Below are 64,627 nucleotides of genomic sequence, written 5' to 3'. Positions count from 1 at the left end.
ATAAGAAGGGCGGAACTGACGCAAACGTAAGATAGGAAAAGAGGAAAAACGGACCTGAAAATGAGGAGAAACGGATGGAAAAAGACAAGCAGGGAAGAGACAAACAAGCAAAAAAATCAGCACTGAAAAGTGCAAAAAACGGGACAGGAAGAGAAGAGCGAATGAAAACAGCGAGCAGTAAAAAGAAAGAACATTAGAGCATAGGAGGGAAAGGGAGACAAATCGAGGGATGTCCGTGAAAAAGCGAGGGAAAAATCGTGAAAACGGGAAGGAAAAAAGATAATATGGAGCAGAAAACAAACGAAATCAAGAGAAAAAGTGAAAAAATTAGATCGCCCCATGAATGCCGCGGGCCGCAATGACCTCTGGCTATTCCCGCGGAAAGTATTCCAATTCACCACATGCGCTAGACATTACCTATCCTGTGGACATAAGGACATAATAAGAGAAACAAGTAGTATTAGTAGTAGTAGTAGTAGTAGTAGTAGTAGTAGTAGTAGTAGTAGTAGTAGTAGTAGTAGTAGTAGTAGTAGTAGTAGTAGTAGTAGTAGTAGTAGTAGTAGTAGTAGTAGTAGTAGTAGTAGTAGTAGTAGTAGTAGTAGTAGTAGTAGTAGTAGTAGTAGTAGTAGTAGTAGTAGTAGTAGTAGTAGTAGTAGTAGTAGTAGTAGTAGTAGTAGTAGTAGTAGTAGTAGTAGTAGTAGTAGTAGTAGTAGTAGTAGTAGTAGTAGTAGTAGTAGTAGTAGTAGTAGTAGTAGTAGTAGTAGTAGTAGTAGTAGTAGTAGTAGTAGTAGTAGTAGTAGTAGTAGTAGTAGTAGTAGTAGTAGTAGTAGTAGTAGTAGTAGTAGTAGTAGTAGTAGTAGTAGTAGTAGTAGTAGTAGTAGTAGTAGTAGTAGTAGTAGTAGTAGTAGTAGTAGTAGTAGTAGTAGTAGTAGTAGTAGTAGTAGTAGTAGTAGTAGTAGTAGTAGTAGTAGTAGTAGTAGTAGTAGTAGTAGTAGTAGTAGTAGTAGTAGTAGTAGTAGTAGTAGTAGTAGTAGTAGTAGTAGTAGTAGTAGTAGTAGTAGTAGTAGTAGTAGTAGTAGTAGTAGTAGTAGTAGTAGTAGTAGTAGTAGTAGTAGTAGTAGTAGTAGTCGTAGTAGTAGTGGGCGGACCCACAAGCAGAGGCACTTGGGCGCATTCTGGGGTTATAAGAGTCGCCTTTCAGCATTAGGATCTTTCCATGTAATAATCAATTTCGCTGTACCAACTTTAACCCACGTGATGATTTGTTTGTTTTGAATTGAGAAGTGCCATATTTGCTTCAGACCTTAAGGATTCAAATTGGCAATCCAATCCATCATCCAGCCTTCCACATTTATGATATCAATCATAATGCTATCAATAATATGATATTATGATGAAATGTGGTATACATGGCAAATAGAACAATCTCACCAGCAGTCCTTCGTATGGAATAGAGTTGTGTCCTCTGAGGTTCCATAAGTGCCTCTAATAATTGATTTAATTTTTTCATTCTGGTATCCATGTGCAGTATTAAAACTTGTTTTGGCCAAAGTTTTTACTATATAGCAGGAGATGCTTCATAAGCTAAAACAAAAAAAAATAATTAAAATAACTTATTTTAGGCTTACCTATTAGCAAGGCCGTGTGGCTCTGCCGTCTGCCCAAAACCGCGGTTTTGAGATCAGGCAGCCGAGAACCACCCAGCCTCGCACCTCCTAGCTTGGCTACTCAATAGAGCATTACCAGGTATAGCCACGTGGAGGCGCTAGGTAGGGCCTTGGGATGGCTAGAGCTATATTGGATTTGCCTTCCCCATTTCATACCCAGCAGGACATAATAAGAGAAACAACGGAACAAACTAAAACAAAAAATAGAAAAGGAGCTAATAAGTCAGAAAAAAAACCGAAAAAGGAGAAAAACGGATGAAAAAAGTGGAAGAAAAACAAGAAAAACGGAACAGAAGAAAATAAAACGCGAGGAAAATTAGGACCAATTAGGAAAATGAGCAGTGAAAACCGAGACCGGAAAAGAAGGGGAAGAGGAGAGCGCTAATAGGAAAAGGAAAAACGAGCAATGGAGGGAAAACGAGACAAATCAAGGGAAGATTGAACAGATAAAGAAAAAAAACATGACAGAAAAGGAAAACGGAACAGAAAACAGGTGTGTGTGTGTGTGTGTGTGTGTGTAAATGAGGAACACCGGAGTGCAAAGGAAGAAATGACCGCAAAAAACAGAATATTCGACAGAAAGAGACAGAGCATCTGAAAAAAAACAGGAGAAGATGGAAATCGAGGAGGAACGAAGACAAAAAGAGTTGAAAAAAAGTTATTTACTCATGCTGCCAATCACTTTTTCTTTATCGCTTGTCTCAATAGTTGCAGGCGTTGTACCTATGAACCCCCGTCCACATATTTTCAATTTTCAATGTCAATTTCTAGTCCAGTTTAAGGTTCAAACACAAACCGCTGATTTCTGGGATTTCGAGCCATGCTCTATCAGAACACAATGATAAATTTTCGTGAACACATCAGTTGTTTTGAGAATAAAAACTGCTTTTGAAATTCCAGAAATCAGCAATTCGTGTTTGAACCTAAAAGTGTAATTTCTAGTCCAATTTCAATTTTGCTTTCAAATCCAATTGTACCTCACAGTTCGGACTATTCTACCTACTCAGTCTTTTTTTTTGTGAAAATCAATAATAGATTTGCCGTTCTACGTTAACTCGCTTTTCCAGGGCAAAACATTCGTCTGAAAGTTCAGATGCCCCATCTTCCATTTATGTCTGGACACGCTAGTGCTTGCACTTCAACGGGGCGTTCATTCAGTGTGCGCATTCGGCGGGTGCCCTTAACTGAAAAACTTTTATAATTAGATGGGCCATTATCGAAAATTAATGACGCACAAGTAGCGAAATTAAATGCCTCCTCCTCTGCTCTGCTCGCTCGTTCCAGAAATCCACGTGCTGCAGGCAATCAACAACGTTCTGAAGGAACGCCATGAGATTGAGTCCAACTATAAAAATTTAGCTTTAAAATTTCGTGACATGCAAGAGGAGGAAGCCTTACGGAGAGCGAAGGTTTGTTGGGGTAGCAAAAACTTTTTGGAAACACACACACACAATTACCGATCGATATCTATTTCAGTTCGACGAAGCTCGTAAAAAGCAGCTGGCGGAGCTGCAAGCCAAGGGCGAAGCCCTCTGCCGGGAGAAGGCTAAACTACAGCACCAAATCGAGCATGTAACGTGGCACCTGGAGGGATGTCGCCGGCGGCGACCCTGTCTGGCACGGTTGCCAGAAAACTGCCCCCTCAAGGGGGAAGGAGCTCCCAGCTGTTTGCCTCATTCGCCGGAGAAGTTGAAAATAATGGTGAGTATTTCTGCAGGTTTTCGGTACTGAAAAAAACATTGGTTTTGTATTTTAGGCAAATATGAAAACCACGGCGGACCACTTGGTCCGCGGAATCATGGATCTGCGGAAAAAGATCCACATCGTTCAGGATAAATTGGAAATGGAGGTTGCGGTAAGGTCTAGTTCCGATTACTTTGTGCTTAATTTTTGTTGGATTTCTTTTTCCAGCGCAAAAAGGACATGGAAAAGAAGTTGGCTGAACTGCGGAAGCAAATCTGTCAGCACAACAAGTGCATGCAGCAACAGTCCAGTCAGGTTCGGGAGCATGCTCACCATCACGCGCATCATCATCATCATCACCATCACCAGTCACACGCTGGTGGTGGTGGCGGTGGAGGAGGAGGAACAACTCTTCCGCCGATCAAGAGCTGTGTGGCGGCAAAATAGCATCGAGCCACCTCGGAAAGTGTGAAGGGACATGGACATGGTGGCGGAAGTCGGCGACATCCTCGTGGCCAAACGGGTGGCCAGTGTCCCCACGGGAACTACGTTAAACTTCCGAGGCCTTGTCCCGCCGATGGCGGTGGATCACCATAGAGAAAGCTTACCTGCTTTGACGGCCCAGGATGGTCGATTTTGTTGCGAATATTGTTGAAATGCTGGGCGATTTGTTGAGAGGTTTTCTGTTTTGCAAAAGATTCTAATTCGATGTTGGGTTCTGCATCAAATGCGAATAGTTTAAACTTTTGGCAGGTGGACGTTGAGTTTTTTGTTTAAATTCATGATTGTTATTCTTTACAGAATGACATACAGACTATTCAAGAAATGATTATCAAGTGGATAACAATTAGTTCTTCAATAGATTAATATATAATCCAATGGTCTGAGAAGATTTGAATAATCCTCTAAAAAGTGTACACATATATTACATTTAACTTCCCTGTATTTAATAGAAGAATTATTAATAATTATTTTAGAATCGACTATTCGTTACCGATAAGTGTTCAGTCCAAGAAAGGAACTCCTTACTTTGCAGAGGATAACGAGAAGTAGTATTTAAGAATTATTATCAAACTTATAGAAAAAGTTTAGTTTAACCATCAGCCATCTGTATCTGCCATTAATAATTATCAATCGATTTAAAATACGCTTGAACTGTAAAATCTATAAGTTATTTTTGTATGTAATCCGTCATCTTTATATTAAGGCTTTATAACTAGAAACAGAGGGCTCCCCTGTTCCTAGTGCCAGCATTGAGACTGTTGAAGAGAACGGTATTCACTGTACCGTCGACCGGCGATCATTGCGATGTGTTCATCCCAACGCAACTTAAGGATTTTTACCAGATGTTCGATGAAAAGCTCTCCAGTAGTGACTATAGCACTATATTCATACTCGATTGCTCGAGTGTGAAATTTCACTCGTAAGAAAACACGATTTCGTGATTATGGTACTGCTTCTCTGCGCGCCTGCCCGCCAAACAGCGCCTTCCAATGCAGTGTTGAACAGCGAACAGTGTTGAACCTTGCTTAAAACCATTTAACGTCAAAAATAAATCCGATGCCTCACCCGCTATTGTTACGCATGATTTTGAATTACGTAACACGTAACAGTCACGTAATCAGTTTTGTTGTAAAACCCTGTTTAAGCGTTATCCGCCACAGCTCCTTGCGTTTAACTTAATCGTACACCGTCTCGAAGCCTATAAACAAATGTTGAATTCCCGGGATTTATCACGAGTCCATCGTGGAGCATCCCTCTCGACCAAAGGTTTCCTGCAGCGGCCTCAGCCTAAAGAAACAGGCTGCGAGAGATACCTGGCTATCCCCGATCTTTCGATAATCAGGATCCTCTCTTTGTCGTTTTGCACATAACAGGAGTCCGGTTGCTGATTCGTTAATCGTTTTGAGGACGTGGCTGCGTGGCAGTCGTATTCAAAGCTTCTCACGCAGTAGTGTTGATCGCATCGTGGATGTGCTTCAACTGCTCGTACACGGGTACAGGTTCTCTCCAACTCGTTTACCGATCCGCTCAGTGCCAATGGATGCATTTTATTGTCAAGTATCCAGTACCCCAGTGTGTGGTAATTCCCAGAAGAAAACATTCCCGAAGTGAAAACCTTGGTTTGTGTCAAAAGACTAAAGCAAACCTGAAACTGGAAGACATGCCCGGATTCTGCGTCTGTCGCATGATCTCCTGCTCACTTGGATCCTGTACCATGACCGATAAAGCATCTGGTCCGTCGTAACGAGTGCTTATCGATTTCACCAGTCCACCATCGCATCGCCGTCGACAGCTTCTCGAAAAGGCCTGAAGTGGTACTAACTCGACATATCATTACTCACGCTTTAGACATATTTCTGCTGACCTGCCGCAGCACGCCAAACCGTTCCTTACCGGAAAGCAAATCGCCAGCTGAAGTAATGTTTTGGAGCCAAATCCGAACGTGCCTCGAGTTGCATCGTCCGCCACCACTTCGCAAACCGGAACCAAAAGCCAATCCGTACTTTAGTACAACCAAGGTACTTCAGTAAAAACGATTCAGTCTACGCCAAGGTCTACACACGAAACAGTAGGAAATGAGCTAAAACTGTCGTATATCAACGACTGGAACACGTCGTGTACAATGTGTGGATTGAAAACCATCGAGTGCCGGAATGAGGAAGATCTGCTGGAAAGAGTTCCTCGGCTATCTTCTAGGAATCGGATGCCGCCGAAGTGGTTCGACCCGTACAACCAGGCCTCTGTAAAGTACCGCATGCTGACAGTAGTTTGTCGACTGTCAGGCTACTGCACCATAGCAGTAATATAACCGATGAGAGTCATTCAAATAACAAAACCATTATCAAAGCGACAACAGGCGACTGTCCCGTGTTCCCCTCACTACAGATTTTCTCGATTCTATTCTGTTATTCGTTCTTCACAGACCCTTTGTTCACTCCTTCCACCACAATCGACATACACAATTATTAGGCACTTTCTGCTTATTTCCGTTTTAAAACTCCTCATTGATTGAAAAAATGATTTTTCAATAGTAGACAGTAGACAGTTTTTCAATAGTCTTGTAGTACTAAACAAGTTTGTTATACACCTGAATACGCTGAATACCGAATAAAATATGTTTTGAATTTTTTCGTTTTGCTGCACAATCTGTCAAACTATCGTTTTGCTGTCAAACTATCACTCAAATTGTAAACATTGTAAGGTGCGGCTAGTGAATTTGTAAGCCTCATAAATGCAAATTAAAAAGAATTACACCTGAAAAATGATGTTCGTATATCAAAACAAAGGTAGAGTTTGTATTCTTCATGAGAAAAATTCATGGTTTATATAAGTTTTATGGAAATTGTAAAGATAATAAAATTGACTCATAATTGTGCCATGATTTTTCAAGGTTTGCACAGGTCACTCTTTCTACAAATTACCAATTAAATTGCAGTCGAATGTTGATGCTAGCTAGCGGAAATGATTTCTTAAAAAACAATGAGCTAAACACGATTTAGTCCGTAACATGTAACAGTGCTACGCAAAAACCGTCAAAATTCTTAAAACAGTATATAGATATTTCTCTACTAGAGAACAAGTTCAATTCAGTGATAAAAATAAACTTCACCAAGCACAAAAAAAAACTGGTCCTAGCGAACCCAAGTTTAACAGCAGGAGATGGATCTTCTAAAATTTACGAGATTTGAAAAAAATCTTAAATATTTGTGTTTTTCGATAAAATAAAGTGACAAAACCTGATTTCCCTTTATTTTGTTTGGATTTCAGGAAGTGTTGAAAACTCGGTTTCAACGTAAATGATTTCCGAAATTATATTCGCCAACCGGGATAAATGAAAAGCAGGTTCTGGTTGCAGCAGAATATAATTTTCCTGTAGAGCACACGAATTAATTTAATAGATATAATATTTTTGAGATCGCTTTTGAAACTGTTCCTATGATTGCTGATCCGTTTAGCCGATCTGCTAAACTCTTAGATTCTAAATTTTATTAGATTATATTTATTAGACTTACGTTTTGTCCGATTAATTAATTAGGCCGTTATCTGATGTAGATCGGCTCAGTGGTTGATATGAGCAAAGTAATTTTCTATGGCTTTCAATTATAGCGTCTGCAGCTTCAACCGAAATCTTCTTAATATCGCATCTAGAGCTTTAACTAACTGCAGCTTAGAAATCTTTTGATTGTAGCGTCTAGTTTTAACCGGCTAGGAAATTTTGATTAAGAAATTTAAGTAGTATAATTCACGGTGCAATTTGCACTAATTATAGTTTGTAACTTAGCTTTAGCGATTTACTTATTTAGGAAATTGGAATTACAATGAGATGCAGCGTCCTGTCTGATCTTCTTTCTATTGGTTTATTTTCTTCTCGAATGACAGTCGAGTTCTGCCATCCTCGCACTGTATAGCATTTGCACAGGTCCAGCGACCAAGATAGTAATGAGAGGTGCAGTCAGGCCGCGAACCAATGAAATGGGCCTAAGACTTATCGACTTTGCCGCCTCCAAGAATATGGCCGTACGTAGTCCCTTTTTCCAGCACAGAATCCAACATAAGTACACCTGGAGGTCACCAAATCAGACAGAATCGCAGATCGACCACGTTTTGATCGACAGTCGGCACTTCTCAGACATTATCGACGTCAGATCCTATCGAAGCGCTAACGTTGACTCGGACCACTACCTAGTGATGGTTAAGATGCGCCCAAGACTCTCCGTTGTGAACAACATTCGGTACCGACGCCAGCCTCGGTTAGATCTCGCGCGGCTGAAGCAGCCAGACGTCGCCGCAAACTACGCGCATTCACTCGAAGCTGCACTGCCGGAAGAGGACGAGCTGGACGAAGCCCCTCTCGGGGACTGTTGGAACACTATCAAAACAGCCATCAGCAGTGTTGCGGAGAGCTCCATCGGGCATGTGGCCCGGAATCAGCGAAACGATTGGTTTGACGATGAATGTAGGAGAGTGATGGATGAGGAGAACGCTGCGCGGGCGGCCAAGATACGCAGTGCCACACGTCAGAACGTGGAAAGACACAAACAGAAGAAGATGCAGCGAAACCAAATCGGGAGAAAAAGCGCTACCTGGAAGAGCAGGTATATGCAGAGTTGGAGCGGCTGCATCGTTCTCAGGAAACGCGGAAGTTCTACCAGAAACTGAACGGATCCCGGAAAGGCTTTGTGCCGCGAGCCGAAATGTGTCGGAATAAGACGAGCAGTATTCTGACGGACGATCGTGAGGTGACGGATAGGTGGAAGTAGCACTTCGACGAACACCTGAATGGCGCCCAGGCGGAAAACCATGGCGGCGGGGAAAGCGATTTCGACGGTGCAACAAACGGGGAAGAGATGCCAGCCCCAACGATAGGTGAATTTAAGGAGGCCATCATGCAGTTAAAGAACAACAAGTCAGCTGTAAAAGATGGTATCGGAGCGGAGCTTATTAAAATGGGACCAGAAAAGCTGGCCGTTTGTCTACACCGACTAATTGTTAGAATTTGGGATACGGAACAGCTACCGGAGGAGTGGAAAGATGGGATTATCTGCCCGATCTATAAAAAGGGCGACAAGTTGGAATGTAAGAACTATCGAGCGATCACCGTTCTCAATGCCGCCTATAAAGTGCTGTCCCAAATCATTTTCCGCCGTCTATCACCAATTGCGTGTAGATTTGTTGAATCTTATCAAGCCGGCTTCGTCGAAGGTCGGTCTACTATGGATCAAATATTTACACTGCGGCAAATCCTCCAAAAGGGCCGTGAATACAGAGTTCCCACGCACCATTTCTTCGTTGACTTCAAAGCCGCATATGATACCATCGACCGGAAAGAGCTATGGAAAATCATGGACGAGAACAGCTTCCCCAGGAAGCTCATCACACTGATTAAATCTACGATGGATGGTACACAGTTCTGTGTTCGGATTTCTGGTGGATTGTCAAGTTCATTCGAATCACACAGAGGGCTTCGTCAAGGTGATGGTCTTTCATGCGTGCTGTTCAACATAGCGCTACAAGGTGTTATGAACCGAGCGGATATCAACACGCGGGGCACGATTTTCAACAAATCTAGTCAATTCGTCTGCTTTGCCGATGACATGGATATTATCGGCAGAACATCTGTGGCGGTGGCTGAACAGTACACCAGACTAAAGCGCGAAGCAGAAAAGATTGGGTTAAAGGTAAATACGTCTAAAACAAAGTACATGCTGGCCAGCGGAACCGAGGCCGAACGACACCGCTTGGGCAGTAGTATATTAATCGACGGCGATGAGTTTGAGGTAGTCGATGAATTTGTCTACCTTGGCTCACTGGTAACGGCGGACAATGATACCAGCCGTAAGATTCGGAGGCGTATTATCAGCGGAAGTCGTGCTTACTATGGGCTCCACAAGCAATTGTGGTCGAGCAGACTAAGTCCCCGTACAAAGTGCACCCTGTACAAGACGCTTATTAGACCGGTTGTTCTCTACGGGCATGAAACATAGACAATGCTCGAGGAGGACCTGCGGGTGCTCGGAGTTTTCGTACGACGAGTGCCAAGAACGATCTTCGGCGGCGTACAGGAGAACGGAGTATGGAGGCGGAGGATGAACCATAAACTCGCACAGCTCTATGGCGAACCCAGTATCCAGAAGGTGGCTAAAGCTGGACGGATACAATGGGCAGGGCATGTTGTAAGAATGCCGGACAACTACCCTGCAAAGATGATATTCGCCTCAAATCCGGTAGGAACAAGACGACCAGGAGCGCAGCGAGCAAGATGGTTAGACCAGGTGGAGCGAGATCTGGCAGAGAGTACTCGGTGTCCGAGGAATTGGAGAGCGGTAGCCCTCAACCGAGTTACATGGAGAAATTTTGTTCAACAGGCTTTGTCTTAGGACGGCAAGCCCCCTAAGTAAGTAAGTAAGTGAATGGTCGATGTTGGAAGTAATTTATCAACCCAAAAACAGGAGGCGGAGGAGCATTGGATTTGCATGATGTCGTTTGAGCCCAACTGTTTTCAGGTGTCCACACAAATTTTAAACCCCCAGCCCAAAAACTGGTTACTTTCAACAAACGATCTGGTTTCGGAAGAGGGTTTGTCCATACCTTGGCAATCACATTTCTTCACGATTTGTTCTGAACGTCCGTACAACTGCTAGACAAGACCTGGGGTACTGTCGACGCATGGAGTAAGAAGCTGCTAACGTATTCCTTGGCACTGCCTTCCAGGCTTCGCTACAGACAAAGATTTTCTGCGTTTCTGCACTCGCACGATTCCGTTGAATGTTGGTAATTGCTTATGAACAGCGACTATACAATTAGATCTCTGGAGAAAATCGGATGTTCCTTTGAGACTACCTGCATAGCACCTAGTTGACAATTGCAGATGAATGCCCTGTACATACAATATGGATGAAATCCCCCCTGTAGACATCCCGGGCAAACCATCATGCTCAAAAATTGGCTTCCCGGTTACGTTGGTCGAGCAGATTTGCGTATCTGCTTCCGAAGTGCTCTCACTTCTTTTCCTCGACGAAGTGCATTCCTAGAGTCTCACTCTGCTTTCTCAGGATTGCTTACTCGTAATCTTGATGCTCGAGCTTTCGTATTCCGAAATAAGCATCCGCTCTGCCTCCTTTAAACGTTGTTTATACAAAGTTTCAATTGTATTGTCTAGAACTACTTGCTCTTGGTCGCGTTGTTTGAGCTGATTTCATAGGCCTGCCTTTAATTTGCGAACAAGTTTCAGCTTATCAACATGCATCGCCGGCATATGTTTAATATGATTCAACAGCTCCACCCAACAATCATTTTTGTTGAATAGTAGCTTCTTCAACCGTTATACGGCTAATAACAGTGGAGTAATCACCTGATAAGTTATTGTACAACAGAAATGTTTGTTGGGCCGTTTCTTGCAGTCGTCTCGTATCGATAGCGAGTTTGTGTGTCGCCACCAGCTCCTGATGGATACCCCACTGTCTCACTTCACATTCAGAGGTCTTCTTATTTGGAATTTATGCAACTCCCTCAGAACTTGTTATACTTCCGTGGTAGTCCATATTCCAACTTAACAAAAGAGATTGACATAGTTTATAAATTTCTATCTTCCACAGGAAATTCTTTCCAGCCGAGAGCATACCTGAAACACTCTGCTAATGAAACATGTGTTTTAGGTGAATTCATATTGTCCTGCGAATTTACCGAATTTCCATGATATTTTTCACCACAACTTGTACTAAACTTCACTGATTTGTTCACCATCTGACAGCAATAACTTTTGTTTACAGTTAAACTCACCACTCCGCAGCAGTTGCTGAAGTTTTGTTGTCAAACTCAAACCGGCACCAGCAACACCGAATATCAATATCAAAATTTGATGTATCATTCCGTCGTAAAGAGGTTCTGCAGTTTCAAGTTTAGTTCAGTTAAAATTTTAGTTCTATTCCCACAATGTCCACGGTGAACAAGGAAATGCCACTGTACGATCTGGCCCAACAGGATTACCACGTCCTGGAGGAAATGATTTCCACAAAACCCTCGTTGATAACGCAGAAAGATTCGGTGAGTTACATTTTCACTTTAACTTTCGTTAAAAAAGTAATTTGATTTAATTTTCATCATCAGAACGATCGCTTCCTACTGCACTGGGCAGCCCTGCGTGGCCGCGAACTGATGGTGGAGGAACTGCTAAAGAAGGCACCGGAACAGTTGGACGCCGAGGACGACACCAGTGCGACGCCGCTAATCCTGGCGACGTTGGGCGGTCATCTGAGCACGGTTCGACTGCTGGTGGCGAAAGGTGCCACCGTTAATCATCGCAACTGGCAGGGCCACTCGTCGCTGCAGTACGCCTGCTCCAAAGGACACCTGGAGATTGTGAAGCATCTGCTCGAACAGGGTGGTGCCGATGTTAATGTGGTGGATAAACGCAACGATACTCCACTGCATCGGGTGGCATCGCAGGGGAGGGTGGAGATTTTGAAATACCTACTGGAACGTTCAGCCGCAGTTGATGTGCAGAATGCCGAAGGCAATACGCCGTTGCATTTGGCCTGCGAGGATGAACAGACGGCTTGTGCACTGCTGTTGGTTGAACGTGGTGCCTCCGGCACCGTACACAATAAGGAGCAGAAAACGCCGCTTGACCTGGCAAAGCCAGGCTTGCGGCGAAATTTAAAAACAAAGCTAGGAATAAGTGATTAAATAAAAACGTAAATTAAATTATAAGAAATAAAAATTTTGTTTGGGTAATCTGAAGTTCTGAAACAATTAATGATTTTTTAGCAAAATCAAAGTAGGCATTTTTTCTGAAAACAGCAATCTGTCCAAAAATGAGGTTACAGACAAAAGTGTTACATTAACCCTCTCTGTCCCATGGTAGCACAGGTGCTCCATGACTTCCGATACTAAAATCGACCGATAAAATTTTTGAGGCATTCAAATATGGATATTTTGATTTTGTAACGTAGTAAAAACATTATTTTACAAGGTGTATAGTTGCGTTTGACGAATTGTTAATTAATAGCTTTTTTACATGATCAAAAACTATAAACCACCAAAACACCCCTGGGACAGAGAGGGTTAACGCGTTACTAATAATTTTCAAAGAATTTTATTCAATCTCACATCTGACTCACAACAAGTTAGTTACGCTTTCGAAAACACGGTCTTTTTGAATTAACTTATTTACTAACGGGAGAAAAAACTGTCATTTCGGATAATCTGGATAATCTCTGGAACATGCTCTGCTTGCTTGTGAACGCTATTCGTAAAATCACAGAAAAAGTTGAAACACCTATATTCTAAGGATTAAAAGTTGTCCCATCCCACCGGCCCGGCTCTCTAGATGGGCGTCCAGTGCTCGGCGGTCCAGATCAGTGCGTGCATGTTGTTCGAGCGATCCTTCAGCAGCGACTCCTTGAAGCGCTTGCTGTCTTGCGCGGCCGCACTGGACGGCGTCGTAACCTGCCCGGTGGTGACGTCCGTATAGCGATCGATCAGCGACCGATAGCCGCGGCCGACCGTGACCAGCATCGGACCGGGACCGCCGTTCAGCGGAATGATACAGCGAACGTCCTCCTCGAAGGGACGGAAAATCGTAACCGGCCGAAGCGATTGCTTCTCGACGATGATGATGCAACCCCAGGTCGTACCGACGTACAGCTCGCCGCCCAGGGCGGCCAGTGCGCTGACCTATAAGCGATTATCAGTAGGTATAATATGGTTCGAGTTTCTCAATAATTTACTGTTGCATTAATTCAGACATTTGTAGCAATTTGATATAAAAATAATAGAAATAAAAGTCAAAAAGAAAAAGAAACAAACCACCTACCTGACACTTTCCAGGGCTGAGATGCTCATCGATGGCAATGCTCTTCAGGCTCTCCGAGCAGGGCACCAGCTTGGAGCAGTCCAGCCGATTTTCGATCTGCTTTCCGGCGGCACTCCACTGGTAAAGGATGCAACCGGGAGCGACGTACGAATAGACGAACTCATCCGAAGCGCACAGCAAACCAACCGTCAGACCACGCGATGGAATCGGTGCCGGAAAGTGCATCAACCGATGCTGGCCGGAAACGTGAGAGTTTTTCAGCGAGAACACATTCAGCGCTCCTTCGGCATCGCCGCACCACAACTCGCAATCGGTTTCGTTCGTCCACAGTGGACAGACGCTGTACAGCCGTTCGCCGGAACCCAACTCGGACAGGACGAAGCTGCCTTCGGCCAGCACGCAAGTGCTGGGCACAAGCGTAGAGTCCAGCAGGAAAAGCCGCCCATTCTCCAAACCGGCAGCCACGCGGTTGAATCGCTTTAGGTAGACCAGAGCAACCACGGGACAGGGTTGAGCCGGCTCCAGCGCATAGGAAAAGAGGTGTGCACAATCCGAGGCGTTGAAAGCGTAGATATTTCCTTCCGCATCCCCGACCCAGACGGCCTTTTCCACGATACAGGCGGTCATAAGTTTAGTGTGCTTAACCTGATGGGGAGTAGTCGGTTGGGAGTGATAACCGCTCGACGTTCCGGGCGTCTTTACCGGTGTCGAAATCTGAGGACACAGTATCCTATGATACTGTTGCCATCCTTTACACGAACCCAACAGGATATCAATGCGGGAATTCGAGCACGGCAACCACAACTCATAAGCAGACACGACCGCTTCATCGTCAACATTCGCGATTAGACAGGCAATTCCGTCCATCGTATTCCCGGGGTGATTGAGGGAAATAACATCGATCAGATGGGTGAACTCCGGAGCGCTGGCTATCGACACGATCTGACTAGCGGAAGGACGAACCTTCGGCTGCTGATCCCAGCACAGCACCATCAGATCCAAACAGTACGAGGGAAACTGCGTTTCCCGTTGCGTCAACACGGGACGGCCTCCCTCCAGGATGCACTCCTTGACGGCTTCATGACCCTCGAACGGTTGCCGCAGGGCAATCAGCTCGTACAGGAACATCCCGAACGAGAAGCAATCCACCTTCTCGGTGTACTCCTCTTCGCCGTTGTGACGCATAATTTCCGGCGCCATAAAGCCTTCGGTACCCCCGAAGCCCTTGGAACCGGACGGCAGCGTTATACGGCTGATGCCGTAGTCGGCCACCTTAATGTGAACCGCATTCGATGGGTGGTCGTCTCTGAAAAACATCCGTAAATTCTTAATTATTCTGTTATTAACTCTCAACAGATCAACTCACGCATGCGGTTCCGGAAACTCCCAGACTAGAATGTTCTCCGCTTTCAGATCGCGATAGATGACTCTTCGCCGGTGAAGATACTCCATCGCTTTGGCTGCTTGCAGTACCAGCGACTGGAAGCAGTACGGTCCGATGCGGGCGCCGCTGCGACGGAAGTGCCGCAGCACGGCATCCAGCGCTCCCTTGGGAGCCAAATCCAGCACCAACGCCAGCGGTTGCGTACAAACCCCGATCAGTGGAACAATGTTCGAGTGACGCAACGTTAGCAGTACGGCCAGTTCCTGCCGTGCCGTGCAGTACGCCTTGCACGAGTGCTGCAGTGGATCGCGTTCCCACTTGCCGAGGGCAGCTTTGTACGCTATGATGGCACTTTGACGGGCCCGTGGCCCGGGCGCTACCGGTTGAAGCATCTTCATCGCCACCGGAATGACCGTTTTGGAGCCACGAGTTTTGCAGGTCGCTTTGAACACAAAGCCGAACGCACCTCGCCCCAGCAGCGGTCCCCGATGGACGTCCTCCGAACGGATCAGGTAGTACTCCGACAAATCCATGAAGTTCTTTTTAAAAAAATACGTTAGGTATTTGTTTAAAAATTAAAAATCAATTCAAAAAAAACCTACCACATCGGGAGTAATTCGACCGAGCTCGATCTCCCCGTGAATCGGACACCCAACGGAGCGCTTATCGTACGCCGCCAGAATGCATTCCTCCACCATCCACGAGTAGCTCGGTGGTCCCGGCAGGTCCCCTGCCGCCACCAGCGGGTGTCCTTCGATCGAAGTTGCCCGCGAACTATCGGCCGACTCCTGACCGACACCGGAATCACAGTCGGACCACCCAACCGAATCCTGCGATTTCCTAGCACCCACCAAATCGTTCAAAATCCCCGGCAGTTCGTTCAACCCACTCGGTTCACCGAATTCGCTTCTCCTATCAACACTCAACCGCTTATGAAGAGCCGGCCGCTGGCTACCATTGCCGCCTGCGGCGGCTGCCGAACTGGGCTTAACCTGCGAGGGGAAGTTTGGAACGTGTCGATCCTCACAATCCCGCAAACAACGCGGACACGGAACCAACCGCGTCACCAGGAAGCGACCTTCCGAAGTATGTACGAAGCGCGTACCCAACGTTGGGTACCAATCCTCCAACAGCAAATCGATATGATCCACACTCAACGCCAGCAACTGCGTCACACACTGAATGTTAGCCTCAACCTCCACGGCACTCATCTCAACTCCCACCTCATTCAACTTCCTTATTTTTTGGGCACTACAGGGAAAGAAAATCTCCAAAATCGAAGTCGACGTTAGATCAATATCACACCAAATCCCATCCTGTTTGAGCTTAAACCGATTCATCGGATTACGGTACGGCGAGTTCGGGCAAGTCACGGAAATTTCCCTCATCTTAAAAACCAACGTCGACCCGCAGTACAGCGCCAGCCCCGTCTGCCAGACGGCCCAATGGGCCGAATGGTTCATCATCTGATTAATATCCGGATCGGCGGCTGCTTCCTTCGGAAGCGGATACAAACAGCGAATAGCTTCCACCACTTGATCGTCAGCCAAAACGCGGGTGATCAACCGCGACCAGAAACCGGACGGAAAATAGGACATCAGCAGCAGGCGGGAAATCGAACGTTCCGGCCGGTGGAGGGTTTGAATGTCGCATGCCGTGCTCAGGACCGGAGTTGCCGGTTCCGACGGAACCGGTTCGTACGACGGAAATGCGGTGTTCATCGGGTTACGTCGGGTGCGCATCACCCAACCCTTCGAGCGGGTGGCGATCTGTGGAGAGGAATGAATGTGTGAAATTTAGTATTTTACACAAGCCAAGGTTTCTTTTAGCTGTGCGATAGGTTTTCAAATTGTATGATAGCTTTTTTCAGAATATTCAAAAACCAAAAAAATTTAAATATAATAGAGCAACAATCGACGAGAAGGTGCAGCTACGTAAGTTATGAAATGGTAGAATTCGAAATGTGAGACGGACTTTGAAAAAGTACTTTGCTCGAAAAAAACTCGGCGGGGTTATCCATTTTTGTGAAGCAAGCAGATGCAAGGGTGCCGTCACTATCATTAAACGGTTTTTTTAGGTCCACCAAATTATTTCAGAAGAGTTACTAAGATATTCACTTTAACCACGCCGGCGTGTTTTATATACAACTTCTCAGAGAGTGATACGATCCTATCAACTCTGACAGGCTCTACCAGTCAAGATAAAAACATACTTGTTAGACCAGCGTTGTATCTCTTGGCCAACGGGCAGACTGCGAGTAATAACGGGCACAAATCTTTCACACAATTGTGTAGATCATACTGATCCCTGAATGGCGGTCAATTAATAAGTAAGTACAACGAACATCGAAAAAAACTAACCGTTCTCCTACCAAGGAAGACATCGACAGGACATCACTTTCTCTCAGGGCATAATTGGACTTAGTTATGTTCTTGGTTTTCTTTATAAAAACTCTTAATACCGTAAATACCCTAGTAGTCGAATAGTCTGTTTCTGTTTCTGTTTGCAGCACAAGGTGGGGCAGTTAGAGCCAAGTCTGTCCAGGGCTGAGATAAGGTGGTTGTGATAATGTTAAAAGAATCCGTGCGGATGTGTTGGTCCATAATGTGTTGGTGATTATGGATTAATGGGCGGAAGAAGAGTGACAGAACTTGGCTTGATATAATTGTGTGCTTGGTCAATATAGCATAAGATGGCTTGTACTTATCTTGTTTTCTCCTTCCTTTGTTTGTTTCCGCGTCTTGCTCGAACCTTTCTTACAACTTGTTCATTCATGGCATCACGGCGTCCTCATCCATCGTTGTCACCAGTGTGGTCATCTGTGGCTGGTCTCTTGCCCCCCCTCACGACAACATTGTTGTTGCCGTGAGAAAAAGCGATAGAGATCAGGCAGAAAAGGGAGAAAAGAAAAGAAAAGAAGAGAGAGTTTTTAGTCGCATGCTAATTGTAATTTTCAAGTTAGTAATATCACGAGAATTCTATGTCTGTCCATCACCTATGCTACTACCGACTAACTACTCGCTAGGCTGGACGCTACTCATCTCCCAAATACCCATGTCATCACGATTGACCCAGCGCTGTTCAACAACCTATGCTCATTAAAAGCCACAGCCGCCATCTTTGCAGTATTGTAGCTGATGGCGTAAATTTTCGAATATTTTGTGCGGAATATTATTCAAGAGCAATATTATCGCTCAGAACTATCGAAAAACTACTTGAACTTCCGAAAAATAGAGCAGATGCGATATAATGGGGACTGGTACTCGCTCGTATTATTCCCGGTGGCATTAATTGCATATTTGTAGCGGTAGTCAACCGATTTGTCGGTATGCTCTTCAGACCGTGGTCAATTGAAATGATTCTGTAACTAAAAAGGGATGAGGTGGATCAAAAAGAACTTCACTTGGAGATATGTATATATTCCGTGTTAAGTCTTAAGTGTAAGCTGTCACTGAAGCAAGACTTAATAAGATGTTAACGACGTTGATAATTCTGTGAGGATGGTATTGAATCGAAAAAAAAAAAAAAAAAAAAATCCTCATACCATGGCCATATATTATGTACTATGACCCCATTTTAGGAAGTGGGAATGATGGTATATTGAGGACAGCCCTTCGCTATCGCTTGAATCAGCCAGAGAATCGAATACCTGTTTTTACTTGAAGAAGTTTTAACTCTAAAAAGATTTAGTTAGAAATGGAATTTCAGTTGAAGTCTGCCAGCATTGGGCAATGGACAGAACAAAATTAATATCGAGGCTATAAAGCTTTTCGAGAGATCCACTAAGTCCGACCGCGACGACAGCCGCAAGAATGGAGAGGAGCAGGCCGCCGGTGAGTTGCCACCGTTCGACTTGATGGACTCTCCGACAGAGGCTCATCAGCATTAGGAAGGCCCTTGGGAGACAAACAGCGTCATTCATGATCATTTTATGTTGTTAGTTGAATACCGTTAACGCGGTTAGTCACAAGACATGCAAATCATTCTAATAAAGGAGGGAAATAAAAAAAAAAAAAAAAAAAAAAATTATAATTACATCCAAAACAATACAATAGAGGTGACAGTAACAGTAACGATAGCAATATTAGTAATAATAATAATAACATAGGAACTGACACAGGAAACACAGCTACTGACTATAACTTCCTGCCCATTAATAATTGTAGTTTGGCAGCATAGGTATAAAAAGAATTTCCGACTCATCATAGAACACTCAAACATATATTCATTCGTACCTATACACCCATGCACACTCATACATGCATACACATGTATACATGTACGTGTCTGTATATTTTTCAGTGCTGTGCTGTCCATAATCGCATAACAGCCACAAATTCTATGGCAATCTCATAGAAAATGTCTCGATTACGCAAATAAAGACATCACATCATTTTTGAACACTCGTTCGTTCTAACTAGCGATACATTTTAATTTTCATGAGTAAGTCAAAATCTCATGAATGGTGGGTAGGATTTGGTTTCAGTTTTCTAGAGAAATTTCTGTGCATACCAGCAATTCATCTAGGGAACCGAGTAAGCCCTCCCGGTGCTTCGGCCCAAACGGATTGAATTTAAAATCAAATCCGTTCGATTTCGCTCCATTCCGCTTTACGAGACACATGCTACACATAAAGCTAAATTATGCAATACTACATACTACACATATATCCAACTTAAACTATAAACATTCTACATGCGGAACTAAGAATTTTTAGGTCGTTTGGCCGAAGTACGCGTCAAACCACCTACCCATGGGAGGGAAATACCCTAGTAGTCGAATAGTCGAATAGAAAAGATTCTGCCCCTAACGGGTACGGGGTCTTCCTCGAAGTCATCGGCCTCTATGGGGTTCTCTGTAGAATATTATTTTCGCTGCTCTCTCATCCGGCATCATTCAGAACGACTGCATCTTTGTATACTTGGTATATTTCGTGCTTTATACGCCTGCGCCACACCCCTTCTTCTAATATACCGCCAAGAATCGATCGCAGGATCTTACGCTCAAAAACACCAAGAGCTCGTCAGTCATTCTCTTTCAACGTCTATCTACGCTTCGTGACCGTAGAGTACCACCGGGAAAATTAGCGTCTTATAGAGCGCGAGTTTTGTGTGAAGACCTTGACATCCGCTATCCGCCTTTTACTTCACGGCTCACATCTCACATATCACTAACGTACCAAGGTAAACAAATTCGTCGACCACTTCAAAAGTATCTCCATATATCACCACCGTGGTTCCAACACCTGAAGGGCTACCACACTACCAGCCACCACATACTTAGTTTTGGCAGAGTTTATAACAAGCCCGATCCTCGCGGCTTCCTCCTTAAGATACGTGTACGCCTCTTTCACAGCTCTACGCAGCTTCACATTGATGTCGTCCGCGCAAACCCTAGAAGCATGTGACGCCTGCCCTTCGAATAGCACCTTCCAATACAATGTTGAACAGCAAATTCAATAGTCCGTCACCCTAATGCTTCAAACCATCTAACGTCACAAACGAGCTCATTTCGTTTAACTGAATCGTACGCCGCCTTAAAGTCTATAAACGAATGAGTCTGCAAGTTGAATTACCGGAATTTATCGAGAATTTGTCGCAAGGTGAACATGTCTGGCCTGAATTTTGAATAAGCCATAACTGCAAATGAGAGATTCTCTTTGTATCTTACGTCCCTCAACTTCGTCGAGCCTCTCTTACGTCTATCATGACGCTGCAAATACACTTGACGGCATCTTTTTCGCACGATATGATTCTTGGCGTCACACGCTATGTGCGAAGGCACTTATTATTTTACTTACATGCACCTCAGATTTCTCTTCACAGGATGTTAGTATTAATCAAAACAATTAATTAAGATAAGGTTTTAAAATATTCTTCCTTAGGTTTTTTGAAAAATTCAATTTTCAAGGTTATTTAGGGGTCATCCCCTCTCAAGTGATCATATCCGATGTATTCGACCACATCCGATTTCAACCAAATTTGGTATAATTGCTCATTCCGGCCCCACATTCATTTTCCCAAAGTTTTGAACGGATTGATCAATCCCCCTTGCAGTGACGCTTCTCCATTTTTCTCAGATTTTCGAAAATACTCATTTTTCACTGCATGTCACTGCAAGGAGGATTGTTCAATCCATACAAAACTTTGAGAAATTAGATGTGGGTCGGAATAGGCAATTATACCAAATTTGGTCGAAATCGGAGGTGGTAGATTACAACGGATATGATCTCTTGAGAGGGGATCACCCCTAAATAACCTTGAAACTTGAATTTTTCAAAAAACCCAAGATAGAATATTTTAAGACCTTCTCTAAATTAATTGCTTTGATTAATACTAACATCCTGTGAAGATAAATCTGAGGTGCATGTAAGGGAAATAATAAGTACCTTCGGAGACGCAAGAGACGCAATGAGAATCTCTCAATTGCAGTTATGACCTATTCAAAATTCAAACCAGATTTCGTCCACCGTGGAGCGCTCCTCTCGAAAAACGGCACTGGCATTCGCTAACAAGGGTTTCCTGCAAAGGCCTCAGTCTATAAAACAGGATGCGTGAGAGAATTTTGTATGTCGACTTTCAGAAGTTCGGCAGGGATGGCGTCCTTTCCAGCTGCTTTACCTTTGATCACGTCCAAAGTTGGTGGAGCCACTGTTTGTCCATCATCCTGATCATTATCCTGTTTCTGTTGACAGCTTCGTCTTGTTCACCATTGAACAGTACATCGAAATGTTGTTTCCAACGTCTGGCCACCTCTGATCTTTCGGTAATCAGGTTCCCCACCTTGTCGTTGCGCATAACAGGACGGTTGGCATGGTTCGGTTCCTGATTCCACTAACCGTTTTAAAGAAGCTTCGTGCCTCTCGATGCAATTCTCCGCCTGCGCAAGAACGCGATCCCAGTGCTGGTGTTTCTTACGACGGCGAAGTCTCTTTTCGGCAACTTTAACATCACGGTATCTTTCCCTGCTCTGGCGTGTCACAGTTGCAGCCATTATGTGACTTCTGGTTCGATACTTCTCGTCAGTCACCCGTTGGCACTCTGCCTCAAACCACCTCACTGGAAGTGGGTGCAGCTAAAGAAGTTTGTAAAAGAAATGAAACGAAACACATTAACGGTTCGTCCAAACCAAGTGGACATGAATATCGATGTAAACTTCTGAGTCTTTCGCTGAGTCTTGCTTTGTAAACATAGCCGAGAAACGCTGGCAATGGCTCTCACTAAGTTATTTTCAAGAATCAATATTTTTTGAAGCGTTAATTGTTACTTGTTAAGCGTAGCTACCTATTACCCCCCCCCCCCCCTTCCTTTCCACTCTTTCCCCTCTTTTCCCAAAAATTTTCATTACTTTCCCTCCATCAATTGTAAAAACCATCGTTTCAAAAAATATTAATATTAATGCCTGACCGCATTTCAAGGTCAAAGACCAAAACACTATTTTCAAGAAGCTACTGGAGAAATGGATGAAAGGAGAAGACAATCGCAGCATAACATTGGTAAACACCGCCTACAAGGTATACAAATACAAATTTTTATTGTCGAATAAAGACAGCACCAAAAATCTAGCAACTCTGCACGTCATACCGTATTGATTTGCAAGTACGCGCACATCGTTTTGTTCCTCTGTTCGGGCCGTTTTATTTCACGTGTTCAAACCAAAAAATGGGCAACAAGCATCGTAATGCGTCAAAAAAACATATTCTTACGATTGTCCAGGCTGCAAATTCTCAATTTCTGCCAGATGAACTTACTGACGCTAATGTAAGTATAAAAATTAGATGCATTCATGCCATAACCTCACTTTCATCTCCTATAGAATTCCTCCTGTGAAGTAACCGGGGAAAATTGCACTAATGAACCAGCAGCGACGAGCGAAATCCATCCGGTTGACACAGAGGTCTCACGGTTGAGCAGTTGACGGTTGACTCTAACAACGCTGTGGCATATGATGACTATGCAAACCCTGAACTGATTCTCCGGAGCAGTCAATTGAAAAAGGTATAATTTCAGTTTTAATTGTAGTACATATTCTACTATTTTATTTTTTCAATTTTAGTGTTAGATTAGAATTAGCGGATTGGAAACGGAGATAACACGTTTAAAAAGGAAAATTTTGAAGCTCAAAGCGAAGAGGCATGACCTTGAGTTGTTGAACGCAAAACTTCAAAAAGCTCTCGTATCGAAACTGTTGCCAACAAAAAAAAAGCCTTCAAACAGATTCATGGATTTCCCGACTGCGAAACATTGCTAAAAATGTCGATAGAGGCTAGAGACAGCGACTACGTCTTTATAAAATTACTGATGAACGCTGTATGGCCAAATAGTTTCACGGGAAAATCGATTACGGGAAGAATAACTCTAACAACCCCAAAGGTCGCCCAAAAACCAATCAAAATAAACCTAGGGCTTGCGATACTGTACCGGATGTATGCGGTTCGACGCAAATTGTCAAACAACTGCTTTGGAAGCAGAAAAAGTGATACATACAAGGTAAGGTATATCATAATTTCATCAAATATCTAGTTTTACTAAAAAATTTATTCTTTCAAAACCGCTATTCGAGAGACGCATTCACCTAAACGATAACGACCATGTTGCACACGAAATCTCGGCTGGATGCAAGAGACTAGTGCAGATGGTCATTAGCAATAGCAAACGCTAATGATTTAGTCAGTTCTGTACTATTATCCATTAAATGTTCCATAAATTTAATAACCCCTTAAATATTTCTTGTTTCTTAACTTACATATTATATCTTACAAATAATTAACTTCTGTTGAATAACAACGTTGTAATATTAAAGTAACACAATTGAGAATTGTAATTTCAGATTACATTGCACTTTGTATTTTTTGTATTTCTACTGTTATTTATCAATTTGATGGAAAAATATGCCTATTTCCGCTATCCACTTTTCAGCAATTTATCAAAATCAAAGCAAAACTTGCTCTCAGGATTTTGTAATCACAGATTTCTTCTTGATTTTTTCTTGATATGTTTTAACATCAAATTTAGTTTTTTGCTTGATATTTTTGATAGCAAAGTAGTATTCAATTTAATTTCACGTCGTGGAATTTTTGCATTCAATTTTGATATTTTAACCACTAAGTCTACCAAAATGAAATCACACTGAGTAGTCAAAATCCAGTACATCAAGCTATCAAATTTTGTTTTCAATTTGCTCTAAAACTTTGCTCGGGTACTCTTCCAGATCCTGTTACGTTGGCTGTTACCGATAGTACAGGGTTTTGCGGAAAATAATCAGGCGGGATTCATGGCATCTCGCACCACTGCGGACAAAACTTTTACCGTCCGGCAGATCTTGCAGTCTTGAGACCCTTCTAAACGTAACGAGGGTTGCGATAAAGTGACGGCTTATTATGCCCAATGGTCAGTTGATCCATACGAACGGTCAATACCTGGCTAGCGGTGTCTTTGAACGACGTCTTTGCATTGATTCTAATACCACTAAGACGGCAACAAATATTGTACAATATGCGGATGTCTCTACAGAGAGGTGACTCTGGCCCTCTTGTACCGTCTACAAGACTTTTGATAACCCCTCTCGCTAGGCGTTTCGCTCACAAGCTGTTGCCTTAGCCGGTCTGTTTCGTACCCGTTTAATTCTGACCTTCGCCTTTCTCTACTTAAAATCCATTCCCTCCGGCCTCTGCATACTCTACTGGAGGTTTTATCTCCCGTTATCATGAAGGCATTTATTGTTCCTTAACAGTTCCGACAGGCAGTAGTTCTGAGGCTCGAGATACTAGTTATTTGACAAAGACACTTTTCATTCCGGAATTTTCCAGCCGTCGGATGGCGCAACGCTATCCGACTTTCTCTTCTCATCATTGAGCATTCTCATGAGTGGCTCAATGCGATAGTGCCCCTGCGTTTGTTGCATACATCAAGAGCAGGGCCTGGCATCGTCGAAACAAATAAATGAAACTGATTTTCTCTTACCTTCGCTTCATACATGAAGTGACTTGCTTCATTTGTTGAACTGAACGTTTCAAGCAAGCTTCAGTTGAAGTTAGTGGCTGTTTCAATTGACGACGGCAGAAAGTCAGGCACGATTTGTCGACATTGACAAGGTTAACTTTAAAATGCGTTGCATTGTAGGAATTATTGCTCAAATTCAATTCTTTTGCATTCATAGTTGCTGGCCTTCTTCTGTATATTTGATAGAGAAGTACAAATGAAAAGTTGAAACCGATAGTCATGACGAAGTGAAACCCGTTTCGCTGACGCTGACTGAAGCCAGTTTGAAACTGAAGCGGTGCTGCTTCTGTAGAAACTGAAGCTTCACTGCTTCATTGTTGAGTGAGGCTATGCAATTGAAGGTGACGTTGTAGGGCCCTGATCAAGAGATCTACTTCTCCACTTTCGACTGATGTAGATGTGATCTATTTGGTTTTCTGCCTGACGATCGCGCGACAAACCCACGTAGCCTTACGTCTTGGTGGATGATGAAAGGGCGAAACCCCTGTCACCATACAGTTCATTCTATAAAGTTCTTCAAACAGTTCTGCGCTCTCGTCCAATATTTCTAGACTATAGCGTTTCATGTCACGTTTACTGTCCGCGTTGTTTGGGAGGACTTCAGGCGACCCTGAAGGTGCTATGGAAAATAGAGTGTAACCATGTGAAGAAACCTCAAGTCTGCGAAATGACTGGTTTTGACGCGAAATGCCATCAAGCGAGAGGAGAAAACAGAGCTGGCATTGCCACGAGGGAGAATTTGGCAAAATATCGACGAGCGCCGGGCAAGTATCGACGAGCACAGAATGAGTTGATCACAATCCTATGCCAAATTGAGGACAGAGATCGTGAAGAGCTAGAAACACTATTCTGGGCTAGTGACATGCGCAAGTTATATGAGAAGGTGAACCATTCTCGTTAAGGATGCAAACCGAAGCCTGGTATGTGATAAGGACAAGGAGTGAAACCTGATCACAAACGAACACGAGGTGATCGACGGATGGAAGCAATTCTTCGATGTATATTTCAATGCTGATATAACAAAAAACCATGGAACGAAAATTAACCTAAGTAGGCCAAACGATAACAGCGTCCCGGCTTCCGAACTCGAAGAGACTAGCCGGAGGTCAGTCAGCTGAAGAATAATAGAGCAGAAAGCACAGACTCCCGGCAGCACCCTGCAAAAGTGGCAAAAAACCGCTACCAACAGCACTCCACTGGATAATTTCAAGAATTTGGAAGGAAGAGAAGCGGGTTTTATGGAAGCCCATGCTACTACGAAGCAAATTTTTATTCTCCAACAAATCCTCCCAGAACTGTCGGTATTACAACGTACAACGGTAGTACAACGCATCATATTTTTGTGGATTTCAAGGCAATGTACGATACAGTCGAGTGCGAAAAGCTTTGGCAGACAAACCGACGCGACTGATTAAAGCTACCCTGGGACGTGTGACGTGCTTCGTGCGTATTTCGGGAGCCTTCTCGAGTCCCTTCGAAATACATAGGGTTGCGGTAAAGGGGATGCTCTGTCCTGTATGTTATTCAATATTGTTATTGAAGGTCCGGCGAGCGGGCATCGAAACGAGAGGAACGATCTTAGACGAAAGTAGTCAGCTTCTAGCCTTCGCAGGTGAACTTTGCTTTTTTTTGTCTGGACTCATCACTGCGACCAGTATAGTTAGATCTATTGTGATATCGCCCGGGTGGTTGCTGTATGACCTGCACTGCATTTATTTGCTATAATCGCTATTGAGTGGGCGATATGCTTATTGAATTTCATGCGTGCTTATGTGTAATTGGGTTTTACCCTTCTTTCAATGCTTTCTCTACTTTACCCACCTTGTTCCACATGATAGCGCTGTCCCCAATTATAGCCATCCCTGGCACTGCACACCAGTGCATTTAACTATAAGGGTCTCATTTTGCACTGTCAATAGGCCTTATCGGGATAACATAGAATGCAGCATTAAGGAAGGGTAAATGAGGGGCCTGAGAATAAACCCATGCTAAAAGTCACTTTGAACATCGAATGGCTTGATTCTACTAAGATTCGAACCCACGACCATTCGCTTGCCAAAGCAGACTCGGTAACCTTGCGGCTACAGAGCCCCTCTGAACTTTGCTTACGGAAGACATACGTAAACTTACTGTGCACCGGACGATTGTGTAGTAAAATCGGCACCAGAAATAGAGGAGCCCAATGTGCTAGATGGCTCGACCAGGTCGACGCCAACTTACGTGTGTCAAGATACTCAACGAATTGGCGACGAGTAGCCCAGCACCGAGTACAGTGGACACTCTTGGGTTCCTTAAAATCGCGAAGAGGACCGCGGCAAGACTTTCGTGCCTACTGTTTAATATCGCTTTAGAGGGCCTAATTAGAAAAGCGAGGATAGACAGTACAAGTGGTGGAATTATGCTCACGAAGGAGCACCATGGCGGAACGTTGGAGAAGGTGAACATATCTTTGAATTGCACCCATCGTCCGAACTCCGATAACCGACCTGCAGCGATAGGTTCGACACGTCGGTCGCAAGGATGTCGTATGACAGCCTTATAGGGGTAATGGTTCTCAATGATTAACCAATATAGGAATGAGGAGGAGAGGTGCGCAGCGGACAAGATGGACCGACCATGGCGTATTTTACTTGCAAATGAATGGGGACGACTTCTATAAACAATGCAGGTCGCCGGGAGGTCTTTATCCGATTGAGTAAGTAGTCGATTCAATAAAAAGGTTACATCAGTGTCATACCTCGAGGCGAGGCCACCTAGAATTCCGAGCCATCGAGGAAATCATTTGTTAGCACATTTTGACACGGTTTTCGAGAGTTATTCCACAATTCAGCTTACAGAGCATCCTACGAGTGATCAGTTTGAAAATGACTTCAGGAATCGGCAAACGATCGAGAACTACTGATCCACGGCCAGTAAACTAAATCCGAGGTGTTCAGTTTGATTTCTGAATACCATTTAACATAAGATTTACTGCAAAGTGCAGAAGTGCTCTTGCTACAATCAGTTGATGTTGTTCGTTTGGTGCCAAAAGGGACAGACACATTAAAACTATCGTTTGTATCAATCAAAATGGGAGTGGTTTCGCGCCAGCATGTATAATTATAATTGACCTTCCCAGGTGTTGATCCGTTCCATGTTCTCAGCTCTCAGCCCATCATAAGAGTGTAATAAAACTTAAATTGTTACTTGGGATTGGTCCTGACCAACCTATCTGCGCCACCATCACTTTGAAGCCATTCGCCTCTAACATGCTGCTACCGGGATGCACGCCTGCAAGCAATAAGAAAGCCCCTGCTGCCCTCAGTACAGTCGAGTTATTCACACCAGCGTCCTGCAGTCCTCCCGGTTCTATACTTGAGCATGGAAAAGAAGTCTTCCAACCCGTTATCGCAGGAAAGTACTTGCAACGTAGTAATTTCAATACTCCTCCAGTACAGTATTCTTCCAGTCATCAATCACCCGTCATTGAGGAAAAGATAGCATCCGATCATCTCAATTCTCGATTTATTGTCAGAATGTGAGAGGTTTGCGTACTAAAATCGCTCAACTATTGAGCTGCTATTGAGTAGCTGTGACTACGCCATTGTCATTCTAACGGAAACATGGTTTCAATGTTCCAGATACTGAAAGTCCAAGTCTGCTTTCATCAAACCTTGGCGGACTTCGGAATTGCGCAACCTGCGTAACGCACTCCGTAAACCTCGGAAGCAATTCTTCCTTTCTAAGTCAGAATGAGATCGAACATCCCTACACAGCGCTGAATCGACCTATCAAGAACGATTAAAACCAACGTATCTTAGGAAGAACGTTTCTTATTTCTTCCGGCGTACCCCAAGGAAGCGTACTCGGACCATTGCTCTTCAATCTTTTCATAAACGACTTGGTGCACTTATGCCATCTCCCGTCTTTTGTTCGCCAATTTGAAAAAATTTAAAATAATCACAATCCCAATCACAAACGGACTTACCTTAACAGTTACGACTCGTTCGGCAGTGCTGTCCTCTTCGATAGGCAGCAGCGAAGGAATTAGCAGCGTTCTGGCATCCCACGAAAGAGCCACCTCGAATTTGTTAAGCAAACTTACAATATAGCTGAAAATATAGGCAAGCATTAATCATCTAGTTTACGAAAACAAACCCTTTACTTGAAACTAACCCTCGATTATCACTCGTTCCCAGGCAGGAACTTTTAAAAACATGCTGTAAATCGTCCATCTTCATCACTCCGGTCCTAGCGAACGGATTGATCTCCCTAACGGTTACGACATGTGCCAACATGTCGCACAACCACTGCGGATCCAGGAAGTACAAATCTCTCAACGTTGCATCGTCGTAGTGCAGCAGAACCCCGTTATCGTGCAGAAACATTGTAGCCTGATTCAGTTCGGACCAATCCCGAAATCCCTTGAACCCTCGCAGTTGCATCTCCTGCGTCACCATCTGCCGATAGCGTTCGGCATCCAGCACCGGATCTGCACCAAACTGCCTCAACGACCCGGAAATCGTCCCAACCACATCCTCCAGCGCCAAATAACTAGCAGGAACTCGCTGGTAAAGCAGTGGTTCCTTACAGCCGGGAGGTCTCAGCGAAAACGCCGTATCGTAGATCAAATTTGCTAATAGCTTTATGTTATGTCCCGTCTTGCAGCTGACCTCAATGGAGTCCAAAACCCTCGGTAATCCAATTTTCTCCGCATCCGAGACAGCGATGAATCGATCGCGAATAACCTGCTGCAGTTCTTCAGCCTTCTTCGCCGGCAACGTCTCACCCACCGCATCGTAATGAGTGCCGACAATAATTACCGGAGAGTTTGGAGCACGCGCCTGTATATTTCCCAACCATTGCAGCACCTCTGCTAACCCTTTCCTCCCATCAATAATCCTCCACAGCACCAGATACAAGCTGCGCTTGGACAGAAAATACTGATGCGTCGCGTAGTACTCCTTCTGTCCACCGAAATCCCACGTCCGGAAAACCACCGGCCCATGCGTCGAATGCCCCCGCAGCTTCTTCTCGCAAATCCAATCCCCAATATCAACCCCAACCGTCGACATATTAATCCCCCGACTCGTCTTGGTATTAATATTTTTATGTCCCATCCGCTTAGCCCAATGATCAACCTGCTTCTTGTTCCGCGATGGACCCTCACTCCGCAGCTGGTCCAGCAAACTGGTCTTCCCGATACCCTGCACGCCCACCACCATCAGTTTCATCCTCGCATACGGCCGCGCATCCTCGTACACCGACTTCAAATACCCGATAATATCCATGGTTTTGTACTTCTTACTGTCGATCATCGACCGCAGTGGATCCTGCAGCGAACACCCGCGGGTATTCAAGTTCCACAGCCGCGAAAGCAGACCCATATGGGGCGGTAGCTCCGTTACGTCCATGTTTCCGCTGATGTTCAACACGCTCAGGTTGGTCAGTTCGTGAATCGACGGAGGAATCTCCTTCAGCGAGTTGTTACTAATATCCAACATCGAAAGGTTCGGGAAAATCAGCCTGGATTTGGCGACCCCAATCAAACTCCACTCGGCATCCTCCGACTCCCCTAGGGTGGTTACGTCGTCCGTCGAAAGTTGAATTCGCGTGAGCGAATTGTCCGCTAGGACTAATGTTCTTAAGGATTCCAACCGCAGGTGGCGTCGGTGAACGCAAACGCTCTTTAGGACGGCCGTCCGGAGGGAGGTTATGTTGTTCGAGCTGGTTGAAGACTTCACGACGGTCACCTCGTTGGCGTACGGCGTCCCGGTGCTGCCGGAAGCGCTGCTTCCGCTGCTGACCAGCGAACTTTTGCTGGAGTTTTTCTTCGGTTCCTGCGGGTTGTAGCACATCAGGTGCGGATCGGAGGCGGCGATCCGTGGCAAACTGGGCCAGCAGCTGATTTCGTTGTGGCCGAGATCGAGCTGCTTCAACGAAGCCGGATAGCTGGTGACGTGACCCATCGAGCGGAGACTGTTGTAGGACATGTTCAAGCGGGTGAGGTTAACGGCCAGGCAGGGTAGGGCCAGCGGAATGCTGGTGAAGAGATTGTTTGCGAGGTTTAGAGCACTGAGCTGCGAGACGGTGTGATCGTTCTTCGAGTCGGGAAGGCGCAGTTCCTGGTCGGTCACTTCCAGCGACTTGGACCAGATGTGGTGTTTGACGATTTCCAAACTGGCGACGTTGCGGTTTCGGCTGAGGGAGTCGATGTTTTCCTCGTAGGAATAGGCGTGGAAGAGACAGGCTTCGGTGACGGGGGATGGAGGTTCGGTTGCGTCACCCGCTAGTTCGGTGATAATGGGTAGGGAAGGAAGGTCTTTGAGGAAGTTGAAGGCAACGTTCAGTTCTTTCAGTTTAGGGGATTTCCAGAGCTCGAATGGCAGCTGCTGGAGCTTGTTGTTCGAGACGTCGAGGATGGTCAGACTTGGAAGCAGAAATATGCGAGGCGGAACTGTTTCAAGGCGGTTATCTTGCAGATAGAGTTCTTCCAACACGGGACAGTTGTACTCTTGATGGGGGACCTTCGAATGGCGACGTTTTTGAGGGTGGAAAGACGGATCGATGTCTTCCGGATTAGGAAGATGCTCAAGCAGATTTTGGGCGGCATTTAGATAGCGTAAACTTCCCAAGCTGAAAATTTCCGCCGGAAGATGGGACAAACAGTTGTGCGAGATGTCAATACGGGTTAGAGCGGCAAGCGCCAGCTGATTACAGCGAGGGTGACCTTTCAACTTAGGATTACACTGGAGGACGGCTTCGCTAAGCCAGGACATTTTAATTTCCGACAGTCGGCAATTGCTACTGTGCCAGTTGATCATTGTGGCGGTGCTTGGGAACAGCGAGCTGTACGTGAAATTCCCCACAATCGGTAAAGAAGAGCTGTATTCCGCGTCCTGGGAAAGTGCTTTTTTGTTGATTTTATAGTCCGGATCGGCGTGCGCTTTTATGGAAAGCAACCGGCAGACGATTTGTTCGTCGGTATTTTGAACAGCAATTCCCAGCGCAATGGACTGATCGTCTTTGGCGCCATACTTGAGGAGTAGATCTACCATTGCGAGTGATTTCTGTCGGGTAGCCTCCGCCAGAGGAACGTTGGAGAAGCCGTAAATTTCATCCGATGCTCTGCAAAACAAAAAATAGTTCGTAAAAACGATCCTATATTATCTATTCCACAGAAAGACTAACTTGGGATCATTCTGATCCTCCACAGCCCTAGCTACGACATTCGGATCGGCTCCATTCTGCAGCAGCAACGCTACCACATCGAGAAAGCTTCCTCGAACGGCTGCGAGCAGTGCCGTCTCCCGTGCGGCTCCGCACAGGATGTTCAAATCCAGCGGACATCTCGACTCCGTATTCTCACCACGATCATCGCATGCACTATCACGTCCCAAACTCAACCGGGACATAATCGATTGGATGCCGAACGAAATTCGACGGTTCGAGGGACTCATCGGATTTGCCGACGGACTTAGAGCGTCGGTAGCCTGTGAAACACCATCATCCGGCAGACTATGCCGGACACAGCGAACCTTCCAGTTCAGAAGCATTTCCACCAACTGACGGTTACCCAGTAGACAGCTGACGTAAAGTGCCGTTTGTCCGGTAACATCCTGGGTGTTCGGATCAAAGGCAAGACGCCATTCCAACTCTCCACTTGGGTCTCTGTAAGGAGGATTTTCATTTCTGAACAGTTAGTTTCAGGAGTTTCAGGGAAACAAGGAAAAGTAGGACCAAACGAAAAAAAAAAAGAAACAAACAGCGCCAATCAGAAAATAAAATCCAAAATTACAATTTTTCAAACTCAAACAAAGCATAAACTCTTTCGGTTCGTACCTAAAGGAGCTGATAAGCTCCTCCGGATAGGAATGTTTGATGAGTAGCTCCACGACCGAACAGTGGCCGTTGATGCAGGCGGCATGGAACGGCAGCCACCGTTCCACGGTTAGCTGTTGCACCAGTTCCGGGAAGCGGTGCAGCAACAGGGCGGCAACGTTCGTGTGCCCGTTGTGTACCGCCGTGTAGAGGGGTGAGTATTTTGTGACGGCATGGGCCCGTCCGTCGGCTCCGGCTTCCAGCAGCAGTTGTACGGTTCGCTCGGATCCGTTTTGAGAAGCACTGGAATTAGTTGTAAGTAAAATCTAGACTCAGAGCGCGTGACTGTAAACTTACATAAAGAGAAGCGTGTTTGCGCCGCCCGGTGCCATGTTGACGATAATCTCCCGCTCGGGACCAATGCTGTCCAGAAGTAGCTGAACAAGGGTCTCATCCGATGAGGTGACCGCTTCACGCAGGTTCTTGTGCTTCTGGGCACGAATCTGCTCACGGGTGTCTGTTGGAAATGAGGAAAGAGAACAACAAAGTTTAGCTTTATCCGACATTGCATCCGTGAATTTCAATTCTTGAGAGTTTATTTTTCCAGAGTTGGAAAATCTTATAATTTTTCCTAAGCAAATTTTAATTTAGGAGCGACATGTAAGTTTTATTATATTCTTATAACGGTTTTATGACCAATTTTAGTCTTCAGAACCATCATAAATGTGTTATAAAACTCTTAACTAATTTCCTTTGAGTCTCTACCTTCCATGCGTTTAATCTTCTACCTCCAAGACTTCGCTTTTAGTCTGGCGTCGATTGCCTCCATCTACGTATAGCCTAGGGTTTGGCTGTACCTTTGCTAAAAATCGTGCCTCCCGTTTCGATGCCCGCCCTTCGGATCACCCCCTTAGGCGCAATTTTGAAAAACCAATTTTGTTTCAACCGTCGCCGCGTCTAAAAGATACTCAAAAGCGTCCCGAGGTGCGCACGAACTGCATTTACTTGATCCAATGTAGCACTAATCAGTCGCCTCAGTTTGTCAGCTGGTTTCGGTCGACTGTATCGTATGCTACTTTGAAGTCAATAAAGTTGTGATACATTTCTGCAAGATCTGTCGGATGGTAAAAATTTGGTTCGTAATAGCCGGAACTCCTATGAAGCCCGTGCTATCGGTGACGACCGGCAGAATAAAATTTACCCAGTGTAGAGCCATTTTCAGCCAAGTTTCGATGTGTAGCTCTTTCGAGATTAGTTCACTTTCTAGTAGAATATGTGCGAGCCATTAGCCAGGAAAAGCTGTTCTAGTTCTCCACGATCTCTATGCTCCTTTTGGAGCTTTTTCCTTCTTAGGATCGTGATCAAATAATTCCGCGCTCTTCGGTACTTGGTCAAGTGAAAAAAAAAAGATTGTAAAGAAGAAACTTCTCACCTCTCCGCGCATAAAAAATAGCAGAACAGATTTGAAGCGAACTACAGAGCCTCCACCTTAGCACTGCCGAAAACGATGAAGTGAACCTCCCGGCGACGGGAGAAATGGCCATCGGTAGCAGCTGCTTTAGATGCCCAAACATTTGGGCAACTTGGAGCCAATTCTAACAAACGTACTGCCACCTGGACCCGCTGTTCTAGCATCCTCGTCAACAGCGCTCATCGACCAGCCACGGGTTCTACCTGGAAGCCGTCGGTTTCTGTCGGTTCTCTGCTAATTCTTGTTTTCGCTGATTTCTTATCCGGCATTTCTACTAAGTGGCTAGTCCACAGTAGCCTGCCGTGTTTTAGTCCCTTCAAAATATCCGCATCTTTGTATATTTGGCAAGTTTCGTGATTCATGCGCCTGCGCCACACTTTTCTAGTTTACCGCCACGGGCAGCCACTATCCGCCTGTTTACTTCACGACTCACGTCGTTGTCAGATTTCACTAACGTACCAAGGTAGACAAATTCCGTTCCAAAGTTCCAACAACCGAAGAGCTATCGCCCTCTTTACCAGCCACCATATACATCGTTTTGGCAGAGTTTCCCATAATGCCTATCTTTGCAGCTTATTCCTTAAGATGCGTGCACACCCCATCCACAGCTCTACGGTTTACACCGATGATATCGATGTCGTCCACGAACTCTAGAAACATGTGAGATTTCGTGATGATGTTACCGCTTCTCTACACACCTGCCCTGCGAATAGCACCTTCCAATACCATGTTCAACAGCAAACTCGACAGCCCGTTCCCTTAGTTCAAACCGTCTAACATCTCATCAGCGTGCCACAGCCTTGTTCCAGGGCAGGTAACAGACGAGTGACGTCGTTCACGAACAGCGAAAACAGCAAAGGTCCTAAGATGCTACCTTGTGGAACACCAGAACCATTCTGGAACCATCTCGATTGACTGGGACCCAATTTAACAGCGATTTTACGATTGCGTAGGTAAGAGTTAAGCCATGAAAGTAAATTAGTTGACACTCCTAATTTATCGAGTTTGGCTAGCAAGATATCATGATTGACTCGATCGAATGCCGCTTTCAGGTCAGTGTAAATAGCATCGATCTGGTTACCCTGTTCCATTGTACGCAGACAAAGCGAGGTAAACTCCAGTTGAGACTGATCGGCCAGAATAAAAACCCGCCGGCCGGATCGGCCAGGATTATTTGGAGAATTGCTGTATCACTTTGATAATTCATATCTCAGGAACCAAGCATGTAGTAGAGCAAATATTTTTAAACAAAAATGTATTGTTTTATGGCGATCCAGATATTTGAACAAATCTTTTACAAAATTTTCCAAAATCGGTTCCAAAATATTGCTTAATTTGCACTGGTTTCTGACCAATTTAGCGGTTAGCGGTTAGCGTTAGTTTCCGCTACATTTTTGGTTAATTTATCGAAGCTAACGAGTCCGATATCCGTATCAACCTAATCAGTTTTGTTAGAAAACCACGTTCGATCCTAACCGGCGCCACTCATTTCTTTTAACTGAATCGTACGTCGCCTTGAAATCTATAAGCAAATGGTGGGTCTGCAAGTTGAATTCCCGAAATTTTCAGGATATGTCACAAAGTGAAAGTTCCCTCTCGAGCACCGCACTGGTATTCGCCCACAAAAGTTTCAGTCAACGGCCTCAGTCTGTGAAACAGCACGTGGGAGAGAACTTTGTAAGCAGACGGCTTTGCTTTTCCTCTGGAGTCCCTGGTAGACTGTATACCGGTCAAAGAACTGTTTCGTCCATAGTTGGTGCGATGAAAAAGTATTCTCAGTATCGAACTATTCTGCAGTGCGCTCCCAAGCAACAATGTGAGTTTTATTGTACTCTTATGGTGGTCTTCAAGACCAATTTTGGTCTTAAATGCCATCATAAGAGTATAATAAAACTCAAATTGTTACTTGGGCTGGGACGTACGTTTAGATCAATCGCCCCAAGAATAGCAGGACAATCAATTTTTCCCTGCGACCTGCGACCCCTATCGACCTGCAAACAAGGCTTTTGCGATGTTCCTTCATGTCGGCATCGACTTTCGTAATTCGGTAATTGAAACGGGTTTCGCCATGGTAGACAACGGGGAGCACAGCGTAAGAAGTGGCATTGGAATGGATTCAATTTTTTCTATCCCGTTCCAGACAACGGAATCGTATTCGAGGGTCGAACGGACGGGTGAACAGTATAGTGCCTTGAGGCAATAAGCCCTTAGCGATGCGGACAACGAGCCTCAAGCTCAAGCCCAAGGCTTTGCTTTTAATAGCATGATTAATTTTGTCAAACACCACGGACAAATCAGTATAGATGACATCCGTTTGAGCGCGATCTGCTAAGCTTTCCGCAACAAATGATGTGAGACAAAGCAGATTCGTGGTGATTGATCTACCTACGAGCAATCAATGCTGATCATATCTCAAGTATTGTTTACAGTGTAACAGCAGCACAGTCATGACTACAAGCTCAAGAACATGGAAATGGCACACGATGACGAGATTCCTCGGTCCGCTTTTTCGTAAACAGGAAACATTTGGGCGGTTTTCCGTGACAAGCGAAAATACCCCGCTTGAGATGGGTAGGCCAAACATGAGCCGGAGAGGGATTCGCAGGTTTTCAGTTAACAGTTAACAGTTAACTGGGGCGGGGTTTAGTCGGTAGTTTCATTTCTTCGTCGATGTTGAGCGTACTCAGAGTATTCACAGTAATTGGAGGAACGTTCCAAGCAGCCTGGGTAATTTGGTCATCCGGGATGACTTCCTCGCAAAAGGTTCGTACGAATTCATCGGCAAAGAGTTGGCAGACATACTGGGGTTCCGAAGCAACCTCTCCATAGAGGATAATAGTTGAAGGCGGCCCGATACCTTGCGCTGGTCGCTAACGTACTTCCAGAACGTTTTTGGTTTCAGATTGTGCTGGATTCTCTGCAGATGTCGTCTAAAGCATACCTGGTTATTTCGTGCGATGGCGCAAGCGAAATCCCCGGAGTAACATCCTGTGCGCTGGCGAAGCAAAGATCCAGACAGCGAATGTTCTCGTTGGTCACTGGCAAGAGAGAGTTCGCAAGTCGAGACCTGGGTCTCGGTTAGTACAATGATATCGTAGCAGCCATCGGATGCAACCAGGAGTTACTCGTTCACGTCGCAGTTCACCACTCCAGCTTTTTAATAGTAGATGAGAACATCGTCATTGGCACAACCAATCACAGGACCGGGACGACTGTGAAGACCGCAGGTTGCGACGAGCTCCCATGTCTCATTGCGTGCGTCGTGGCAAACCAGTCCTGTATATCCATGCTTGGCAAATTCGTAACTGATGGAGATGTTGTTCCAAGGAATTCAGCTGGATTGACTGACTCGTTGAGTTTTTTGCACGATTATCTTCGAATTGCCGAAACCGGATGTATTCGGGCCATGAGTCGTAAGATAACACTTTTTCTTTGAATCGCCCCCTAATCCAATTTTGAAAAAGACGTAATTAAGCGTATTTAAATACTTTCCCCTAGGGACCAGTTTGACCACTTTCAGTTTTACGTTTGCTGTCAGTTCCAGACACTCCGAGACAAATGACCAGGAGAGCTGATAAGTAGATTCATGTTGGGTCAACTTCGAGGCGAGGATCTAGGCGAATGAAAGAATTTGCACTAGCCTCTTTTGTTTCCCTTTTGATCGGGTCATCAACTATGGTAATAGAGTTCCTTCAGGATTCGGTGGGGAAAAGGATGTAAGTGTAGGGAGAATTCCGTCTGCTTTAGCAGATAAAGCTCGCATGTTGCCGTTGATCTTTTCAGTTTCCTCCTTCATAGATTGGACAGCTATTTATATCCAGTCAGTAAAACACGAAAGTGAGCGCTAGAAAACAGCATTGCGCGTTCGTCGTGTAACCAAAACAAACTATTGCGGTACTGCTCTAGATTCCGTCGAAAAGGTACCTCAACATTAACACAGATTGCATGGAACTTGACGGCACAATACCTACGACAGACAACGGTATCAGTCTTGGACACCTTTTTTTGACAACGCTTGCAGGTTATGGTAACGTGAAAACCCAGAAAGGGTTACTCACTCAAATTAACTGTTTGGTCCACAATCCGAAAAAAATACACCTCTTAATCTCACGGTCAGGGTTGCCTCCGGTGGCTAGTGAGCGAAGAGCCAGTGTCTTCTCACAGTGGTTTTAGAACGGTTCAAGAGTACCTCAAGGTAGCATTTTGGGGTCACTACTATTCTCGCTGTTCGTTAACGATGTCACTGGACTGTTGCCTTCTGGAATAAGCTTGTGTTATCTGTTGTCTGCTGAAGATGTGATAATTTGTTTGCTAATTGAGGCCACCACAGATTGTTTAGGACTGCAAAAATATATTGTTCTGCTCGCGGAATGGTGCAGTAGAACAGTGATAGTGTAACGAATCTTGGCATCTTAATCGATTGTATTCGGGGTAGCAAATATCCGCAAATATAATACAATGAAGTCAATGAAGGCTATTATCGCTCTTCGAAGAGCCGCTTCCACATTGCGATCTTTGTACGAACTACGAACAGCGAAAGCTGTCAGGTTTGCATTCAGATATGGAGTTAGCTGGCGAAACGACCAATAATGCTGCTGATATACGTAGCCAGATTATTTGCATCGAAATTTGCCAGTATATTTTACAACGAAGTGCTCACTACAAGGTAAATATTGGACGCGGCAAGCAACGTTCCGCGTTTTGACCACTCGTTTACCGCGATCAACATCGATGATAACATGGTTCTGTCCGCTTCCGCTAAGCTAAAATATTCCTATACTCTCCAGGCCCGGATGGGATCCCGGCTGAGCTGCTTAAGAAGTGCATTTCTAGTTTGCTTCAGCCTCTGACTTTCCTGTTTTGTTTATCGGTCTACTGGTACATTTCCTGCAACATCGAAGCAGGCGTTTGTGTTTTCGGTTCATAAAAAGGCGATCGGTCAAAGATCAATAACTATCGAGGAGTTTCAGCGCTGTTCTAGGTCCGAATTAGTCGAGTTAGGCGTCATCAAACATATTTTCTCACATTGTCAACAAGCGATTGCAAATGAGAAACAAGGATTTCTGCCAAAACGTTCCTGAGCTACGACGTAACTTTGCTTTTCACGAGCTACGTAACGAACAGTTTTATTGAACGATCTCAGACCGATCTTTGATAAGGTTAATCATCGCATCGCTGTCGCTAAATTGGTTAAAATCGTACTTAACGTGCTACTTCCTAGATTTCACAAGGCAGTTTTCTGGGTCCACTGGTATTTGTATTGTATTTTAACGATGTAATCCATTCACTAGAATGTCCACGTCTCGCTTTTGCGGATGATTTAAAGTTATTTAACGCAGTTCGTAATACTGATGGTGCGTTGATGTTCTCCCAACAACAGCTTAATAGCTTTGCAAGCTGGTGGGAGACGAATCAGATTCTGGTGCATCCAACCAAATGCTTGTTTTCGAGGAAAAATCAACCGTTACACTTCAAATATACACTAAATGTGATTCCAATTCAGCGCGTCGAACTTGTAAAGGATTTCGTATGACTTATGGTTTTTATGACGTATGGTTCGTGTACTGGCATTCCTTGCAAGGTTTCAGGATCTTACGCTCGTTCGCTTCAATACTCAACGTATCGGATTTGTTGTCACTATAAAATGTTCGATTCTCCATCAGCTTTCCTTTAGTAGACTGTCCATTTCCGTTAGATCTGAACTCTGACTCATTGTCGAAGCTGACGTTAGCTTCACATGCATCCAGTTCGTCAGGGTACGCAAGGTAACTTCCCTTTCGTGCCTCTTATACCGAACCCATTATCGCTTATCGGGGTCGGGTAGTTTGTCGACCAAGTCCTGGATCAACAGCGGATTAACCAGATGTTGTTGAAGTCCCGAAGCTTCCAAGTGCTCGCACATCTGCTCTACCGCGTTTCCGAAGGGAATAAAACTAGCTAGCATGTCCGATTTTGGAGACTCTGGTCTGCGGACTTTATCAAGCAGACTTTTAAGCAGTTGCTTCGGACGACCATAGTGCATACGAAGCTTTTCGATCACTTTTGGGACAGACTGCGGAAGAAGCAGCTGCCCACTGACCAAGTCTAGAGCATCGCCCGCCAGAAACTCTTGCAATCGAACTAGGTTTTCATGGTCCATATAACCGCAGATCTCGTTCGAAGCCTTGTAAGCCGCGTAAAACAGTGGCCATTCGGATGGCTTACCAGAGAACGTAGGAAGTTTGTACGCTAAGCCCCTCCTTGCTGCCAACTGTGCTTTCGTAGGCCCAATCTGCTTCTGCTCTATTACGGCGACATTGTGCAGCGTCGTCGATAGTTTAGAATGATCGCTGTTACGTTCGCAATCGTCGAATTCATCTTCTGAGTCCTCTCCTGCACTACCTTTCCCAGGGTGTTTCAGCTTTTCAACTTTGGCCTGCTCCCGTGCGATCCTCGATGACGATTTACCTGACACATTCTTCAGTGCGCTTAACTTCCGGTCCAGCTGCGCTACTTGCTTCTCAAATGCCAATTGATCAGCTTCCATTCGCCTTATCTGCTCGCACTTTTGTTTGAGAACTGTTTCCCGCATACGTCTCTTTTCTTCTTCTTCTGTCGATTGCATCTTCCTTTCTATTTCAATCCTCTATTTCTCCATTTCCAGCATCACTTTTCTCTCCATTTGCTTCAACATCATTTCTGCTTCCAATTCCTCCTCCGTCCGCTTTTGCTTTTCCTTGAGTGCTTTCATTTTCTGCTCCATACTGCAAACACCTTTTGTCGGATCGACAGGAAGTTGATCGGCTTCGTCCGTATTCTTACGGCCCTTACTCTTCCTTTTGGAAGCCTCTTTCAGCTGCTTTTTGTACTCTTGAGTCAGCTGCTGGCAAGCCGCACCCTTACAGTACCACTTGGCTGACTTTGATACGTCTATTCCTCCTACGCAGCGGGAATGAAACCATTTTTCGCATCCGTCACATTCTACCATTTCTTCATTGATAGTTGACGGTCCACAAATTTCGCACGGCGTCGCAGTCAAGTTCATCTCTGTATCGTCAACAGTAGATTCAGCATCGGAAGACGTATTTCGAGGTTGGATCGACATTTCTCTGTCCTATATGTGACACCTTCTTTTTGAGAATGTTTCGAAAGAAACCCTTTTTGTAGCAGACCTTTATTTTGTGTCGCTCAAACTGCAATTATTTATCGATATTAGTTTTACAACTTATTTTATCCTTCTATGTACTTACAAGAAGTGGTTCTATTGTTTCCTCTAATCTTCTTACACTTTTTACTGCTGCTTTACGCTACATTTTAATTCAGGTTCTGCGAAGAAACACGGTAAGTATTAGAGTAAGTATTTTTCTAGGTTTTGTTCAGCATACTTCTTTTACAGGAACTTTCCCGCTCGAGTTTCAGATTGGTTTAACAGGTAAGTAATCTCCGTCTAACTAACCTCTCTTTTACAGGTATCGCTTTCTGCAGGTAAGTATAACTTTATAATTATTGTTTCCCCATTATTTTTATCAATTTACTTACAGGTCTAATCTGCTGTATCTGAAACCGTATCTTTATTATCTGTTCTCTTCAAACTATTCTTTTCCATCAAACTAAATCTTTAATTCTGATCGATCTTTTATTTGTACAATGATGCTTTTATTCCCCGATCACTTTGTTTACATTTTTTTTCCCTTCCTCCGTACATGTTATTGATGATATTAAACGTCAGACCAACGGCCTGTCAGCCTGCTCGCTTTGCAAACGTCAGGTCAGGGGTCTGTCAGCCAGCCTCCATTAACAGGGGAGTGCCGTGTTGCAACACGCAAACAATATGGATCACGGAAATCATTGGCAACACGCATGATAAAACCCAAACTGCGATTTGCTTTAGCAATAATGTTCCAGTAATGGTTGTCGAATGTCATTTTAGCGTCCAGTTCAACTCCTAGGTCTTTAACACTGAGGCGTTCCAGACTAGCTCCTCCGGTTTGGTAGGCGTACACGATCGGTGTTTTGCTGCGAGTGAAGGTGATAATTGAACATTTAGAAACACTAATGATGAGATTGTTTAGACGGCACCATTCTGTAAACTTGCCGATACGATCTTGCAGATGTCTGCAGACTGACCGCACAGCGATGAATATTTTAAGATCTTCAGCGCATAACAACTTGCGGCCAGCCGGTATAACAAAACAGACGTCGTTAAAAAAATACAAGGAAAAGTAACGGTCCTAAGTTACTACCCTGTGGAACACCAGATTGATTGCAGAAACTGTACGATTCAACGGAGCCTAACTTTACTGAAAGCTGACAATTTGTAAGGTACGTTTGAAGCCAGCACGCGAAGCCTTCAGATGCACCCAAACATCTCAGTTTGCGAAGTAGTATTTGGTGGTCAATGCAGTCAAAAGCTCTGTATTAAGATCTGTATATACTGTGTCTACCTGAACTGCATCTTCCATCGTTTAGGAAAAAAAATCTTGTTGCTCGATGGAAATGAGGATCTCCAAAAGCTTCGAACCGGCATATAGCGAAGTGAAGCCACGGTATTTTGTTACGTCACGCGTATCTCCCTTTTTGTAGATAGGAAAGATGTAGGATCTTTTCCAAGACTCTGGAAACTGAAGCGACATGCAGCATAGCTTTTGCAATGGCTTACATAATGCTCCAGCATATTTTTTGAGCGGATTCCATCTGGACCCACGCTAAAGCTGGTTTTTAGCTTCAGAAGGCCCGCTTTAATGTCCGCTGTCGAGAAATGAGGAAGGCCAAAGTCTAAAATATCTTCAGGAATAATACGTATCGGTCCACCAATGTAGTAAAATGCCCGTTGGGACCCATTGCAGTAAAATGTAGACCTGCGCTGAAATAGCAAGATTTCTTCGATTGACTGGGAGTTATTTTACTTAATCCACGACTTGTTTTTCGTGATTTTTCAGAAAATCATTACTGTGAAATGACTTTTACTAGAAGGTGTTTACCTATTGCAATATAAAGCGTAATTTTTAAGTTAATGGTTTTCAACTTTTGTACTTTGCAAGTCACATGAATGATTCCGGATAGATCTTTTTATCAAAATATTTCACCTGCACTATTGAGTGGGTTGGAGCCATAAAGGGATAAAAAGAATCGCTATCAACAGTTGAACCTGCCGTCAGAGGTTTTGCTCCAGTGATTTCATTCAGTGACTGACCTGAAATCTCGAATATCTTGTCCAGATAAGGCTGAAATCTAAATTTAGAATCAGATAACACCTTTGAATGCGGTCGGTCTGGTTGTTAGCTTCCAACTACTGTAGCAGTAGGTGAAGGAATCCACCAAAATGGCAAATTCTAAAACCGAACAGGTTTTCCAGCTCAAGAGCGGGTGTCGAAACGTGAACATTTGGTTCGGCTGACATTGATACCGGCTGCGGTTTGCGTGCTGCGCGGACGGATTCTACCACGTTCGGAGAAGGTCTGCCTGCGTCGGACGCCGGTAAATGGAGTGGTTTTTGCGGTCGACTGGCTGATGATGACTGCGCCGCTGACGGACCGACCGACCGAGACCGAGACAGACAGGTGGTACGTTCAATGATGCGTATCAGAATAGTGATTAGTTCCGTTTGTGGTTCGAACTTTAGCGTGCGGTGAAACTGATAGCCAAGCCACGGAGCCGAACCAAGAACCGAGCCGAGATGCATGCGGTTAATTGATGTTTAGTTTAGCTTAAAGTAAGATGTTTCTGCTCACTGGCTGTGCATAAATCTTCGGTGTGACCCTGTTTTCGACTGGCGTTTCTTTTTAATGATAATGAAGAGCCCACATAATGATATTATAGGAGATGCCAGTTGAAATTCAATTTCCGCTCATGGTCGCTGGTTATCAAATCATTCCATATGGAAAATAATTTGATTATCAGGTGGAAAGTGCAAAATATGTACAACGAAATGCTTTCAAAAAGCCATGAATAATTGAATCACGAATCTCACAGCAGCATCAATGGCAGTGCCGTGTCCGTAACAACGCTGACCTGGTCCACCTGCTTGCATGGTGGTGCATGGCCGATGATGCCACCAGCGCGTGTCAGGCCATGTGCGATGGTGTGTTGTGTGTGGGAAAAATCGATAGCCCACGTCTGCAGTGGTCGAATTACTTGCAGCTTTGCCCCACTTGTTGGATTTTTTTTTCTCGCTAGTTAATTACATGCTTTCGTACCGTTTGAATCTTGGCGTGGTTCGACGGATCGACCTCAAAATCAACAGTTACCTGGAATTTTCCACGGTTCAATAACCTCGTCGACGAAGTAGTCACACGCGTCCAGGGCTCGTTCCGCCCCGGATTTTGGCACTTCACGAAACTTCCAAGACATTCTGATTCTGCCAGCTACCGGACAATGCACACGAACAACACCCACTTTTTCCACTACAAAACGGGTTCAGCAGCTTTCCATGGTTACACACCCTTTTCTCTCATTAACAATTTCCACGAAAAAAAGGCACAGCCTGCTGGGTTTTACTTTAACCTAAAAAAACCTCCAAGCTAAAAGTCCTGCACGATTGCGACTTCCGCAGCCGCCTCCGAAACCGATCCGAGTAGACTGGCTGCCAGCAGTCAGCGAAAAGAGCAGCAAAACTGTGCAAAGGAAAAATCGATAACCATCATCAGCACGACATCGGCAATGATGGCGTCATCATCGCCTCCTCCTGCACCCCACTTCGCGTTGCATTGCAACCGAAGCCGAACAACCGCGTGCGGCGCCCGCTCCGAGCAAACACGAAGGGTCACGTGGAGCAGCCTTCGCGGCGGATGGATCAAAACCAAAACAAAAACCGCGCATGTAACTGTAAGCATTATCCGTCACGTCTCGTCTCGTTCGCTCCCTCACAATAATGGCTTTGTTTCAGTCTTTTCTCGGTTCTGTTTAGAATCGCGTACAAAGCGGGAATGGAAGCGCACACAGCAACCGTGTTACTAGGACAACACTCACCCGCAGCCTGCTTTAGCAGGCAAACGCAGTCCTCGTGTCCGCTCCGTTCCGCCAAATCCAGCGCCGTTAGCCCGTTTCGATCTTTGGCAGTAAAGGACGCACCAGCGTCCAGCAGCACCTGGACATTCGTTACGTGTCCGTGTTCAGCACTCAGATGCAGGGCAGTCTGTGGAGTAATAAAAACATTATTAACAAACAAACAAACGACACCGACAAGAACGTGTCAACCTCACCTTATTATCGCCACGTGGTCCGCAGGTGGCATCGATGCTGGCCCCGGCATTGATCAGCATCGGCAAGCACCGTGAGTCGGCCGTGATGGCCGCCGCATGCACCGGAGCACGACCCCACGAGTCCAGACAGTCGATGAGGTGGGCTTCCTCCTGCAGCAGGTCCTCCAGCAGTTCGGCATTGTCCCACAGGGCGGCCTTAAAGAGACAAAGTTTGCGATTAATGGCCAGCTCCAGTACTCGCAGTCGATGAATCTGACGACGGAACAGCATTATTGCCTGGCACCCTGCCGGTGCGGTCGTTGAGGCTTTCAACGGTTGTCTGGCGGTACTCTGATTTGTCGGACGGCACCCACGCCACAGGATTATCACCAAATGGCCGAACACTAATCCCATTTAGTATCGAAGTTGGGGGGTAACGAACGGTTATATGACACCAACTGGCTAATGTAGGGGAATAATCCTCGACGGATCTAACAATCAATACCACACCGACCGGTACACAATCGATGATGGTGCAGGAAGTTAGAAGGTTTCCAATGAAAAACTACACCCTAAACATATGCATGCATTGTTGACCAACAATCAGCATCGATCATACAAAATTCGGTTCGTTCGGCTGAATGCCGCTGAGCTGTATTTAGATTGCAAAACTGCCGCGAAACAAATTGCTAACGAGCTGCATGTTAAACAAGGGTGCGCAGCCTGGTAGATACAATCTATGCAATGCATAAACATGACTGACTAAACTAAACAGTTTGATTGAAGCCCCCGCCGCCGCACAGTAGTCCAAAAGGGTGAAAAGTGGAAAGCTATGGAAATTTAAATCTTGAATATACGATAACTCAGCAAGTAAAGGTCCAAGAGATGTGCGGTCTTCTGCAAAAACGTGTATTTTGAGAGCTTCGATAATTGCCTAGAACATTGTATTCTTGTAAAATGCAACTATTAAAAGCTAAGTATGAAAAACTAATTCTTAAAGAAGTTTCATAGAATATGCCCTATAGTTGAGCACTGGATAAAGATAGAAATTTTATTTCTTCAGCAAAGTTGTTTGTTTTTACAATATTTACAACTTTACCGAAGAAACTATGTCTATATTTCCTAACACAAAAAAGTTATTTTTTTATTTTCATTATAGTTAGCGATGACTAACTTTTGACAGCTTTGAAAATGAAAGCAAAAGACACTCGGAAAAAAAGTTCCACTTTTCGCCCTTTTGGACCATTGTGCGCCGCCGCGCCGGCCCGGCTTGGTGGAGTTTATGTACAGGTACTTGCCGCGCACTATGCTACATCATAGTCATACATAGGCATAAGTGGCGTGCAAAGTAATAATAAAATTGCAACACTCCGGCTTTGTGCGAGTCGGCGTCTTTGCCCCGCTTGATTAAAAAAAAAAATGATTTCGCCAAAAGTTATGCGCGAGGTCGACGGTCTTCTGCTATAGCTATGAAGTCTTATTGTGAAAAATATAGATTTTTACTTATATGTAGGCACTATACTTGGAATTGGTGATAAACTTAAATAAAAATGGATGCAAAAAACATTATTTTAAAAATTGCATCAATAGAAAAAGAAAAAGAAAATTATGAACACAGAAAGAGCAAAAATTTTTAAAGACGAAAAAGGGAACAAACAAAAAAACAAATAGAGAAAATAAATGATGAAATAAAAAAGAAAATCTGAATAGAAAATCACAAACACACGAGACACAAAAAGGGAGGAGAACAAAATGTTGCAAATTGTGACCGAAAGAGGAAAAAATGGAGCAGGAAAGAGGAAAAACGGAAATCAAGAGCTGACATGTTTTACCACAAAGTGGTAAAACGAGATAAAAAAACAACATCAATACATTTTGATTGAACAGAATTGTTTTGCTTTGCTTTCGAAATACAAAATTTTGATAGCAATTGCCACTGAGCTACGAGCAAAAATTTTAATAAAAGTTGCGTTTGCAATAGAATCGGAGGATCCGACTAAGAAGATGAAAAACAAGAAAGATCGAGAAAACGGCACAGAAAGAGGAAAAACAGAAAAAATGGGACAAAGAGAATAGACACGGAACGGAGAAAAAAAAGAAACGAGACAAGAAAAATGGATAAGAGTAAAGAGGAACAACGAGAAAGAAAACAAGTGAAACTAGGGAGACGTGGTGGGACCCGTAGAAAAGAAGAAAATTGAGTGAACCGGAAAACGCGAAAATGAAAAAATGAAACAAAAGAAGATGACGAAGGGTGCGAGACAGAAAATAAGAAAAAAAAGAAATTGGCAAGCGCAATGGAGGACAAAAAAGAGAACTGAACAAAAAAAAGGAAAAATGGGAGCGGAAAAAAAATAAAAACGAGGCAGAGAAAGAAAACAACGGAATAGGACAAAAGGAAAAGAGAAAGAGAGGAAAATGGAAAATAAAAGATGTAAAACAAGAGCAAAGATAATAAACGCAAAAAATAAGAAAATTGCAAAGAAAGGAGATGGAACGAAAGAGAAAGAGTAACAGAACTAGAGAAAAATAAGTAAAACAGAATCGGGGAAAAAAGGAAGAGATAAAACATAAAACAGGAAAAAGTGTCCAATAAAAAGAGGTAGAGAAAGAGTGAAAAATGGGAGAAAAACGAGGTAGCGGGAGAGACAGAGAAAACAGAGAAAAAGACGGAGAATGGAACACAGAGGAGGATGTAACTGAATTTTTATGAATCGAACAAAAAAAGTGGCACAAAAAAAGAAAAACTAATAAAAAGGCTACGAAGAACCTTGATTTAGCCTCCCAGTTGGCCTCGAGGTACAACTCTGGTCTAACAAGCAAGAAAAACAGGAAAACAGTAGGGAAAACGAGAGGAAAACGAAAGAGAAAAAGCAAAATAGAAAAGGAAGAGAAAACTGTCCCGGCTCGCAGAGAAATAAGAGAATGGAAAAATTGGAAATTGGAAAGGGGAGAAATGGGACAGGAAAAGAGGATGTAAGACCGAGAACGGAAAAGAAAAAAGGAAAAAAGAAAAATGGAACAAAAAAACGAAAAATTAAGACAAAAAAGGAAAACACGAAAAATAAAAAAGGAACACATACGAGAAAAATAAAAGAAAAGAAAAGCGGAACAGGGAAAAGGCAAGAACAAAGGATAGAGCTGATGAAAAAATGAGGACTATTAAGGGAAAATTAGGTCAAGAGTGCAAATTGCAATAAGAGAAGGTAAAAAGGAAACAGAAGAGCAAAATATCTAAAAAGAAGCAAAACGAAACAATTAAAGAAAAAATAAAAAATGAGAAAAAACAGAAACAAAGAGCTGAAATGTAAATATGAAAAAAGGCAAAGCAAGACAGAAGAAGAAGATATACATACGGTAACAAAAAAGAAAATTTGGTACAGAAAAAGGATAATTGAAACGGACTAAAGAATAAAAACGAGAAAAAAATAAAGACATGAAATGAAAAACGAGCGAAAAATTTAAAAAAGACCCATGGAGAGAGAAGAAAGGAGAACTGGAAAAGAGGTAGAACAGAACTGGAAAAAATATGAAAGAAAAGCGGAAAATGAAACAGACAGAAAAGCACACAAGAGAAACTCTTTTTGGAATTTTCCTTCCATTTATCGTCTCTTTTTTTTGGAAGATGGAAAGAAAAGCGACGAAAGAAGAATGTCAAGGGAACAGCAAAATAAAAATTGGCGCGGAAATGGGAAAATGGAAAAGAAAAAGGATAAATAAGATAAAAAAGAGGGACATAGGACAGAATGGGACAGAAAAAGAGAAGAACGACGAGAGAATAAAACAAAATAAGGGGAAAAATGAGACTGATAAAGAGGAAAAATTGTGCAAGAACTACAATTGTAAAACTGGACAAAAAAGACGAAAAATAAAAACAGGAAATGGCAAAACTTCAGAAAAAGATAAAAAACGGAATGTAATAAAAGAACACGCGCGAGAAAACGATTGAAAGGGCAAAGAAACAAAAAGAGGCAAGCAGTAATAAAAAGATTCGAAAAAGAAAAGAGAAAAGCAGATAAGAAAATAAGAATGAATGAAAGTGAAAAGAAAATCTAAAGAAATGCGCAACAGAATAGGAAAAACTAGAAAAGGTAAAACAATGAGCAAATTAATGTTTTTTTGAAACGATTATTCTACAATTGATGGAGGGATGGTAGGGGAAAGTAATGAAATTTTTTTGGGAATGGAGGGGAAAGAGTGGAAAGGAAGGGGGGGTAATAGGTAGCTACGTTTAACAAGTCGTCGTGACTCAACGCCAAAGACTACCCAGCTAGCACCAACTCGTATATCAATGTACGAAAACTATCGTAAATATCTACTAACAAACTCGAAATCGTAGCAAAAGCTGGATAAAGTGGGATCAAGTTGATTTTCTGTCGTATATAATGATAATGACTGACATACATACGATTTTCAGCACAAAATCATAGAGTAGTGCGGAGCGACTCGCGCTTAACACTAGATATACCAGACCAGTCATTTTGACTGGTCGTGCAATTTCAATTTGAAATTTCTACAACATATAACATTTGATTTTAGAAACGATGTTATGACTTTTGTAGCTATAAGTAGAGAATACATTTTATGAACTTAATGCTACTTTATATATATTAGTAACAAATATAATTTTTGTTTTTGCCATTTATACCAGCACCAGTCAAAATGACTGGTGCAAGATTCTATGAAGAAATGTAGCATTACGGGAGAACGGTGAGTCCGAAGCATGAAATTATTCAGTGAAATGCCGTTCCCAATGGTTCTTGGCCATTTTTGTAGAGTTTTGTCGAGAATCGGTCCTTTTCGGCGGTTCTATTATTCAGCTGACCGATTTCTCGCCGGATCTCTTTGAGATCGGAAGTCGAAACGCCCTTAGGCTCTCATACGTTGACTTTTGCTCCATTTCCTTTTGCTATATCAGCAATTGAGATCCCTATCAAAGAACTGCTTCCACTCACCAACTACTATGCGCTAGTTTGTGGCCAGGTTTCCTTGCTCGTTCCTACACATATCAGGCCTCGGTGTGTATCCCTTACGAGATCGGCTCACCTTCTCATAGAACTTGTGCATCTCACTAGCCTGAAATAGTGGTTCTAGCTCTCCTTCTGGCGTTTTGCGGCCTCACTGATGGCCGAACATATCCTGCTACATTTATCTTCGAGGGTCGAAGCACCTGGCCACAGCGGAAGGCGCATAGTATGCTCGTAGTTCTCATTACATTCCGGATTGTCTAATTATCGATTGTTTAACCGAGGGTGGCTATTTTGAGCGCACGTGTACTGCTACTAGGTAATAATCTGAGTCGATATCCGTACCCCGTAGGGAGCGTACGTTGGTGATGTTCGAGAAACTCCGACCTTCGATGAGAATATAGTCGATTAAGTTCAATGTTAGTTGGTCAGGTGATCTCCTGGTGGTTCTGTAGATCTATGTGGGGAAAAAAAGTGTTTCTGATCCCCAGGCCTCGGGAAGCTGCAAAGTTGATGCATCGCTGGCCGTTATCACTATACATTGCTTCCCTGTCGATCTGATCGTTCATGTCCCCAATGACGATGATATCCCGTAGCGAGCACTCGAGCAGCTATCGTATGTTGCCTCCAGCAGGACATAGAACGCTTTTTTCTCGTCGTCGGGTCTACCTTCGTGTGGCCAGTGCACGTTTATGATGGTGTAGTTGAAGAAGCGGCCTGTTATCCTCAACACACATATCCTCTCGCGATCCTGCATTCTGCCCATCACTACGAAGCCCGTTCCCAGTTCGTTGGTTGCTCCACCGTTCTGGCAAGATTGGGCCTTGCCGCCACGGATCCCCCAAACCTTCACGCCTTTGCGACAGATCTCCTGTAGTGCCACAATGTCGAACTTTTGCGGTTCCAACTGAACGAGCAACATTCTGTCGCCATCCACGAAATTTGGTTTTACAGTTCCAGGTAGGAAGCATCCATTCCAAATCCTTGTTTCATCGCCTGTCCATGCTAAATGTTTTCAGTTGAATTTTCTTGATTTTTCGTAATATTTTAGATATAAAAAGCGTGCCTTACTAGGGCTATGCTGCCGAGTCTCATGATGGGGCTGCCATCGTATAGTGCCGAGACAAGACAGTGCCTCCTTGCCTGTCGGTATACGACCTTAGTTACCACCAGGGTTGGTTACCACATCTCCGCTAAGATTGCTCGTATTCCGGGGTAATCAACCTATTTTGCACCCTATCTGCAGCTGTACATAATTTGGACACTTCCAGCAAAATCAAATGATAGCGTCCAGATTATGTACAACTGCAGATGAGGTCCAAAACAGGTCGGTTACCCTACCACGAGGAGGTGGAGATAGAAGTTGCTGGATAAGAGACTAAGGACCACTATAGGGTCTGTGTTGCACATTATTCAGTAGTTCACCAACCGTTTCTTATCCACCAGTCATTTTGACTGGTTTTGGTATAAATAGGTATATTTAAAATGCTGGTATATCTAGTGTTAATCGGATATTATCGTATATAAATACTTATATAGTCGTAACGCTCAAAATTATTCGTAATCACGTATATCGCCTCCAAAATAGTACGGATATGCCAATTTTGCGCATGAAATACGATTTATTTAGCATATATATATCTGTACGTAATGCTGATTTTTACCTTTTTTATACATATGAAAATGCTAGCTGGGTAAAAGCACGAGTTTGGTCAATTTCATAGGAACGGAACCTTTCTCCGAAAACCCGCGCTGAGAATCGCGGCCAGGGCTTCGACCGATCCTTTTTTTCTACCGCAGTCACACCAAAGCGCATTCAAGTTCACACCGTCCGTTTAGTGATGGAATACGAACGCTATGCATAACATAACTGGCAGTTTGCTAAGTCAAACGCCGATGGCACGCAGTAGAATGAACGCATTCTAAAGCTTTTTAACATTTTCGTTTCGATCAAGTTGCCTTTACCGTTTGGAGCAGCGAATGACTGCAAAACAGTCAAATGACTGGCAGTCACCACGCTTACGAAAAGCAACCGCACAATCGTATGATTCAATACTACAAAAAAAAAACAACCACTACATGTGCATGGAAGAAGTCGGTCGGACTCCGTCCAATACAAACGAATATTTTGCTTGCGTCGGACCGACGTCCGGGTGACACACTATTACTGTGAGCAGCCGATTTGGAGACAAAAAGAGAAACGAAAAAATACGTCACCGTATGCTTCCAGTCAGTTTGCAGTTTATATTCTCAAAGCATAAAGCAAAACGGGAGATTGACTGTTTGCTTTTGCTGAGATGCCGAATTGTAAGACGGCAGCAGCGCAAGCGGCAGATTGACTGAATTCAAAAAACAGTCAAATGATCGTTCAAAAAGCGGAGTTTGAATGCGGAAAGTTTGTATTCTCGGCAGTCAGTGACTGCCAGTCACATTCAACTTGCGATCCCTTTTCAAGCCCTGATCGCGGCTAACACGCTGACAAACGAACAACTTCACACGCAGTACCTTGCAAGTCGTAAGGGCCTGCATAGTGTTATCGTCCTGAAAGTAAAAACAAGTTAGATTAAAATTTCTCGGTCGATGGTTTCTACAGTAGACGGAGGAAGAGACACAATTTGTGTCTAAAAATAACCCAATCAGATACGTCGCTGCATTAATAAGGGGAGTTGTGCAGTCTCCTGTATGGTTCAAAGGTACACAGGTACCAGCGAGCCAGACGCGCTGGCGGGTGTTGTGGGTGCAAATCCGGTTATAATCTCTAATTATAGCTTGGTTCGACCCATGCACCTTTCAGCATTGGACAAAAGGTAGGAGTCATAACGACAACTTGTTAAACATAGCTACCTATTATCCCCCCCCCCTTCCTTACCACTCTTTCCCGTCCATTCCCAAAAAAGTTTCATTACTTTCTCCTACCGTCCCTCCATCAATTGTAACGAGTGGCAATTATTTGTAAATTTTGTAATTTTTTTCTCAAGCTGTCAAAAACAGACAAAGATACTTGAAAAATACCTGATTTACCGAAATTAAAGATACATTATCTATAGTTGAAAAAATTTATTGGTGTACATTTGAAAACGGTCAGTAATCGGCTGTTCGGCGAACCTTTCGTTTGTAACCACGCGCTAGCTCGCGGACACTCCTAGGGTCGTTTTATGCTGTCAGTTGGGGATGCACACTCAAATGCTTTTAGTAGGAACGTGGAACATGGAAAATGTAAAGCATGTTAGCACCGACGATGTTGCTATAACGCGGATTTATAGTTTGTCGCGTTGGTTCATATAGGGGAAACTGCTCACTATTGGACCACGGTCAACAAAGTAGACTTTCGAACGACGGAGACTGTCGATTCCTTTTTGAATCCGTTTACCGATACTAATTTAGCACATGCAATGGAAAAGGTTGTTTTATCTAGCAAAAGACCATCTTTCCTAAACTGTACATTTTTATTCTCTACTCTAAAGAGCATAGCAATGATGAACAACTGTGTATTGGGGAAGAGGCTGGTACTTGCGGTTTAGCGACTTTTGGTTTTCGATGCACTACGATGACGATGACAGCGCTAGTAACTACGATGACGATGCGATGAGAAATACTACGATGACGATGGCAACTCCGGCGAACTCCGACGAATATAGCGATGTTGAGACTACGCTGGCTATGAAGCCGAATAGCGATGTTACCACGATGTGATCCCAGCCCCCTGGGCAAGGACAGAGCCAACCGGTGGAAACTTGTACCGGGTCTGCGGCTCGTAAACGGTTCGATGGTTGAACTGTTGGCTGGGACGGTTTTCCGTCTGAGATGACTTACTGTATTAGCTGTCGATGTTGTCCGTGTTGCCGGTGAATGTGTCTCCTGCCGATATCACACCAACGCCACCAGGTATAGATACTTCTTCCGGTGGGTCCACTAGCCGACGTTCGAGTCCTCGCCGCTAATATACAATGGCGGGTACACGTGTCCCCTGCCTTTTGTGTCGCTGCGAACAAAGCCTGCCGGAAGAGAGTTCTCTGGGATTTGTCCAGAAACAAAGAAAAAGGCCCTACTGGACCTGTTGACTGCATTAGTACCATCATTTTGTTATGCAAGACCACCCCCCATTGATTAAGTTAACTGTATTGCTCCCATATCGTATTTCTAATTTACCTTTTTCAGATGGCCGACGTTAATAAATTATTATATTCCCTTTTAAAAGGGTTCACTCTGCTACCTCCTCTGTTAATATCTAAAATTTAGAACACTTGATTACATATTTTCTTCATATTAATTATAAAAAACTCACTACCTTATCTACTAACCAAACTTTTCCTAATCTACTGTTATTAACTACTTTTCATTTGTCACTTTCTATTTTGACTTCTTATTAACTTTGACTTTCGACTAACCACTTTCTGTTTCTAACTTCTATCTGCCACTTTCAATTCCATGTGCCTCCGAAATTACGAGGACTTGATCACGCGCGCTTCTCTACGTTCAAGAGTCCCAGACGGAAAGAACCGTGCCGGCCGCGACGGGTACCTTATCAACCGGCCAACTCTTGAGCAGTAGCCGAAACGAACCGAATTCGGACATTTATCTATTTTCCACTTTATAGCAAACCAATCGTTTCTGTAACGTCGTCGATGAATATTCCCTCCACCGAATTTATGGTAGGGAACAATTTAGACTCCGTTCACACTACTTGTAGGCATTTGAGTGGGAAAGGGGAAATTGACAGTAAAACGATATAAACTTGTATTAGGAGTATGGAATGTATTCTCTGAGTGACCACTGGCGGCTCTCGTTTTCAAAATAGAGTAAATTGGCTCTGTGGTGGAGCCACAAATAAGGCGACATCCATTTAGTACGTCACGCAAATTTTGACCAAAATCAACCCCCCCTCCCCCCCTTGTCACATTTCGTCACACATTCGTGACCCCCCCCTGAGAAAGTACGTCACGTCACGGCAATCCCCCCCCCCCCTTCACAACAAAAAAATTAAATATTCATTCCAACCTTTTTATTTAAAGCTATCAAATGAATTTCAGCAAATAAAAAAAGGAAAATTTTCGAGCTTATAAGTCATCGATTCACGGATTTTGAAGATGATCTTCAATTGCTGCAATCGGATATGCTTCAGAAGTCGCTGATGTGCCGTCGATTAATGTTTAGCGCATATCTACGCCCTTTACATTCATCCACTCAAATTCGTCTGATCTAGTTGAAAGAATCAGGACTTCCAGCTGACGTCTTGCAGCAACACGCCTTGGAAGAACTTTTCTGAGGGACTTTGTCATTTTGTGTATTTCTTCAATCGTGTAATTATTCAACACTACCTTAGATGCGAAATTTAATCCGCAAGTGGCTTAAACCCTATCCTTCAGAGAGCTTTTGAGTGAGGGGCAGTATAAATTATACCGAAAAACCTTAAAAGCAGCCGTGGAACTTCGGTATGAGTTTTTGTTCAACGATTGAGTTCAGCACAAATATCAAGGGAAAACATTGCCGTGGGTCTCTGGTAGCATCCCGTAACCCTTCAGGAGTTTGTGGACTGCTATTTGCGGTTGCAAAAATCTTTTAGGCAGGACGGTACTCAAGCAGCTCTTAAGCGGTGTACTGCATATTCGGTAAAGCCTTAATGGAGAGTTCATACTACATAGACTTGAAATGAGTCCTGTTCACACATATATGTTCAAAAAAGTGTTCATTCAAAAAATTTAACTATTTGTTTTAAAATCTATCAGTACGTTAATGTTATAGAAGCCTTCAATAGTTGTATCTTCAAATGAAGGCCAAATTATAATTTCCCGAATAAATTTTCCATTTGATTTTTTTTTTTCATGTGACGTCACATAACTTCATACCCCCCCTCCCCCCTACGTCACAAATCGTCACGATTAGGTCAACCCCCCCTCCCCCCTATATGCGTGACGTACTTTATGGATGCCCCCTAATTAATAATGGAACTTCTGGTTACACGTTTGACGTCGAAAGAGGAGCGTTGTACGGTCGTCATGTCAACTTTGCATCTTTTGATTTTACTAATCAACTGTTCGCAATTCGTGATTCTCCAGTTATTTTTGTACACTAAGGAACTCAAAATCCCGAAGGAATCTTCGAATGGGTGCACTGAGACAGATTTTTCGGGTCGTGGTTTTTGGGTAAAAATGGGATCGACTGGGTATTCAGGAACGATTGTGTTTTTTTTGGCGTAATGCGATGATGCTCCAGTCAAAACACGTATTGTTCCTCTGCATGATGTTTTTGAAGAAACGAGATCAAAATGTTCTTCAAACATTTGTCTGGTGCATCTTAATTGATAGCCAAACCAGAGGGCTTGTTGTTGAAGAAACGAGAAAGAGAACAATGTTCTTCTGCGTCCATAATTTTGGCTGGTCTTCCACTACCTTGCTTGCGAATAGTTTTTGGGCATCTTAGGATATGGTAAACTTTCGAAGCCGCAACATATTTGCTTTTTAAAGGTTATACCGTATACTTTTTGCCGATATTTCTGCTGCAGTTCGTGGAAGTGTACAACGCGCTCCCGAAATGCTTCTTGTTTCGACGCCATTTTTAGCAAAACTGGGCAAGCATGAACAAAACAAAAAATATTAACAAAAAGAGAAGAGAGAGCTAACACATACATATTCTCATTTACCTCTGAGCTCGTTTGTTGTTAAGCATAAGAGCCGCGAACAAATTCCAAAATTTTAGTTGCCACCCGTTAGAACCATCGTTTCAAAAAAATATTATGCCTGACCACATTTCAAGGTCAAAGACTAAAAACACGAGTTTGGTCAAAGAGCAAATACAAACTGGAAAGACTCAAAAAATAGAAGACACAGAGAACTAAAAATGAGGTACAATGGAGCCAGAAAAAATAGGAAAGAAACGAGGAAAAATGGGATTGAGAACACAGAGGAAAACGAAAAACCTGAAGAAAAAAGAGGAAAAACAGAACACACTCCTGGACAAACAAAGAGCTAAAATGGAACGAAAAAGAGAAGGAAAATAGCGAAAACGGAACAGCAAAATAAAAACAACATACATAGAAGAAAAGCTACAAAATATACAAAAAGTAAAAAGAAAAAGAAGACAGAAGAAACAAAAAAGAAGTGCTTTCGTGAATGTGTCCCTGCACCTCGTATCCCTGCATTATCATTGAAATGGTATCGTTTGCAAGCCAAAGATGAAAGACGAAACAAAAATAGAGATAAACGGGACTATGAAAAATGCAAAATAAAAACGGTTAATGAGCTAAAAAAGACGGAAATGAAAAAAAAGAAAAACATTTTCATTCGTCACGAAACAGAAAAAGAAGAGGTTAAACAAAGAGAGACAATAAAGCAAGGAAAAGAACAGGAAACAGCGCTAAAAGTGCTAAAAAGGGAATGAATTAGGGGAACTCGTGCAAGAAAAAGAAGAAAAAAGAGTAAAATCCGAAATATTGCTATCCCATAGACGAAAACATGAAGAGGTCAAATTCGAGAGAAAACGGGAAAAGGAAAATGAGAAAAAACAGAAGGAAAACAGGCCAGAAAAAAAAACAAAAAATAATAACAATCGATATTTTCCGTCATTTTATCGATAAGTATCGATAATTGTCAAAGCAAACAATATATTGACAGGCGAGGCCAACCAAGGCACTGGCAGCGTTCCTTACTCTATATGTGTGACAGTAACCAACATGAATATGTTGAGCTTGACTGGTCAGGTTATTCGAGTTGAGCGTTGAATCCCGCTTATGCGAAATTCACCCAAATGTCTTGCAGCGAAAGCTTTTATCTTCCAAACTTTCTGTCAGATATCTTCCCACTGTTACCCGTGTAATCAATCGGCAAGGCAACAGCCGTTTCTAGCAGAAACTTTGCCTTACGACGCGGTTTTGTTTAGATTTCTCTGCCGAATTTTTGTTCGATTTCTGTCAGCCGTGTCGAACATGTTGAACATGTTGGCAAAGCCTAAATTCATCGATATTCTTAGACAAAATTTTCTAAGTTTGTACACGAGTGGTGGCCTTACGAATAAAGCGCAAGGTGAAGAAGTGAATGCGGGTGTTTAATAGGGGGGGGCTGCAGCAGCTCGCGGAGCACATTTTATTTGTGCAGTTAGTTCTTAGAAATATATTATGTTTTATCGTTAACCGCGAGTTGCCACTACACCGAACGCCCTATCGCGACAGTTTCAAATATAATTGGGACTGATATGCGAGTAGCGGCAGAATGTGATAACATAATTCGTAATGGAGGCATTTCATAGTAAATGACAATGAAATATTTTCACGTAGGGCTACGTCTCACAAGAAGATAGCAAGATTCCAAAAAATCTAAAGATCACGAAAAAATGACGAGTTTTGAGCGCTAATAACACAATCATTTATTAACCGCATATTTTTCGAAAGATATTTATATCAATCGTTCCGATAAATATTGTTAATTACTTTTTGATGCTGTCTTTAGAACGCTATAGGTTGTGTGTCCTCTACCAAGGTAACTAACCTTGCCCACTACCATCTTCAACGTTGCTATGGTAACGTCGACATGAAATCCATTTGTTATTTTGGTGGAATTGAAATCGTCAGTAAATTTGCATCCGACTTTAGCCGGATTTAGTCAAATCATGGTTCCGTCGGACGTTTCGTTTTCGTAAATCAGATTAATTAATGGTCGATCGACTCTAAAGACAATTATATTGGGAAAAATTACCGTGTTTTCCAACTCCCACATGTTGAGGCTATGTTTAATTTTCGTTACCATACGTGATTTTTCTCCTTTCAAAATTGCATTTTTGCATAAGCACATAACAAACATTAAATAAACTGAAATACATAACAACTTGTTTTCTGTTTGAAATCCGCACAGTAATCTGTAAATTTGATATTTTTCGGAGATGGATTCTGCACCCCAACAAAGGTTCGTACAAAGGCAAATTGGTTTCGAGAAATTTGCGCTGCCGCGTGGATATTTTATCGCAAATAAAACATTCAATCAATTGCAGTTGTTTTATATTTGCTAATTTATGCATAAAAAATACCATCTATCATTACCGAAGCGAAACGCCCAGCGAAATCGCCCATACGTATAGTTTTGATTGATCTATCATTACGTTGCTAGCAGACTTTATCTTTCTTTTTTAGTTATGTCTCTACCTGCACATATTGCAATGGATGATTTGATGACTTGTTTTATTATTCATTAATCAATTTAAATAGACAATTAGCGAACTGTGATAATTACTCCTGATTTTCTACTAACGATAACATTGTAAACTGTTTTAACCCCCTCTAAAGTTAGTATGCAATTTGAAAATACAATTTGAGGAATAACTCTGGTTTGTACGGTTTCTACAATTTTTACTGCAGAAATAACTAAATTATACAACTTATTGTGAACGGAAAATCCACAACGGAACTAACAAGTCCTTCAAACGTTACTTTTCCGGAAAGGTTACGCGTGAATGATTATTGTTTCGCAATATAATAAAAGTACGATTCAATAAAACTGCTCGTCTGTATGTAATGCTATAGATTCAGACTCGACTCGTGCAGATTGCTCAGTAATGCTTTTACATTATACTCTTCCAATGCCAAGCTATTTCCTATCACTCAATGATGTAAAAGGCACTGCTCTAATCATATCAGCATCTGGCAGCAATGTTAAACATGAATATTTCACGCACCGCTACCATTCAATTCAAAACAAGGTGCTTTGTTCGGAAACCATCAAAGAGGTTCAAAATTGTGTTTATTTATAGTCAAACAAAAGCGGAGCGGAGAGCCACACATCAATCGCAACACAGCCGCTCAGCAAGCACGCAAATAAAGCAAATTAAAAGACACAAAAAATCGATACCCGCACTTCCCAATAATCGACGAACGGCCTCGGTTGTTCACCATCTACGGCGCTTTCCCTTCGCACCATTCCATATTATTCGTCGCGTGAACCGTTCGTGGGAAGTTCAAGGTTTTTGGCAAAACCACCGTCCATGTCCATGTGGGTATAAAACGTATACGGGCAACAAAACCCTTACCTGGTGCAGCAACCTGCCGGGGAAATCTTCACTCTCCGGTGATGGGGTCGAGGTCATTTTCGTACTCACTACCAATCACTAGCACCGATATTTTGGGGCCATAATTCACTTGGCAGCTTCTTTTTTTCTTCCCGATTTTTCTTTTCTTAGAGCACTCTTTCTTCGCACGGTCCGACGGTACTCTTAACCCAGTTCCAGTTGCATAGATTAAAGCCTGCCGAAGGCAGGCAGGCAGGCAGATCTGCGTCGGACGAACTTATACTATATTTTTCACGGTGTGCACTAGATTGCCAGACCGGATGTAGTCAATTTATCCCACTCAATTCAATGAATCGTCACTTGCGGAGGAGTAATATATTTAATTTTCAAACCGAACGCTTTTTTTTCTTGCTGCCTACGACTGACTGCTGCTGCTGCTTCTGCTGGTAGTGTTGTTGACCACTGCGCAAGTGTGAAGAAACTGAAACACAACGGCACCCCCGTACTGCGGCTTGACTATCCGTCCGAGGCGAACCACGGAGTGGAGAAAAAGCAGGGTGTGTTGAACTGTTTTTTCTACTACAATTTAAAGCTTATATTTTCAGATTTTCACTCCACTTTAAAACTTTTAGGGACATTGTTCTATTACCAATGTTTTCAACCACTTTTTGATGTTCTTAACACATTAAAAATCGGACAAAACGTTAAAATCAATTGTGAAACAATTTGCACAAGCGTTATGATATTATCGACTTTTTTGTTAGTAAGCAAATAACAGCTGTTTGTGACAGTTCTCTGGATGGAAACGCAATTTTAACGCTGGTGGAGGAAGAAAATGAAGAAAACAGCCAAGTTTGCGTTTTGCATTTTTTAACCCTGTAACTGCCGTGGTTTAAGTTTCAAACTTTCTTTTATCAAGGCTTCGGGACTTCGACCAGCGTGAACCCCGCGCTTTCGTGTTTTTTCGAATTATTCCATTCAAAATGGTTTGGTGGTAAGTTTGGTGGTTAAATTATAAAGAAATATTACCCTATCATAACCGCCTGAGAAATCGGAGGTTAAGTCGGATACATATACAATATATGCGAAATTTTCGGGAATTTAACCGTAGTGTATGGAGTGTATGTGGATGTAAAAATTACACGTGGATTTCTTATTGGATTAACTTTCTACGTTGGTAATCATTTCAAATTAACAAGATCTTAGCCCCAGGGTGGGCCGACCAGACGTCTACGCTCCAGATTTTGCGAAACTGTCCCGGATTTGGATGGTTTGTTCCGGATTACCAAGCGTCCCGGAAAATGTCCTGCGTTAGTTAAATGTTGAAACGCTACAGGTGAGTTCTACACTCTTAAATGATTCTACCTGTAAATTGGTCGGATTTAGTTAAAGTTAGGTTGAAACTACTCAAAATGCCCTTAAAGTGTACAAACTCAGATTTTGAGTAGTTTTTCAACCAAAAAATTGGTAGAAGGAATTTAAAATTGCGTTATTTGTCATAGAGAATAATTCAATTATCGGTAGCAAGTAGCCAAAATTGGTTGAAATTTTCACCCAAAGTTTGAGTTTGCACACTTTAAGGGCATTTTGAATAGTTTCAACCTAGCTTTAACTAAATCCGACCTATTTATAGGTAGAATCATTTAAGAGTGTAGGATCTTTTCAAGGAATTCTCTATTTACAAATTATTGTTAAAATTGGATCCAACTGAAAAATTTAAGTAATTTCGTATTAGTTTGCCTTTAACCCTTTATAAGGCCGTGACAATTATTTTGCCACCAACGAAAAATATTTGTTTTGCGTCTATAATGACTTCAATATAATTATAGAAGCAAAATAAAAAATGTTTGTTGGTGGCAATATAGTTGCCACTGCCTTATAAAGGGTTAAATAAATTGCTTATATGAAGTATTCCACCACGCACACATATAAAGATTTTTTGACATTAGCTGAGGCCCTCGCTGAGGCTGTTTGCAGTAGGAGTAATATCAACAACATCAAATTCCAAACTCCCGGATCCTCTCCTCCACTCTTTGCTCCCCTCTCACTCCTACATAAGCGATCCTCAGCAAATGTCATTCTCGTTGGTGACGAAACCGCAAATTACTTCATGCTACAGAACCAATTTCGCAAATTTTCCATCCAATATGCCCCGCCGTCGTCGAAAGCATAGAGCCGGCCTGGCACATATTTGACCAAACTAACTTCTAGCAGTGTAGTGCCGTGGTGGGTCTGTTTTATCAAAAACTCCACCGTACTCGGTCTTCGACTCAAACATCTTTTTAAGACGATAGACGCTTCTTTATCGACAGACTTCGCAACGGGCTGTTGGGGTACAGGACAATTACTGGGCTATTGCAACGATTCTACGGAGTAGATCCTACTAACTGATGGTCCTGGGCTACTCCTTGAGCGTTTTTTCCTGGTGACGGTGAGGCTCTTGAAGAGGCCAGATTTCACTGCACAGTCGTCCGGGATTCTTGCGACGTGGTCAGCTCACTGTAGTCCTCCAACTTTCGCCAGGAACACGGTGGAAATCGAAGTCGCAAGTCACTTTCAGCCTAATCGAAGTATCTTTCAAGTTAGGACACTCTGTTCCTGGTGGTGGTGGGTGTGATGCCCTGCGGTTCACCATCTAACGCACACTGACTACTCATTTACTTACTTACTTCAGTGGCAAAGGTCCGTTACCGGTCCTGCGCCGAACGAATTATGGTCCTCCAGTACCGTCGGTCCTGGGCTGCCGTTCTCCAATCCCCACGAACACCAGCTGAACGTGCCATCGTCTTCGACAGCACGCACCCACCGGGTGCGGGGTCTGCCTCGGAGTCTGCGGCCTCTTCCTGGTTCTCTGCTGAAAATGGTTTTGGCTACTCTATCATCGGGCATCGTTGTCACATGTCTCGAGTGTACCAAGGTATATAAATTCCTCCACTACTGCATATCGTTCCCCATCTAACTCTACCTCGGCACCAACACGACTTGGACTCCCACGTTCCCTACCAACAGCCTTGTACTTCGTTTTGGCGGTATTAATGGTAAGTCCCAATCTCGCCGCTTCCCTTTTAACCCATTATGACCCGGGTATACCTAAATTTGGACCAAATGAAGTGAAACTCTGTAATCTATTATATTATGGCTCGAATGTGTCGGGAAACGCAAAATCGTCATTTGGAATGCTTTCAAGGCCAAAATATCGCAGGTTAAATATTTTATAGGCTCAGTTTCAAACAAACAAATCACAAAGTTTTTTACAGATTTCTTATCGAATTTTGTGATAGACTTTACATATAAATACTAATGTACATGTCAGGTAATGTTTTGTCACTAAATGTAGACTTTTTCATGCGTTTTAGAGACAAACATTTTTTCGCCATTTTTTCAACTTTTTTTCCGCCATTTGTCACAACTTTGCACTGTTGAAAATACAGATGAAATGACAAAAACTGACAAATTATATCACACACACATCAGATTGATGTCTTATCTCTCTTGTAGTGATATATTAACAATGCTAACTATTGAAATTCAGCAGTAAACAGGTTTTGAAGACGAGGTATGATATATCATGCGCTGGGTCATAATGGGTTAAAAGGCCTGAAGGCCTCTTCCACTGCTCTACGGTTGATTCCGATGATATCGACGTCATCCGCAAAACCAAGAAGCATGTGAAATTTCGTGATGATAGTTCCATTCCTTTCCACGTTTGCCCTTCGTAATGCACCTTCCAAGGCAATGTTGAATAGCAGATTAGAGAGTGCATCCCCTTGCTTCAGTCCATCTAACGTCACGAAAGCAGCTGAGGTCTCACCCGTTATTCTAACGCATGATTTGGATCCGTCCGGCGTCGCACGAATCGGCGTAACTAGCTTCGTCGGAAAACCATGTGATAGCATTATCTGCCACAGCTCATTTCATTTAACTGAATCGTACGCCGCTTTAAAGTCCACAAACAGATGATGTGTCTGCAAGTTGTACTCCCGGAACTTGTCTAGCAACTGGCGCAGGGTAAACATCTGATCCATCGTGGAGCGGCCCTTACGAAAACCAGCTTGGTACTCGCCGACGAAGGACTTGGCTAACGGTCTCAGTCTGCAGAACAGGATACGGGCAAGCACCTTGTAGGCAGAATTGAGCAATGTAATTCCTCGATAGTTTTTACACTCCATTCGATGTCCCTTTTTGAA

General features: G+C 43.4%; 3 protein-coding genes across 6 annotated transcripts in view; 2 read left to right on the top strand and 1 right to left on the bottom strand.

Moving 5' to 3' along the window:
- LOC128732875 (ERC protein 2-like) overlaps nt 1-3,797 on the top strand; it is an 8,042-nt gene extending 4,245 nt beyond the window's left edge. The window contains exons 2-5 of the mRNA XM_053826299.1: nt 2,952-3,081; nt 3,140-3,368; nt 3,424-3,522; nt 3,579-3,797. Coding sequence (XP_053682274.1) covers nt 2,952-3,081; nt 3,140-3,368; nt 3,424-3,522; nt 3,579-3,797 — 677 coding nt within the window. The remainder of the gene's footprint in view (nt 1-2,951; nt 3,082-3,139; nt 3,369-3,423; nt 3,523-3,578) is intronic.
- Nucleotides 3,798-11,700: 7,903 nt separating this feature from the next.
- On the top strand, nt 11,701-12,539 carry LOC128732643 (26S proteasome non-ATPase regulatory subunit 10-like). Its single transcript, XM_053825938.1, has 2 exons — nt 11,701-11,897; nt 11,961-12,539. The coding sequence occupies exons 1-2, from the start codon at nt 11,787-11,789 to the stop codon at nt 12,537-12,539; spliced, it is 690 nt and encodes a 229-aa protein (XP_053681913.1). The 5' UTR covers nt 11,701-11,786.
- Nucleotides 12,540-12,963: 424 nt separating this feature from the next.
- On the bottom strand, nt 12,964-61,107 carry LOC128735710 (leucine-rich repeat serine/threonine-protein kinase 1). Of its 4 annotated transcripts, none has more exons than XM_053830205.1 (12): nt 60,462-61,107; nt 45,505-45,699; nt 45,272-45,437; nt 33,211-33,370; nt 32,875-33,156; nt 32,224-32,724; nt 29,209-32,160; nt 29,021-29,144; nt 15,655-16,821; nt 15,035-15,591; nt 13,669-14,974; nt 12,964-13,529 (listed from the first exon to the last, which is right to left on the bottom strand). In XM_053830205.1, exons 1-12 carry the CDS (start codon nt 60,516-60,518, stop codon nt 13,179-13,181), a joined length of 7,818 nt encoding a protein of 2,605 aa, XP_053686180.1. In that variant the 5' UTR covers nt 60,519-61,107; the 3' UTR covers nt 12,964-13,178. The 4 variants fall into 4 exon arrangements, with proteins under 4 accessions (XP_053686180.1, XP_053686186.1, XP_053686173.1 ...); XM_053830211.1 differs by having other exon boundaries at nt 32,224-32,703; XM_053830198.1 differs by lacking the exon at nt 60,462-61,107 and having other exon boundaries at nt 45,505-45,774.
- Between the last annotated feature and the right edge of the window lie 3,520 nt (nt 61,108-64,627).

The sequence above is a fragment of the Sabethes cyaneus genome, chromosome 1 (assembly GCF_943734655.1).
Source record: "Sabethes cyaneus chromosome 1, idSabCyanKW18_F2, whole genome shotgun sequence".
NCBI classification, from domain to species: domain Eukaryota; kingdom Metazoa; phylum Arthropoda; class Insecta; order Diptera; family Culicidae; genus Sabethes; species Sabethes cyaneus.
Note: the sequence above shows the minus strand (reverse complement) of the source record. Positions and strands in the feature narration are given on the sequence as shown.

Bases quoted from the DNA above. Each gene is read 5' to 3' on its own strand.
- LOC128735710 (XM_053830198.1), bottom strand. From the start codon at position 45,774: ATGCTGTTCCGTCGTCAGATTCATCGACTGCGAGTACTGGAGCTGGCC. The intron at 45,438-45,504 runs GTGAGGTTGACA...ATTACTCCACAG, and splicing joins GACCACGTGGCGATAATAAG to ACTGCCCTGCATCTGAGTGC. The intron at 14,975-15,034 runs GTGAGTTGATCT...GATGTTTTTCAG, and splicing joins GAGTTTCCGGAACCGCATGC to AGACGACCACCCATCGAATG.
- LOC128732643 (XM_053825938.1), top strand. From the start codon at position 11,787: ATGTCCACGGTGAACAAGGAAATGCCACTGTACGATCTGGCCCAACAG. The intron at 11,898-11,960 runs GTGAGTTACATT...TTTCATCATCAG, and splicing joins TGATAACGCAGAAAGATTCG to AACGATCGCTTCCTACTGCA.